The following is a 72,089-nucleotide window of genomic DNA, read 5'->3' on the forward strand; positions in this document are numbered from 1 at the left end:
CCTAGGAACCATTGGCCACAAACGTAAATGCCTCAAGTGTAAAAATATTGTAGTGTGATTTTAGTAAGTTATTCACCACAGAGTTGACATTTATCTGTAAAGAAAAGTGACTCTCTTCAATTACCTGCAAATGCTGTGTTTGATAACACTAATCCCAAACACTACATACATCCTTCAGATGCACTGAACATACAGGAATTAGAAAAGAGGAAATTTCAAGCCACAGACAGAAATTACCGCACATATTTCAGGAAAAGGATTGCTCAAGGATGCTGAAACAAAGAGCAAAGGGTAAGGATACTTCTCCACCTTTCAACTTTTCTTTCTTCAACTAGAAAAGACGTGATTGGATCTCTCTCTTACCCTGTCTTGGAAGAAAACCTTTGAGCAACGTCCATAGCACCACAGTGTATGTCCACACTAGCACTGTGGCTGGGATCAGGTGCGTGCTTCTGCAGAAACTATCCACTAATGGCACTTCAGCAGGCATCATAGAGAAATCTCAGGAAATAGGAGCTGGATCAAACCAATAACGAAAATGCATTTCAGGAGTGCACCTATGCACTCCAGATGTAAACATACAGTAAACCCCCCAGCACACTGGACTAGAATTAGTGTGAAACAAATCCTTCTGAAATACATAGCATCAAGCCTTCTCCAACCACCGCTCTTATTCGTCTGCACTACTTTGCTAAACACTGCCACAAAACACTATCTAGAGTGGGTGTTTACAAAAATGTTCTGAAGAGGAAACAGGGAAGTAGAAAAAGTGCAAAGCTATCAAAGCAGCTTGGTATCAAACTTTTACCCATAGTAGCAAGCACATGTTGCTTCAAGGTCAGTTTCTACCTGCCAAACTCTTTCCAGGTGACAAGTAAACATCTCAAAGAATGCAATGAGGCAGTCAGACTATGGCCAGCTAGACTCTTAACCTGAATGCCAAGATGGTTAACTTCTCAGAAAAGATATTCTCTAAGGAAATTGAAATAAGCAGCAGATACCTGCAAACATCTACATTACAGTTGTTTCCTCTCAGGGGACTCTAATGATCATGGTTGTTAGTGGAATCTGGATTATCTCATTGGACAGATACAGCTTTTATTTTGAGAATTCCTTCACTGAAGTTACTAAAGAAAAAGCTAAGTCAATAATCAGAAAGTGAACATATTAATTGTAAGTTTAACTTTCCCGATGAAGAAAAACCAGGCATATTTTCTTACTTGAAGGAAACAAGTCAGGCAAGTAAGATTCTGACTGACAAGAGAAAAGGAAGAGGAAAACCCCAATCTATTAATTGAATTAAAAGGAGAGAAAACAGTAAATTTGATATAAACACTGATAAATATGTAATGCATTAAACCCCAATCCCAAATAAAGGGATCTTCTTCAGCTTTTCTTCCTGCTTTACCTATGTGATTTTTTGAAAAAATCCCTTAGTATTGAAAAGACTGCTCAGAACAGTTTGGTTAATGAGCCACAACTCCCTGTTCCTGTCATACCCTCCACATTTTTTTTTAAAAAAATGAGTTATATTCAAGACACGTAAATATTTCTACTTCCTTTTCACTGCAAAGAAGGTGTGTTGAATGCCAATACATAAGTAACCTGAGTATTGGAAGTGTAGACATCTTGAAACTATGATTCATCTTTTGAATGTATACTCCTATAATTGCTAGCAAAAAAGAGGAACAAGTGAAAACTACATACAATAGTGTTAAAAGTTTTCAGTATCTCCATGAGCACTATCTTAGCTTCTCATAAGGAATCTATTGTGGGGCCTTTGAAGGAGTCAACCTATGTTAAAAAGTGTCACAGCAAACACTTTATGCCAAGTCCACAAGCAGTGGTAATTCTGTGCCTTAATTTTTTGTCTTAGTTCCCATGTAGACTAAGGCAGCCATTAAACACTAACAAGAGTTGTGTAAAACTGTCTAAATATGCACAGTTATAACTGTGTCCTTTCTTAATCTGCTCCAGCTAATTTGAAGCCAAGGACTATTTCTTAAGATGCTATCTTTTTCTAGTAGACATTACCTTGGACTGGTCTATACTGAGTTCTGTTTCATATCATCCTGTCTCCATTCACTCTGCTCTTCTAGTATTGACTAACATTAGAAAGTCTGTCATGATGAAGTTCTTGCATAGCAGGTCTTTTTCCTTGGATCCCTAACAAATAAATATAGGTCTCAGTACAGATCCACTGATGCTCAGTCCTCAACTTCTTGGTTTGCAATTTAGGTAATTCTTTCTGAATCATCTCTTATTATAATTCACTAAATTTAAAACTGAATAGTTGTGGTCTCGTTTTTTTTTTTTTAAACCAACCCAAACAAATAAACAACTGCACCACACAGAACCCTTCCCCAGTTTTACTAACTCCGTAATGTATGACTGCAATGCTTTATGAACATAGGTATATAATGGTTACTAGCTGCTGGAGTACAGGATTAACTCATTTTACATTACAGTATAACAATTTCAAACAAAATACTACTAAGTGTAATGATAAATTTAAATCTGCTGGCACAGGACCAGTAAGGCTTTCATTATGTTTTAACATGTACTACTAATCTCTCTTTGGAAGAGGATGTATCTTTTTAGCAATTCCCCTTTGCCACACATTCCCCAACAAATGCCACGATCCATGGGTTCCAATCTGTGGGTCTCATGAGGCCTAAGATCAGCACAGGCTAACACCATTCTCCCATCATTGAGCTTTCTTGACGCTCATTAGTGTCAGTTCATAAAGATTTATTTAATCACTTTCTGTCTCTGACCTCAGCATAATTTTCCAAACATGTAATTTTACAGAAAGTTCTCTGATTTCTCAATCTAAGATTTCTTTCACCCAGGATTACATCCTTTCCTGTGCACCTTTTCTAAAGGAGTCCTAAACTTGTTGCCGAGATGAAAATCCTGGTGCTCCCTGCTAAACTGAGCAACAGGAGCAGTTTCTCACTGAAGTACTTTGGATCTGACTAGCAGGACGGCATGCGTGGCAGAAGTGAAATTGAAGTTCACTCGCTGGATTCTTTGCAGTGACTAATCAAAGGGGCCACCTACCACAGTAGTCTCAGTGGGTTTTAGAGTATGGATATCCATATCCATAGACACATTGACTGTGGTTGCTGCTGCCCTCTCTCTGACTATCCTGACAAACTCCATGCTGGTCCCACTGGAAATAACTGGCTTCATGTAGACTTTTTTAATGCAAACACCTTCAGTGTTCTACTTGGATTTTCTAGGAAAACAAGGTTTTGTTTCAAACAAAAAGATACAAATAACAAAATATCTTTCCCAAGAAACAGAAGGCCTCATAACTATTCAGCAGTTTCTATGTAAATCCTACCAGTCTTCTTATTTCTTGATAGATAGGGGCAGCTAGTTCTTTGGCTTTCTCTGCTCCATCCTCTAAAACCTTTATTAGATGGGATTTGTCTTCCTGGAGTTTCTTGATTTCATTCCTGATAGGTGCAAACTTTTGAATAACTGACTCTGCTACCACCGCTTTGTAGTGAGCAGTGTCAAGACCAGCAGATTGGTGTAGTACTTCTTTGATGCTAAGCCCCGTTACTGCAGCATGAATGGACACCAGATTGGAGACACCAGGGCGACTGTCTGGGTCGTAGGTCACCTCAGAGGTAAAGTCAGTCACAGCTTTGCGGAATTTCAGCACTATTTCATCAGGGCTGTCTGCTATGTTAACAGTAGCTAACTTCTGTGGGTCTGACTTGGACATCTTCACTGCTGGATCTCTGAGAGATTTTATTTTCTTTGTTGTACCTTAAAAACAAAAGAAAAAAGTAATAATTACGAACACATGTGGACAATGGTTTCTTATGACAATTGTTAAGAACAATCTGTAGCAGTATGATGAAGTTGTCTGTTTATCTTTGCTTAAAAATGAGTTGTGAGCACAATTGTGTACGTGCCTATTTAGTCCTTACACCTTTCCTGTCCTTCTAAGTCACTCTTCTCCTCTCAAACTCAATTAAAATCTGCTCCATTTACCCTCCTCTCTCTAAGCAGAAACTTCTGCTGGGACACTTCCTAATATTTTTTTGTGGCTACATGCTCATTTCCCTTGAAAACTCTCTCCTCCCTTGTATTTCTGGTACTGGGGACAAGCCTATAAGAACATGGACTGCACGTTACTGAAAGGTTCTGTAACAGTGGAGAAAGGTTAAGTCCACTAATAAAAAAGAATCACGGAACAGCGAATCTCCTTACTTTAGGAAACTCTTCCAATCAAAATCTCTTGGTCATTCTCCTAAATATCAATAGAGGCAGTTATTAAAAGTTCCCTAACTGAACACTAACCAGCTCCATAAGAGGGAAAGCACTGTTCATATCAGAGATGTGGGTATTGTACAAACTGCTAAGATACACGTGTTCACATGAAATAGAATAGTAGCATTAGGACAATATTGTAAAGTACTTTCTTTAATAGCATCAACTCACACTGTTACAGTCTTTCACCAAGAAACTTCACTCACAGAGTACACAAAGTACCACTGATCTAGGAAGTACTAACACCAATTGTTTTTAGACACCTAAATCAGTCAACTAAATTACCTGTGTACTCATACATGGCCCATGTATTCAGTGACAGGATAAGTATTCTTTCAGTGTACAATTCAGACTGTCCCAGGAAGTGCTCTGTTCTGAATCACTTTTGGAAGAGTCTTTCTGATTTCTGTGAATTTGAAGTAGTCCATGTAATCTAACTGCCTACAGCTAGCAAGTCTGACTAGGACCCCAACTCCTCCATTCATCTAGGCTATTTCATTGGTTTGCATACACTTGTGCACTTACAAAGGTAAGCTTTTCATGAGGAGAGTGAAAAAAATGTTTGGCTTTGTTTCGTTTTTCCAAAATTAAGCTTTTTATTTCCTGGGAAATATTCTTACCTGCCTCATAGTCTACACTCAGCTCCTCATTACAGTATTCGGTATTTATCTGTTCATTAGAAACTGCAGAGCTTGCAATAACTGGTATTCTCTAAGCTCCACTTTGGGTCTAACATAATTTTTGTCACTGAGGCTTGAAAATTGAGAAAGGTTTACTACTGTCTGTCTTTTCTAAGGTGAGAGCCTCTTGCCCTTTTAGGGGCGAAGGTCTTTGCTGTGCATTCCTTTATATTACTTAAAACAAAGATGCAATGCTTCTTCCTTGACCAATTCTTCACGTTTCTTAACAAACATGCCATTTGTGCCATCTGACTCCTCCTCATCCCCCGGCCTATGACCTTATAGCTCAAAAATGGTTGAGAAGATTTTCCTTGTAAGTGTCCCTGAGTTTAAGATCAAAACAGGAAAGTCTAAGCTCTCTAAGAGACCCTTGTGGAAATAAGCAAGTATGCATCAAACACAATTAAAAGAATTTTGAGCACCGTAACAATAAATCTGCAAGCACACTTAAGGTAAACATCTACATTGCAGACACTGAAGAATTCTGCTTGTTACAGGTCTCTTGTCTTGCTTCTTATACGTCTCCTAAACTAGCAACATGGAAATCCTGCTCTTAAATATTCCAATACTTGAAGAGCAAGGCTGACTGGCAGTGGCAGAGTGCACCTGGCCCCCTGGACTAGAATGCCAGATGTCGCATACATTCCTCTACCGGGGATTTGTAAAGTCTTATGTCTATCTTGGGAGTTCAGTTTCACAGCCTCTAGTCTCTTGTTGTCAAGTTTTTAATTTCCCGCTCCCTTAGCATCAGTTTGCTCCCTTTTCTTGGTGCCTGAAACTATTTCCATAATATTTAAATCCATCTTCCACTTTGAAGTGGAAGGGGTGGGGAGGGGATAAACAACCAAAAAACCAAGACCAGCTCACTTAAAATGGCTTTGGGCACAGGAAAGAATTCTCCATATTTCTTGTTGAAGTGTTGTGCTATATCTTGGGCTAGTTCCAGGTGCAGGACTTGATCTTCTCCAACAGGAACATGTGTCGACCTTTTAATAAAAGACAGATACAGGAAACTCAGCAAAGCTCTCCAGTTCTGCTGAAATGTTACTCCAGACTGTCACAACTTCAGCCATGAGTGAGGGTCAGATTAAGCCAAGCACTCAGTCTCAGCTAGATATGGCTGCTAGAGAAACAAGATTCCAAACTAACTATATCCCAGGATGAGACTGTTTTTTGTGTTGAACTTAAGCACACCTCCAAGTGTAAAAATAGCCCTTTGGAAAAACATATATGGTAAAGGTACCAATAAGAGCAAACCATTAAACTTATCTCAAAGAAAAGGTTTTGTAGTATCGCCTGCTGTCTCTTTAGAGATCAAAGAGCACGTGTTACAGTGTGTGAACAAAGGAAAGAAAGATCTGCAAGACATACAGTGCAAGCACCTTGCCTCATCAAATGTTGAGAAGTTAGTATTGTGAATCAAGCAAAGGAAAGAAGGGAGTGCTTCTGCCTCATAGGTCATCATTATATAAATATGATGTAGGTCAGTGCTTCTATTGCCACAAGTGTTATCATTCATAGATATTAGGATCAAAGGATCATTTGATCTTCTGTATTTTGAACTCAATAGCTTGAATGCAGTTCTGGAGGAAAAACACAATCCTCATTAGAGGATATGAAGAGGTGAAGATTCCACTACTTCCCCTGGTGATTCTTTCCCACAGTTAATCATACTTGCTAAAAATGTATGATTCTTTTAGATGAGACAGGCTTGAAGTTGTGCCAGCCTTTGATTAGTATCCCCCTTCCTCATTTTTTTCTAAGTCGTATGAGGTATTCAGCTCTGAATCCTGGATACATTCCAGTGTAAGAAAGGTCATAGAATCATAGAATGGTAGGGATTGGAGACAATTTCAGTTCAGTACAGTACTCCTTCCTTCCAATTCTGAATTACTGGTCTGAAAATCCAGGAATCAATTTGTCCACCTTTATTCCCCACCAAATAGCCAGTTGTCCACCTTTATTCCCCACCAAATAGCCAGTGAGGCAACCTAAAACCAGTTACAGTAGCCAATATGAAATCACAGTGGCCTACAACTAACAGAAAGAAAAGAAGTTACCATAATCAATATACTTTTAAGCAGGTCAAAAGAAATGTTTCCATATGCCAAAATGGTTCCATATTCACAAAGTTTGCCACTGAACAGAAAACATATTGTCTTTCTAAATGCCTCTGCATGGGTTTTTTCCTTTTAAAATTTTTTAAATAACATTTATGTCCTGGTCTTATTTTTTTTTACTCCTCTCTGTCACGTATTTACCTTCTGTCAATTTTCCTGTCTCTTTGATCCTTGGTTCGTCTGAATTAGTACTGTTTCTCCCCTTTCTCCAGCTCTTAGTTTTCTTCAAGACTGCCATTCCCTTCCCGTGTTTCCATTTCTCCCTGGTTCTTGTTATGTTTTTACATTAAAATGTTTCTTATTAAAAATATGATGTCAGATTTTTTTTTCAAAGAGATACTGTTTATCTTTCACTTTCTTGTTTAGTGCTCTGTCTGGACAGCCTGCTGTTAATATACAAGGTAGTAAGCAAACTACAGGCTTCACTAAGGAATGATGAATCTCATGATCTTACCAGAGATGGCAAAGACAAAACAAAGTGATTTCTGATAAAGTTGTCCAAATTTCACCCTTAAACACTACTTGGCAAACAGAAGTCTGCCTAGAAGATTTTTTTAATGTTCAAATTCACTCACACTTTTCCCGTTATTTTCAGTTAAAATTCAAGTGAATTGGAAATAACATCTACTAGTCTTCTAATATTACTGTTTTCCCCTGCTAACTGATCACTTAGAATTAAGTTTCCCCAGATTTTTCTGTGCTAACAACTGGCTCACCTTGATTATTCTGTCTTCCTCAAGTGCCTGCCCTCATAGTTCTGTATTACTTTTCTCTTCTAAAAAATGTTCACAACTTCACTTCAGAACAATTTCACAAAGCACATACACTCAGAACATAAAAAAATAATTAATACATCGTGCATTGTGTCTGACGTGTGCTTACCGAGACAGTTGAAACATTACAAAATATAACCTATCACAACAAAGCACTACAAGCTTCATCAGCCAGGCTACAAATTTAGCTATGCTGAGCTCATTAGAGTGTATTTCCATTGCTGCATGTATAACACTACAGAGAGAAAATTGAACTAGACCAGGTCCTGCAAGGTGCAGTAAGTTATTTGCTATTTCATCAGTGTCAACAGGCCTGCAGAGAATTCCATGCTAATATGGGTCTGCTGTATACATGCAGCTCACGTATCTCTGTAGTGCTCTGCATAAAATAAAGTGTACCTACTTAAAAAAAGAGTGTATATATCTGTGTGGACATAATATGTAATGTGTATAATTAATCATCAATGTGTTACAATTCTCTGAGAATTGTTCTGAAGTAATCATCTTTTTCTCTTTACAGCCCTGCTGTCATCTATTACCAGTCTTCTGATCTAAATCACACCCAACTTTTCCACTTAAATAGTTAATATGTTAACCTGATGAACATTCATTCTAATCCAACTGAACAGACATTGCCCATGGGCTCACAGTCTGACTCTTACTTGTACAGCAAAATATCTGCTGCTTGAAGCACTGGGTAAGTCAACAAGCCAACAGTTCCTTCATTATTCTGGCTGCCACGCTTCATCTGTTTGCAAAAGAAAAACAGAGAGGAATCACACTTTTTGCTAACAATGTCAAGGTCTGTGATTTTAAGTAATTAGGATTCTGAGTTATTTGAGTAACTTATTGAGTAACACTAGAGAAAAGCATTCCATGTAAAATCTGCTCCTTGTGAATACAGGCATCCCTTTTTGTGTCTGGTATTTATGAATATCCCTATGCTATTCTGTAGTGAGAAGAAAACACAGGCTTATTTTTATCAGTAAGATTACAAACAGAAAGAAGATTGCAAATATAAAAGAAACAGGCTGGGTTATTACACTGATTATTCATAATCTCTACTTTTTAAATAGCATGTTCATCAGTAAATTTTATAAACACTTTATAGTAGAGCTATAAAAAAAACCACTAATACCTGTGTTTCACATAAAAAATCAAAATACAGTGATCACACACGGTCACCAGGACAGTCAACGACAGCTAGGAGGAGAATCCAGAACTAGAGGCAGAATCCAGTGTTCTTGCCATTAGTCACATGCTGCTCCCCACAATCCACCGACTATCCTGAAGTCCTTTACTACTTTAGGACACAGATTGTTTAAACCAAGATAGTCAGACTACAGATACTCATTCTCTTCTAGCAATGGCATACGTACTTGCTTTTATCAAGGAACATTTTCATTATCGAGAAACATTCAAATTAACACTTTAATTATTTTGTTAAGTCTATTCAAATATAGATTTTTCTTACCTTCTCTCACAGCTCCTGTCTTCTATCTACATATCTACGTACCTAAGGTTCAAGGGACCCAATTTGCAAAGCCTAGCACCTGTAACACCTATCTGTAGGTTTGGAAAGTCAATCCAGTCCAAGTTGGATTTAAGAGCTTAACTTAAGAACCTCAGGTTTGAAAAGGTTGGCTTTAATCTATGCCATGCATTAACGCTGGTTGCTGTATTTAAGTTTTACTGTTTTTATTTAATTAAGAAGAAAAACAGGAAAAAAGAAAACATCTGGAGGTATTTAAGACCACTCTGAACTCTGCAAGCCAAACCGCTCTTAAGAATTTTTTTTTCTTTTTTGATACTTCCCTCTCCTGCCTTTGGTTTTTCTACTTACTAAATGACAAACTAAAATACAAGGAAACTGAATGCAAGAACTGTGTTGATGCAGTACCAAAATTAAGAAGGTGAACATATAAAAGTTGTGAAGGTAAACATTTAAGGTGCATTAATTTTATAATTTTGCACATTATAACTTCTATTCTCCTCTTCCAACATATGCTTCTTTTACACCCTCTTCCATCAAATCCACAGAATAGCCACTCCTCATGGTGGAAAAAGAAAAGTTGCTTATGGGATATCTTAATTAGCAAGGCTTAAGGTTTCCACTGTAATATCTTGTAGTTGTTTTGCAATATTAAATAAGCATTGAAATAGCTCTACGCATTCCAGCAAAATCTGTTTAACAATACTAAATGAACCTTCCATTTAGTACAGTTTCTGCAAGTCTGTCAAAAATACTATCCTACAGCTTCCAGCAGGAAAACATTCAATGACAGAAACAGAGCTGGAAAGACACATTTTCCTCCTTCTACCATAGGACTAGAGAATTCCTTTAAGCTAAAGCAAGGTCAAGCAAGATACAGTTGGTACTTCACACGTATTTCAAGGGCAGTGGTTCTACTGGATTCCCATATATTTCCTTTCAATTTATGAAACCATTTGTACCTTCCACTGTGGCAAGCGTAGCAGACGTGGCACATTAGTTAAGCACCCAAGAATCCAGGCAAGTTCTGCATGCTCTGGGACCTGAAAGTACAAAGTCAGCATGTATTATAATCTTCTGTGTTTCTATGCATATTTTCTCAAAATCAGTACATATAAATAGCATAAGAGCTAGAAAACCATTTATTTTTATCTATTATTCTTTCAATAAGATCAAGTGACAAGTTAATGGAAAGTTTTGGACACAGCACAAATAGAATGTAGTGTGCTGTGCTATGCTCAAGCAGCACACCCAGGTTCTTGATCCTATTTGCTCATATTCTGAAGAAGAAAGAAAATACTGCAGCAGTAACAGAACTGAACTTCCATGTAAACTCCCCAACTACTGCGCCATAGCCTCCCCACACCTTGAGATAATACATTAACAGTTACAAACCTCTTTGCCTTTCTCAGTTCCAATGCCAATGCTGCATTTCTTCTGAATCAGGGCTCCGAATGCACTAATTTCCCATAATTTTTCTGACCAGCCTCACCTCTTGCCCATGGCCCCTGGAGCACCATTTAAGCTCAGAACTGTCCAGTTATTGCCTAAACTTCCATTACACTGCAACATGGCTGGCAGTACAATAACTGCACATTCTTCACAAAAGCCTGATCTAACAGCCAGCAAACAAGAACAGGACTGCTTCACAAGGCTGCAGATCCAGCCAGCCACAAGCCAGGCAGGAACAGTTTCCTCCCTGACCAGGACAATGATCTGCAGTATTTAATCAGGGCAAGGATGTTGACAGCGACAGCCTGGTGATCATCAGACACAGCAAAGTAAATCAGTCACATCTGAGCTCAATCCAGGAAGCTCAGTGAGTAAACCAGGACAACAGGGACAGGGTTGAGCACAGGTACACCGATGTAGCTCAGGTGTGGATTCTGAGGGCCCAACCCTAAGTGGACCTCCAGGATCCCTGGGCAGAGGGTGCACAGCTGGAAGGTGTAGGTGAGATTTGTCAGGGCCCTGGGTACACCAACAGGTCTTAATGACCCTGACCTGTCTGCAAAATAGGGATAATGTCTAAAGTTGTGTGTCAAATTTTACAGTACAGCCTAAACTGTGGATCAACTTTGTCCCTTGGTTCTGTAATCTGATCAAAACTAAAACTGATCTGCAAGTGAAAGAGTAGGATCAGGGCCCTGCATACCCTTCAGGAGAAAGAGAAGGATCAGGCCCCCACGTACACTTTGCTACATGGGAGGTTTGAAAAAGTGAGAGAAAGTCTCCATTTAAGCTCATACCATAAAGTCTTCACTTAACATTCTGTGGGGATTGTGGTTATAGTGCAATTTTAATACTTTCAGAAAGACATTAGACAGGGTGGTTGCCTCCCTCCTGCTAAGAGGAAGACTTTTTACAGGCAGAGACAAGAAATATGCTGTACAACAACTTCTGATGGATGAACCTTGACATATATCCTTCAGGTTTTGCATTTCCAATATGCATTTTAGGATTAGTAAAACAGGCAAGCATTTCTAATGCATACATTGTTCTTTTCTTTCTTTCCAGTCATTTTGGCCTGTTGCTAGTTAGCTACATTTTTAATTAAAAAAAAAAAAAAGTAAAAGAGGTGATCTGTGTTCTGCTCCTTTGCTTACATGTTTGATTCACTCTTTTCAATATTGGCACACCTGGATGTTTTAAGAGCATGCTAACTGTCTCAAAGATGTTCAAAGCTTCATGCTTGCAACACAGTATAACAACCCAGATGGAAAGTAGTCATAAGCGTTTGTTAACAAGTAAGAATTACTAGCATTGTTAATGGCAATTCCTTTGTTGTCACATTTTAAGTGTAGTCATTTCCTAGCTAAGAGTCATTAGACTATTTTGGTTGTCAATGTTATATAGAGGTATCTGACTTGAAGACAACAGCTATGCAATTAGTGATATGGAATATTCCAGGTTGATTTTTCTCCTCTTTCTACCTTTCCCACAGTTCTTTTTTTTTTTAATTGCCCCATGTTCATATGACCACAATCTTCTGTGCACAAGACAAAGTACAGCAAGATGCACCAAATGTACCTTCTGCAAGAAACAAAGAGTGAACTGAACCTTATAGAAAATAATATAGAAAAAAAGCTCAACAATCCAATTTAATTTAGAAAGAATCACCATCTGTTTCAAAGTGGTTTCTCATTCCTTTCTAGTCACGGATAGAGAGGAGATGGTGCTCTGTTGCAATTGTGTTGACACAGACTCCCTTCAAAAGCTATGCAGTCATTGATCCAGCCCTGTCAGACGTTGCTTCCATAGCCAAGACTGCACGTGTGTTTCATTGCATCAACAGCTTTGACATTGCATCAGTTACCAAAACATCAAGTGATCTAAACAGCATTTGTTGAGTTGAATCCCCTGTTCTGTGTCCTAGCAAGTTATACTCACTTTCTGATCCTCAAACAAACAGAGTCCTTTCCTAAGTAAGGCTACAGTGATGAATACTGTGAAGAATGTGCCTGATAGAAGAGGGAGAAAATATAAAAAAGTGCAGAGGTTAGAGATTTTGGTTGGAAAAATTTCAGTACTGGACCCTAATGAGTTAACATTTATCATTCAAATTGCAGTAACTGACTATATGTTGGTCTGTGAATCAGGAGGTACTAGGTTTAAACCACAAATCATTTGTCAGACTAAATCATGGTTTAAGCTACTGTGTTTTACTTGGCAAGAGAGGCGGGTAATTGCTGCATTTGCTTGGTCACCGTGCATCAGCTCAAATGTGGTTACTCATTAAGCTACAGTACTCCATCACTTTGATTGGATAACTTTGAGTACAAAGAAGCTGGAAGAAGTGAAGGTGTATATGATACCAGTAAAATACAGGCCCAGTCTACTCTTTCTTTCTGGGACTGAGCAATACTAATGGGCCACAGGAAAAGCCATTCTCTCAGATGAACTCAGTCAACCTCCTGAGACATTTACAATTCTGAGCAAATGTCTTCATTAAACAACTAAAACATAAGAATGTAAGAAATAATATTGTACTGATCACAACAGAGGCAACTGTAGCCTAGCACTCTGGTTCCAGGAGCAGCAAAAAGAGATGGCATTTAGAGTAAACACAACAGCCTATTGCTTCCTCATACTTCTCCAGCATCCATAGTTGTACTAGGGAATTACTCCTGGCCCAGTCTTGTTAGTATCCATGTTTCCTAGGAATGTGTTTTAACTCCTTTCTGAACCAGCTGATACTGCTCACTTCATAACCTCATGCAGCAACAAGCTCCAGAGGTTCAAATCTGATGTGTAAAGAAGTACTTTAATTCATCCACTAAACTTTTGTTTACTAGTTTTTAATGACAGTTGTTTGTTGTTTTGCACAATGTGGTGAACAATACCACATTCAGTTTATCCACTGCTTTTCTGATTTTGCAAATTTTGATTGCATCTACACCTCAGCCATCTCTTCTTTGAATTGAAGCACCCCAGACTTCCAAAGTTTTCCTTTTAATGCAGCTACTCCATCCCTTGCAGCATTAATTCACTTCCCTACTTCCTTCTTGAGATGTAGACACTTAAGCTCTAGCCAATATTGACGATATGGGCACCCTAAAGTTTTCTATTGTGACAAAACATCACCTCTGTCTTGTTCTCAGTAGCCTCCCTGGTGATATGTTAATGTTGACACATTGTTGGCTTTTAAAAAGAATTACTTGTGCTGAGCCATTGATTTCAGAGAACTGCCAAGAATGACTCCCAAAATTTTTTTCCTAACCGCTCAATACTGTAAAAGAAAGCTTAGATTACTTTTACTTAGATACTTTACTTTGCATTTAAATTTTTTCTGTCACTAATTTGCCTGCCCACTCTGTTTCATGCATCCTTTTGAAGTTCCTTTCCTTGGCATAGAATTTGACTACCCAGAAGAACTTATCATTGCCCACAAACTTCTGTTCACTGCTTTCTTCAGGTTATGAATAAAGATGCTGACCAGAATTGCTCCTAGCGTGAATCCTCAAGGGACATGACTACTGACTGTGCCAGTAAAAAAAAAAAAGATCATTATACACTGTTTGTCTTTCAACTCCAGCCAGCTGCAAGACTAGTAATGAACACTTCCTCCAATACTTTTTTTAAAAAAGACTTATGTAGAACCTTGTCAAAGGCTTTTCAGAAAATAAACATCCTTAACGTTCCTGGGATGTCCTTATCTATATGCTTAGTGACATCCTCATAGAGTCCAGTAGTTTAGTGAAACGGGACTCCCTTTAAAGAAACAACAGTGACTCTCCAAAGAGGCTGTTTATTCATTCACTCAGTGTCCTATTCTTTGTTCAAGACTCTATCATCCTCTACTAAGATGAATGTCAAAATCATCAGTTAGTAATTTCTGGGGTACCATTTAAAACTCTGCCTGTGTATTGCCAACATGACTTCAATTGACCACTGCTCTGACACAGTGATTATGTACAGTGGTAGACTGTAAACCTTGTCCACCAGTCCTGCCATTTCACATTGGAGTTTTTTTCAGACTCCCATCTGAATGCCACCTGTTTTTTAAATTGTCTATCTTTATCTAATAGTTTCTGTAACTTTGCAATAAACTGACTTAGCTCTTGTGGTAGTTTAGCCCTGGCTGGGTACCAGGTGCCAACCAAGTGGTAATATCACTCCCCCTCCTAAGCTGGACAGGAGAGAGAGAAATATAACAAGAGGTTTGTGAGTTGAGACAAGGACAGGGAGATCACTCAGCAATTAGCCTCAAGGGCAAAACAGATTAAACTTGGGGAGAAAAAGGTTTGATTTACTAATGAACCATCAGAACAGGAAGATGAGAAATAAAACGGAATCTTGAAACACTTCCCTCCATGCCATGCCTCCTTCTTCCCAGGACTCCCCTTCCTTCCCCTCCAGCAGCGCAGGGTTTGGGGGATGAGGGTTGCGGTCAGTTCATTAACAGATGGACTTTGCCGCTGCTTCTTCTCAGCAGGAGGCCTCCTCACACTTCCCACTGCTATACTGTGGAGTCCCTCCCACAGGAGACAGCCCTTCATGAACTTCTCCAGCGTGGGTCCTTCCCACGGACTACAGTTTGTTACAAACTGCTCCAGCATGGGTTCTCCCATGGGTGCAGCTCTTCACACCCTGCCCCAACCTGGATCATCCATCAAGAGAACAGTCCTTCAGGTACAGACTGCTCCAGCCTGAGTCTCTCAAGGATCACAAGTCCTGACAGCAAACCTGCTGTGGTGTGGGCTCCTCTCTCCTCACAGACTCCCAGGTCCTGCCAGGAACTTGTTCCAGAGTGAGCTTCCCACAGAGTCACAGCCTCCTTCAGGCATGCACCCACTCCAGCGTTGGGTCCTCCACGGCCTACAAGTGGATCTCTGTTCCCTGGAGGCCTCCATGAACTGCAGGGGCACAGCTGCCTCAGCATGGTCTTCACCAAAGGTCACAGGGGAGTCTTTCTTTCAGGGCCTAAGCATCCTCCTCCCCCTCCTTCTCCACTGATGTTGGTGTCTGCGGAGATGTTTCCACATTCTCACTCCCTGTAGCTGCTGCAGTTTAGCAACTGTGCAGCAGCTTCAACTTCTTCCCCTTCCCCTTCCCCTTCTCAAATACATTATTTACAGAGGCACTACCTCAGTCGCTAATTAGGCAGGCCTTGGTCAGAGGCAGGTCCATCTTAGAATTGACTGGCATTAGCCCTATCATCTACAGGGGAAGCTTCTGGCAGATCTTTGTTTAAAGAAGACACCCCCGTAGGTCCCTACTACCAGAAGCTGGCCCAGGCAAAACCACTACAGCTATTCTGATCCGCTGCTACAAATTGCATAAAGTAGCAACCCTTGCAATACCTTCAGCAGCAAAGTCCAGCACCAAGAACTGAACCTTGCTCTTAAGGCATTATCAACCCTGAGTGTCTCCTTTACTTGGCACTCCCTGATTCCCTAAATGACCTCCTGTTTTTGATGCAAGAGCACTTAGCAATCAGCTTAAGAATTCTCTGCAGTGCACTCCTCAAATTCTTGTTTAGTTCCCTTATTCTTTATTTTTTTAAAAAAGGAGGACTTGCCAATTTCATATGCTTTCTTGTTTTTCTAATTTGGGCAGGTTTCCCTTCTGAAAGTCAAATCTTTTCCTATGATTGCCTCTTACTTTATGGAACCATGGAAAGAGATTTGCCAGACTAATGTTTTCTTCATGAATTGTGTACATTTAACTTTGTTTTGGTTTGTTTTTTAAAAATATGACCTCCATGATAGTTGTAGCTTCCTTGTTCTTCTATTTCTTTATTTCTGAGAATTGGACTTCATTTTCACCTAGCTCCTTTTCTTGAAATAGCATATTCATGCATTTTATTTGGTCTGCTCTCTCCAGCCACATTGCTACACACCATTATAATAAGGTTGCCCCTACTGAGAGCCTTTCACTAAAACATCCTAAATTAAGTCCCATGCAACACCCAAAAGCAAATGTAGTTGGCATCATTCCTAACAGATCGTAAAATTAGGAAGCATAATTTACTCCCTCTAAAAATTTTATCTTTTACCTATCATCCTCATAAAGGGTCGTTGAAAAGTTGTGGGTAGTTGAAAAGTAATATCATTGCTTCCTGTCCTAAATCTGCAGCTCCTCCCATCTCACTGAACATCTCCTGATCACTATCATCATCTTGATTGGTGTCAGTAATACAATCTCGGTAACACATTTTTGGTTAGATTCTACTATTCTCACCTGTGAGGATTTTATTTCTCCACAGTGCGAAGAGGCCTCCCCATTATAGACAGAGGCAATTCCTCCAGTAAATTCAAACAATGAAATAAAACAGAGAAAGAAAATCTTTGTATCAATCTGTCAAATGATTTTCAGTTGCTTCCTATTGTGTTAGGTAGCATTTATTGTGCCATTGCCAGGAAGACCTTTGTCAAAGAACCATCTCTTTCAACACAATTTTCATGAAAAAGAGCAAGACTGTTATAAAGGTCTTTTGTTTGTTTCTTTTTTTTTTTTTTTAACAATTTTTAAAAGTTCACCCAAAAACTAACCTAGGAAATAAAAGTATACAGAGTTCCAATCAATTAAGAGTATTCTGTGTACACTTGTACTTAAAACTTAAAGAACTTAAGTCGTTTTGTCCTTTTAAGGTCTGACAAGAGAAGAACCCTCTGGAACCATGATGTACGTCAGGAATACCCCATATTCCCCAAAGAGAATAGAAAAGAATAAGCTTAGTGATTGTCCAGTGAAGACATCAATTTCTCAGCAGTGCCCTCTCCACCAGTTACCCCAGTTAAAAATACTACAAAATGTAGAAAACAAGAATTACATCTCCAATGAACAAAACTCACAACCAGCGACAGTTCCTGTCAAATCTGCCTCCAAGAATGTCACAGTCAACCAGTGACTCTGAAAAACAGCTATCTAATCTATTAAATCCTTCATGTTAAATTTGGCTACTTCTGTATCCTGAAGGAATGTAAGAGCCTGTTTTCAATATAAACAGTATTTTTTCAGGAAATATTTCTTGCAGCTTGTCTGAAAATATTTGCAAAACTAACAATCTTTTAAGTCCTCTATCGTCCCCCTTACAAAGCTAACTATTTTGCATTTATCAGTTTTCACAAAGAAGCTTAACCAGACCCATACAGTAACCCCCTCCTTTTTAGACAGCCCAAATCATATCCTTTGCTTTTCTCAGTAAATACATTAAGTTTCTCTCTTTTTTCCTGATCCGTGCTCTTGCCTACTGTAACACAGTTTTCTTTCCTAATTTGTTACAAGTCTGTAAAAGACATCAACATTTCTCAAAGGGTTGAGATGGTCATCTCTCTGCTATTACCAGGGACACATTTCCTCTTTCAGTTTCCACTGCTTAAAGCTTCCTTCACAATATGTCTTACTAATCACTAATCAAAGAGTTATTTCCAGAACAAACTACTTACATTTCTTCCTTGTGGGCCAACAAGCCTGAGTCTGCATAGTCAGATTCTTTTTATTTTATTTTAAAGCACACTTATTGAACAGAGATGACCACTTCCACAATGAGCAGTTATCTAGAAGGCACAATCATCTCTGTTTCTTCACCTGAGTATGCTGCTCCCCCCTCTCTACAGACAAGTAGCTTCTCACTTATTGACTTGTTCAGCCATTTGACTTTACTAAACTCAGAGCACAATTTACACTTGAATAATTTCTGAGGCATTCTATGCTGAAGTACAATTTCAGGGCTTCTCCCTGATGGTCTATTACTTTGTCTTTGATCCTAGCTATTCCCTAGTTACTGCTGCTAATCTGTGGTCACAACCACAGTTGATGATAGATACATGGAAAACCAATAGCTACTTTTAGTCCAAGTAATTGTAGATGACTTTTCATGCTGAGACATACAGCTGAAGAGGACAGGCAAGCAATGAGATTCAAGAACAATAACAGACTAAAAGGGATGGATACGGTAAGCAGATCTGAAAGCAGACAAATCAGCAACACTGGAAGTCGGTTTTCTGAAGCTTATTATCCAAAGTTGTTTGCCTGCAGCTGAAGTGGCTTCCTGCAAAAAGAGATGCAGTATTTCACTTTCAAGACAGGTTTCCTCAAGTTGCTAGCTATAGCCTTTCTCTGTAATGGACTGAAAATCTCCTCCATATCTGTTAAGTGGAAACAGCTTCTCCTCAGCATTGTAATCTCATTAAGGACCACACTTTAAATGCGCAATACATTTCAAAGATTTGCTTTTGACAGTGTAAAGGACAAACAAACAGGTCTGGGGAAGTAATTTGGATAGCTATGTACTAAAAGAAATCTGAATAGAGGAGGGAAAGTGTCCTAAATTTCAAAAGAAATGAAACTTTAAAAAAACCCAACAAACAAAACTCTTCTTAAAGTACCAGTCAGTGTTTACAAAACAACCAAGAGGCCTTTGAGAAGAAAGTGCTGCTCACATTAATTTCTTCTTGAATTAAGAGACTGTAAGATTTTATTAATGCCTAAGGCTACAAGCAATTGAAGATACTTGGTAATGTATTTCTGTATGATACAGCTAAAGAGAATACCAAGTCATAAGCAAGACAAAATAAACTGCTCTTGAATCAAATGCACACAGCAACTGAACACCCAGCAACATACTTTTATGACGGAAAATTTGAAATGATATCCCAAATTTATGTTCAAAGGAATAATTCAAAGTGTGGGTGGAATAAGTTAATGGTTACAACTACAACATTTGTTTTAGATAACATGTTAAGCAATTTATTCAATTGAGAGGTGGTTACCTAGCTATCATTGGTAAATCTATCAGTATTTACAGCTTTCACTATTATGTTGAACATTTTAATAACTTATACTTGTCCAAAATGTACAGAAATGAGATGTCTCCCCTTTGCGAAGAGCCTGACTAAGAATACCCCTACTGGAATCAGGTTATTCTGGTCACAAACCCAAACAAAGCACAATAGTTTGGCTGAGGCACCCTTTCCCCTCCCGTACTTATTATGAAATTAACTTATTTGCAGAAACATCAGCATAGTCTAACTCACATTATGGTTTGAGCGTTGGTGTATTCAGAAGATTGGTGGAGAGATGAATGTACAACCTCGTAACAGTATGAGATAAACCAGGTAAATTGAGGAAGGAAAAAAATTAAATCCTACTGAATCATGACTTTTCTTCCCATTGAGCTCTAGCTAAGCCTAGCCCAGTCCTACGGGGGAAGAAAAGAGAGGGATGAAAGAAGCAGAACAATTTTCTGAATTAAATAGTCATATACTTCCTCTTATGACAGGAAGCTTTCAATGGACCATGCTAAACAAATATACTTTAATTAATTTATAAGCTATGATGCAATGGAAGCTTTTAAGCCCCTCTGAAAACTGGACAAGAAGTAGCATGAATCCATTCATACTCTGCCCACAAAACAAAGCAGCTGGATATTTCTAGAAAATAGTGGCAGTGAAACAGCTAGTGCACACGTTTAAATTGTTGCGTTTTGGCTTTTGGAGTTAAAGCTAAGACAAATTGGCAAATTCCCACCTCCCAGAGTTATTGCTTCAATTTGCTTGCACACTGCAAGAATACTGTAGCTGATTATACTCAGAAAATAAATCATCCCATCCAGAAGGCTGAAAACTGCAATTTTCCACCCAGAAACTGTACATTGTATAGTCCAGAAACTCACAGGACTCCTCAGAGAAGTGTTAGTGCAGCATATCAACCACTGCCTGCTAAATCAACTCTGATGGAATTTTAGTTTCTCTTGGGACATTTAGCATGTCTCTACTATGATAGGTAGGTAGACAGGAAGAACAGCCTGAGACCACATAAAAGCAACAGCAGTTTCTAAAATCATTTTGACTGTGAAGCAGATGAGATACAAGATGGTTATGAGTAAGAACTGAAATGTGTATTGTACCCACCAGGAATCAGAGAAAATGGTTTATACCATACAAGCTTACCATATGTGCAGATTGCCTACTGTCTTCCTTATTTCCGCCCCTGTAGTCCTTTTTGTTTTTAATAAAACATTCTAAGTTTCATGAAAGACAACTGTTACAGCTTTTGTCAGTTATCGTACAATTTAAAGAATATATTTGCTTTTTCCTATAGTATTCTCAGGATATGTTATATAAGCTTTTATTTCTTTACTTCTCTTTTATGCTTGGTAGGCAAAGGCAGCCACTCTTGACATTATTTTCTCTAAGAACAAAGAACATTCCATACACAAATGACACGATATACCCTCTAAGCAATACAACAAACATCAGTTTATGCAAAATTCCACTCACTTTTACCTTACTCTACATGCAAGGCAAAGACATTACTGAAATCGGTTCTGGGTCTCCAGGACAACTTCACCTGTGTCCTTATTGTAGCGGCACCTTTTGGATCTAGTGTAAACTTGAGAGGTATCTGTTCTTACCACACTTTTCCAATTAGTCAGTCTGTGATTGATATTGTTCAGCGTTTTGTCTCTTGCACTGGAAAGGATGATAAAATGTGGGAAAACTCTGCAGGCAGGTATTTCAGATAGTTCTGGATTAGAGATATCATCTGCATAAATCCTGCTGTTAGTAAAATCCTACTGACAGTGAAACCCTTACCATAGGCACATGCCTATTGAGAAACAAAGTAATCAATATTTTTTTTCACATGTGGCAAACATATTCCAGAGAGGCAACACAAGAAGCAACAGAAAGAAAGAACATAAAGAGTAAGCCAAATAAACAAACAAAAATCTCTTCAGCAATTCTAGACCATTCTTAACCAAGTTAACCCTGAGGAAGTAAGAGGATGCAGGAGCATTTACAATAGTGACTGTATGGATAATTCTTTTAATGGGAGCTAATCATTCCTAGCATACTTCTGTAGCGCAAGAATTTAATTCTGCTACAGAATTGAGGTGCTACCAGTCATTAACTGTGGCTCGCTTTGGTGATTAAAACCAAAAGTTCTTATTTCATCATTTCATTGCATGATAGTTGTTTAAAAAAAAAAAACAACAAAAAAGAACAGAAGTGTTAATCAGAAGTAACTGCAGTAGCACTTCTGTGATCTATAGATTTGGTAATTTTCAAGACAGAACTGAAAATATAGCAATAATTGCAGTATGTTAATCTACTGAGAACTCTCATTTTTAAGTTTGATCTCTTATTGAAAAGAGAAAGCTACTTTGCCCCTAACCGAATAGCTAAACCAGTTCTCTAATTTGCAGATGGATTTTCACTGCTTTCCTGATGACCTCTGACGTACAGCCCATTTCAGTATACAATCAGTTTTCATCACTTTGCTTAGACCTCAGCCAATTGTTTGTAAACAAAATTGTGGCTCTTTAGACCACCCTTGAAGACTGCTACAGTGGCTGAAAAGGAAAGGCCAGCTTCCTTTTTGAAAACCGTGCAATTACTGATCCAGAATCAAGCAATAAACTTTCATGATTAGCAAGAGCTGTAAGCCATCTTACACCTTTGATTTAAGGAACAATCATCTCCATATTATGACATTCCATAATGTACCATTTCATTATCATACTAAAACAATAATCACATTAGCAAGGTTCCTGTCTCCTTTCCTCACATCAAGAGCTACGAGCAGCTATCCCTTTTAATTGCTTCCAGACAAACGTCTGGTCCCAACAATGCAATTATAACAGACCATAGCGCATCTCTGGGTATACCTGCCTACTACACAGAGCTTGAATAGACTTGGGTTTAGAATCATAGAATGGTAGGGGATGGAAGGGACCTTTAGAGATCATCTAGTCCAACTCATCTGCAGAAGCAGGGTCACCTAGATAAGGTCACATAGGAACATGTCCAGGCGGGTCTTGAAGATCTCCAAGGAAGAAGACTCCACAACCCCTCTGGGCAGCCTGTGCCACGGCTCTGTCACCCTCATAGTGAAATAGTTTTTTCTTATGTTTAAGTAGAACCTTTTGTGTTCCAGCTTCATCCTGTTACCCCTTGTCCTGTTTAGAAAGTGAACAAATCACTGCAGCCTGCAGCCTAAACCATTATTCAATTCACAGACAAACCTGACAGTCTTTCTTCTGTGACTAGGAGCTTTCAAAAATCTGCTAGAATCAGGCACTTCTGAAAAGTTGTACTGATAAATTTGTGGTAACTATCAGTAAGACTATGGCTCAAGACATCAGACAGTGCCCACAGAAAAGAAACATTTCATGGTTTAGATTGAACAAGAAGAAAAAAACATTAGATCTGAACAGATAAGGACATCCAGAAAAACTAAGATAAAAAGTAGTCTACTTAACAGAGGCCAGACAAACCACTGTATCGTAAACTAGTATCATCCTTGGTGGAAACTTTTGGTTGATAAAGCTGAACATTTTTCAGCTCTAGCTATCTCAAATTTTCATTCAGTGATGACTGTATTAGTTCTATAGAAGCATCACTTACAGTCTTTTATTTCTTGAGTCTGATACTACTTCTTTGGAGAAACAAAGACTCAAACTTTGCATTATTATATTGCAAAAGTATGATGGGTTTGTATGGTGCTGCTTTTTGCTTGGTAACAGGGGGAGGGGCTGCAGTACTGCTCCTCTAAGCAGTTCTTGAAACTTTCTCTGCCTCTGAGCTGGACTCACTTCCGTCCAGCCCGGACAATTTGGCACCTCTGTGATCACCATTCAAGAAGCGAAATCTGTAGTGCATCTGTAGGAGGAAAGGAAATGAAAGGAGGAGGAGTGCCAGACCAGAGATTGCCCTGCAGTCTGTGTCGAGACTGCAGCTGTCCCCCTGTGACCCACAGAGGGCAATGGTGGGACTGATAATAACCAGCAGCTCTAGGAAGACCCTGTGCCAGAGGAGGATGGGCAGGAGACTGTGTGAGGAGGTGGCCATGGTGTAGGTCGTGCTGGAGAGCCTGTGGGCTGCTGAGACCCACGTGGGAGGCGGAGAGGAGCTGCAGCCCTTCGGATGAATGCACGATGAAATGGCCCATGAAGAGCTGCCTGGCACGTGAGGGACCCTGCACTGGAGCAGGGAGGCAAGGAGTCAGTTTGCCCTGAGGCGAGACAAGCTTGAGGTAAGTGTGGTAAGAGTCAGGAGCCATCAGAACATGAATGACTGCACCCTCATTCCCTACCCTGTGCAGCTCAGGGTGGGAGGAGGTAAAGACACCGGGATCAGGCGATTCAGACCAGGAGGAGGAGAAGGGTAAGGGTAATGTTGAACCTCATGAGGTTCAACAAGGACAAATGCAGGGTCCTGCACCTGGGGAGGAACAACCCCAGGCACCAGTACAGGTTGGGGGTGACCTGCTGCAGAGTAGCTCTGCAGAGAGACACCTCAGAGTCCTGGTTGATAATAAACTAACCATGAGCCAGCAATGTGCCCTCGTGGCCAAGAAGGCCAATGGCATTCTGGGATGCATCAAGAAATTCTTTCTTGTATTTCTTTGGAACCTCTGATGTTCTAGCTTATACCCATTGCCCCTTGCCCTAGACCTGGAACAACAGTAGTTTGGCTTTTAGACTCATAGAAAAAGCAACAGTGGAACAGATCAAATATCTGTCTCTGCCTGCACCAAAAGAAAAAGAGTGTAAGTGCAGAAAAACATAGATACTCTCACAATTGTCATGGCAGCACTTTCTGCAGAGGTGGTACCTCAGGTACATAACAGTTCTCGACAGATCTTTCAGAGTAACTTGTCGTGTTCTTTTTGAAATCACACACATTCCAGCACGCACTGTGTATCCTGTACCAAAGAACTCTGTAGCCTAATTATGGACTTTACAAAATGCAGCACTCTTTTGGTTGTGCTGAAACTATCAGGTGTTCATTTATTTTGATACCTGTTATTTCATGTTCTTCAGTGGATAAAACAGTTGTTGAATCTGTTTTTTGTGCATCACTAGCTCGTAACTCACCTTGAGAGTATTCCAGTTAATATTAGCGTCAATGTGAATGCAGAGTAGACACAATTTAAAACCCAAGTTGAACAGATCTGAACAAAAGATAAATTAATTTACTATCTCCATTATATTTCTGAGTTAATCTATTTAGGTTTGGGGTTTTTTTTAAATACTGAGGAAAAGCGAAGCAGGAAATGCATCTGTCTTCATCATTTCAATATCCACCAGGGATATGGAACTATGACTGTCATTTTCAGTTTGACAACCACAAGAAACTCTGCCTGTAAAGAACCATGTTCAAAAGAGGAATGTAATACCATGATCTCATCTTGCACTGATAAAATTCAGACTCTGTGCCTATCACCTTCACAGTTTTGTTGCAAGTTGGACATATATTTAAAGATGTCTTCCCAAGAGTAGAAGGTATGACACATCTGCCACTGTGGAAAATCACAGAAGTTTGAGAGTTTAGAGTCAGTTACAGAAAGTTAATCAGGCAAGAAACTAAGTTGCATTCCAGGAAAATGCAGCATGTGACACTAAGCTGACCTATGCCAAGTAGGAAGGTAAGCCCCATATCCTTTGCAGTGGTCAGGAGAAGCAGCAAATATTTAGCATACAAATGATCAGACCAGGTGGAAAAAAGTGCATATGTAAAGGAGATTATAGCAAAGAAGGGAAAATAATCTCAGAGAAGATGGAACTCTCTTGTAATTATGATGGAACTGAAACATAACTTACCATGCCAATCACCTGTTGGAGATATTGTGCAGCTGGCAGATTAAGTGGCAAGTGCTGATACAAAACGACAGAAAATTGTTTCACTTGCCTTCATGGTTGTACAGATTATGTTTATTCATTTATGAGTTAACCTCACTAAAGTAAGACTTACTGAGCTAAATTAATGTTCTCCTACTGGGCCTTTTCAATATTACTGATAGCCTGTACAAGCTCCTCGCTTGAGAAATTTAAAATGTTCTTATCCCTAAATGAATTTCTCAATCATAATTTCAGCCACATTAAAACAGCAGCAAGGGATAAGTTTGAAATTCAACATTGCTAACATTTTCTAGGACTATCAGTACAAATAGGATAAAGGAGTTCAGTAACATTATGCTCATTCATTAACATGCCTGGTAAGCCACTTAATCACAGAATCTTAAGGGTTCGAAAGGACCTCAAAAGATCATCTAGTCCAACCCCCCTGCCAGAGCAGGGCCACCTAAAGTAGGTCACATAGGAACCTCTCCAGGTGGCTTTTGAATGAGAAACAAATCTAAAGCAACAGGAGCACTAACCAGCGACTGTCGGAATAGGAAGCACTTCTTTGGGTCAATACCGCAGGCAAGGATGGCAGCAGTGGTGTCCAGTATGTTCTGGCGCAGGACAGCTGGCTCCTTGGGCAGAGTGAGAGAGTGCATGTCCATAATGCTATACAAGACTGAGCTGCACTCTTCCTGAAGATTCACCCAGTTCTGAATGGCTCCAAGGTAGTTACCCAGATGAGGTGTCCCAGTTGGCTGAATACCAGAGAAAATCCGATCCACGACCATATTCTGTTACAAAGCATTGGTAAAATTAACACATGGCTCTTTTTGACAGATTCTTTTATATTTTTTTAAATAAAGCCTTACTTAAGCCTGTCTCTCCTCCTGTCAGTGTATGAATGTATAAATTGCTTCAGGACTAACTACAAATAACTGCAGTAAGGCAGTCAGAATACTCTATCTTACTGCAAAGTGCTGACAATTAGCGTAATCTTAAGATGTAAACACGATCAGTGAAAACTAGATCTCTGAAACCAAGCATTATATTATTTCATCCTTTTTTGCGTCAAAGGTGTTACGTTTCTCTTTAGTACATGATCCACTCTGATACAGAAACTTAGAATAGTGAACAGGGTGGAGAAATGAAAACATTTTTACGGTAAACATATGCAATATCCCAGTAGATTGCCATCTTAACTCATATGAACATTGAAGTCTTATTTTTCTAGCTGCAAAGAACAATTTGAAACCCAAAGGTCAAAGAATAGTGAAAGAGATTATCAAAGTTCTGAAACTACCCATCTTTAGAGCTTCTAAAAGGAGTCTATGAAGAAATATTGCTATAGCTCAGGATCACACTTGGAACATTGTGGATGCATCAGTACCAGTACAATGTCGACATCTGAAGAGAGTTCAAGAAGCGGTAAAAAATGATTAAGAAGCTGAGGTTGTGAGCAAAGACTAAAAAGCTTAAAACATGTATAGCTTGGCTAAGTGACAGTTACCATCTTGGAAAGTTTGTTTTCCTGCATCCCAGCCCTCCATCTGACCATTTTCTCAGAGCCCCAAGCTGTCAGCATATGATCAATTACCTCCCTGGCCTCTCCAAAGAATTCCACCATATTCAGAAGAAACTCAGCAATGTTTTATGTGAAAATGTTTGTTACGTGCCAAGCTGTAAGAGCATGCAAGACTGCTTGACTTATAAATGAGGGTCCCTCCAACCTCAGCAGGGAGTCCAAGTCCCAAAACTGCACAACACAAACCCTCAGACTCTGTTTTGTGGCAGCAACATCAACTTCATCATGCCTCTGGCTGTGTGATTTTTTTTCCTGTTAAATTTTATAAGCAACATCTACAACAAAGTAGATAGAATTTACTTATAGATGGAGTCTATTTTAATTTCTCTGTATCTCTTACAAATGTATGGGGGATTAAAAAAAAATATACAACTATGAAACCACACAAAATAGCAGCACAAGTCAAGGCCAAGTACCATTATTTTAAGCTATTAATAAAGGACTTAAAATTGACTTAATTTTGACTCAGCCTCAAGAAAAAAACAGTAAGAAAGTGTTTCCAAGTGGAATAGGACCGTTATTTTCCTTTGAACGCAATATATTGTTCATAAAAGCCTAGCCCAATACTTCCAAAAAGTACTGAACAATTATCTCTGCTTTCAAAGTAAGCCTGTTTTTCAGATCAAGACAATTTTCTTACCCGATGTATAAGTGTTTGCACTGATGAGTAAGAGCAGATTTGGGCTTGCAGCCATGCTGATTTTTCCTGCTCACATAAATGCCTACACATTCAAGTCCAGGCAGTAACCTCCTCACCCTATCCTAAATATCTTCTTGACTTCTAGTATATTCTTGAGTCAGTTTCTAAGTGCTCTTGGAGAACCACCAGCACAGGAGCTGCAAGGTAGTCACTGCAATGAAAAGCATATCTTTTCCTCCAGCAGCAGTTGTAACTTCCAGTTCTTGTGCTCCTGACCTTGACCACCCATGTCTCTTTGCTCCATTACACAAAAATGGAATTAAGCTACTCAATTCTTTGTTTGCCAACTGATGTCTCGTATTCTAAGGAACCTACACCATAGCATTTATCACCACTTGCAAAACCTACGTACCTCAGCTCAGAACCCTCCTCAACTAATCTACTACCTCGCCCAAGGACTGCAGACAGCTTCTTCTAAACACTGAGGAGGGCCAGGTGCTCACCTAGAGAAGGAGGTACATAAATGAACATACATAAATGAAATGAAGTCTTGTAGAAACTCAAGGAGCTTGAGATTTACTAGGTTTCAGAGCTGTACTTCTATTACTAAGGGCTTAGAGCAGCTGTTAGGCACCGCAACTGGTACTGTACAGGCATAACATTTGTCTTTTGGTCTGGGGTTCCTACTCTTCACTAAGAACTCAAGAAGAAAACAAGGCTATAAACAGATGATCACCAAGATGGTGTTCTGCCCCTACAAGGATCCCAGAACAGCTGGTTGATTGTCAGAGCACATTTCCTCTTCTCATTTTCCTATCTCCCCTTACTAAATTCAAATCATGATGCTCCTTCCCACAAATATTTCTCCCCATTGTGCTGCCTGGTTTCCAGTGGCCATTTATATGCCTGTTTATCTGCACTATTCTACTCAGGTTATAGTTTCTTAACAGCACTACTTTCCATTTATATTTCCATTCTCTTCTTCCTCCATTGTGCTCTCCACTCACTGCTTCTCAGATGAGCTCTTGCATGGTATATCAAGACAGTAAGGAGGCACAGAGAATGCCATATGGCAAGGAAGCTATTGCTGCCTTGACTCCAGTGACTTTTAAATGTTTCTTATCTGCACTTTTAGAATAGCTAAGAAACTTCACAATGTTCTAGAAAGCCACTATGGATATGCATTAAAAAAAGCATGTTAGGATGATCACGTTAAGGCGTGGTGCAGAAACTTGCACATTTTTTTGGCTGCAGTCTAGAAATGTCTCTTGATGTTATTGCTTCTCTTCCATGAGACCCTGAAGCTACTTCAGCATAGAAACAGATCTAACCCCTGGGTAACTGTCTGTTATAACAAAAAGCAGGAATCTCTGAGAATTCATTACAAATCAGCTCATGCACCATTCCTTTGACTGAAAAAGAACTGTCACCCTGAGCTTGTGGAGAACATTTCTGTCTACAGACCCAAGTCATGCATACTCCATTCCCTAGCAGCACCAGAGACCCTGCTTCATATGCTTCCTAGGACATGTTCATTATCTGCCCTTTTTCTTTCCCACATCACTGCCCAGTTTGTAGATGATACCACTGTGAAGATATTGGATGTATTGGCAAAAATTATGTGCCCTAATTTAAGTATATTATATATATATATATACACACACATAGAGAGAGAGTATTATACAGTACAAATGCAATAGTGACATTTAAATAGGCAGTATGAGAACATTTTTCACCAATAAAATAAAAGATATCAGTGCTTCAACATAAACTGTACATTCAAATTCTGTACCAACTCCAAATATTTTAAGTGTAACAATAAGCTAATTAAAGATAGGTTTGTTGTAATACTACATAAGTTAGGATCTGGTTAGTAAGAAAACATTCAAGTACAATATAAAATGGATATAGATTCATATAAAGAAATAACAAAGTTTTCTGTCTGTCCAGTAGAATAGTACCTGTGAAAGCAAGTATGGCATCTTTAATGGTGCTTGAATATTCAAATGGCAAACAATCACTTACAAAAGCTTTGTTTAGTGTATGGGCAACAAACATCAAGTTAAACAGGAGAAACAAACAGCAGCAGGATTATCGTGAGTATAAGTTCAGCAATTACTTAACTTTAATATGGAATTTGCAGAAATAAGTAAAATCAATAATGAAAACTGAGCTAGGCTGGACCTGGGTAAAGCATTGGTGAATACAATACAAAGAACAAACTCACACTGGCTCCAGCTGAGGGACCAGTTGACTAGAAAGAAGTCTTTCATCTTTAACTCCTTTGATTCCATTTAACAACATAAAGCACAAGATGTTACAGCAAATAGGGTGGTATGAAATATTCCATTGTGTTAGCACAAGTCTATATTAAAAAAAGCCCACACAAAGCACCCTTAAATGAATCTTGGATTTCTTGCACTAAAAATATACAGAGAACATTGCTCCTTTGGAGAGAGTTTATGTTCCCTGTTTGTTCACTCCGTGAGAAGCAGCAGGCAGCATAGCAGCATGGCAGGGGAGTTCTGCATGGTACCATGAAATCATGGGGCTGGAATGCACTCCAATGGAGCTGTTAGGTCAGGGGATGGGAGCTGTGTGCTCGAAAGTACTGGAGCTGGAAAAGGATAAAAACAAAAGGAGTGAAGACTTCCCAATAGAGCAGAGTGAAAGCCACAAGACATGCAGCTCCAGTCCACAGGCACTCACTCATTCAGACATCTGTAGTAAGCACAGTGTGAGCCTGCTGTTCGTATGTTTAACTCTGTGTGGTGTGTGCACCTACACCAGTAGTGCTGCATGTTAATCTTCACTCCTGTTAGGAGTGTACTATCTGACAGATGTTTTAGCATCTATTATTTAGGGTTTTTTTTCAATAAGACCTCTGCATGGCAATTCCAAACACCATACGGCATTTCTCAGCTGCATTTCTAAATGAGGCTTGGTCCAAAATCCATTAAAAGCCAGGTGTTCCCTTACCTAACCTTCTTTTTCATGATGGGATAAACAACTGCTGTCCCTTATAGTGAAAAACTGTCAACATCCAAATGGTCTAAAATAATCAGGAATGTGCATTACATTCTTGTCCCAGAGCAGCACAGCTAAGGTCATCCTGCAGTATGGCTATATCCTTTTCCAATGCAAAAGAGCATACTGCAGAAGATAATAGTTTTGAAAATCCAGTGTGGCTCTCTTGGACCAAAGCAGAGCTTTTCTCAGTACGTGACACTTGTAGTAAGGAGAGCTACAATTGTCAAGGCCTCAGTTCAGCAGTCAAAACCATTTTCATTCCCTGCTTATGAGACAAATGTGCCAGAACTGGAGAACACATCACAGCTGCCAGAGTTAAAGAAAAGGTCCATGCAGATAACAATACCCTGTGTCACTAGACATTTCATAGCATCCTGACTGTACCTTTCACGTTTAGCTTTATGAATTCTGTGAGGGTTCAATACAAGTATTTACCTGTTGAATGAATATATTTGCCTGACATAGTCAACAGAAAACTGGTTCTCAAATATGTAATAAAATAAGTCATAACATAGTTTTTCCACAAAGGAGTTATGCAAATAAAATGAAATGAAAGCATTCACAGGACTTAAGTTTTCAGAGCCTCTCTTTTTTTTATAACTCTACAAAAATACTGCCATCATACACTTGAAATGACAGCAGACAAGCTGCAATTATAAGGAAACCTTATATCTACATTTTCATCTCTTCGTGGGTTTCAAAACCAGAAAAACCTAGCACTCATTCAAGGAGAAAGGGAAAAGCTGTCCAGTGACAGACAATTCTCAGGATTGCTTTCTCCTTTTTATTTGGTAGAGGAAAACATTTATACAATTCCATAAAAATATACACAAAAATTTGTCTCGTTACAGTCCAGTTTAGACCTATTATTTAACAGAACAGATCACAAGATGATGACATTAATCCTTGCCCTACAAGTGCAGGGGCAGTACATTTCAGCTTCTCAATCTACATACCCAGTTATGGGGGAAATGAACACTCACATTTTCAAAACCCACACTAGATAGACATAAAAAAATCAAATCCCAGACAGTCTTTTGCTAGTTGGATCCTTTGAGTAACTGAAGGTAAAGACAAAGCTTTGGACTTTGTTCATAAATCTATCCCAGCAAGCTAACTGATGAGAGACAGACTTACGCCTATATCTATAATGCATCTAATAACTATTTTCATCTTGAAATTAAAAAACAGACTTGCTCATCTTTGGGTTGAAATACAATCAAGAGATTTCAGAACCAAAACCTGTATCATCACAGAAAACTGTGACAGTATTACAATAGCAGCTGCAACAAAAATCACTCTGCAACCCACAATGGTGGTTACTATTCACATGCTACAGCATTTAGCCACTCAGCTTTATTTTAACAGCTATTTAGTCAGGGCAGAACAGGTGAAGAGCCAAGTGAGATCCACGGCATCAGAGCTAATTCTAAACACAGGTGGTGGGCACAATGGAGAGAGCAGGAAGTCGACAGGAGAATCACTGCTGACATCTATGACAGGAAAGACTGATAGCTTCCCTCTCTAGTTTTCCCCACTGCGTAGCCACGCAGGGGGTGAGGGAAAGGGACGGAGAAGCTGCTGTGCTGGCGACATAACACACCACACAGCCTCCAGAGCACCAGCGCTGATTAATGACACTGGAATGACTCAGGAAACAGCAAGGGATCATTCACAGACTTTGCTCTTGTTATAATTTTATCTGTGGTGGTTCATTTTGCCCTAGTTGTCTCAAACTAAAGCAAGTTCAAATTTGCCATAGCAAAAGGAAAATGTGAAAGTCAAAGGGAAGATGAGCATTAAGCAAACACAGACACAAGTAAGAGACAAAAACTGGAAAATTTGGAATTTCAAACATGAAGATCCTCCCAAAAGGGATCAAAAAGTGAAGAAATAAACCCCCAAAACTAAAAAACTTGCCTCAATCTTAGAGACAAAAGAAATTCTTTGGATGACAAAAGTTCTCTTGCATCTGTCTACGGTTTTTTAATTTTTCTCATTGATATTTTGTAACTTCAAAGTTCGTGTTGCTTAAGCGACATGCTCGTCTGTTAATACTGGCTTAGCAAAACCTGTCTTCAGACAGCCACTAAGTAGCAGAATGAAAAGAAACCAGACATGTCAGATTTTTACTAGCTAAAGCATAAATTTTAAAGCCTAATTGGGACAATTTAAGTGTTAATGTTATTAGAGATAGAAAAAAAATGCAGGAAAGAGGAAACTTAGAACCAGTCTAAGTACTGCAGACTTTGCTTCATTTATTGCTTTTTAAGCAATTACTTCTCTGCAAACTTGCTGTAGAAACCTTTAAAACACATTCATCTTGATCTGGTAATTCAATACATCAAATTCATCTGGTACAAATGCTATTTCATCGGGTTTAATTCTTAAAATTAGGGATTAAAGATCTAATATTAAATTAGAAAGAAACATATTTTGACCAGAGCAAGTTTTCAGATAAATAGCTTCTGAGAAAGGGTGAACTCATTGCCCAGAAACTAAACTAAATTAAGATTTAAACAGCCCTGCCTGGTACTCCTTTCTTGAATGTCAAATGCATTTATAGTTGAACTTAAGTTTAAGAATTTAATATTCATATTTGAAATGAGAAACACATTTAAAAGGAGGAACATTTACAGCACACATTAACCCCACCCTATAAATTTTACTCTGCCCTCTAGGGCTAGCAAAAGAATACAGTATAACTGCATCTGGGTTAGGCTGCCCTCTCATGCTGCCTTGTTAAAGATGACTAAGCAAATGGATCCTTTAATGTGGTACGCTGCGTCCCGCAAATGTATTCTCTCATTTGCCTTTATGAGCTCCACGTGCCACTCAATATGCTAGCGACAGCTGTACTGACAGACGCAAGGATTAGCTACAGCAGATTGCTGCAGTTCACACCGCCATGCAATAGAAGGCACCTCTGGTTTTGAGGCAACCACGGATCCTTCCCTCCCGCGCTCAGTGAAATCGGTTATACAAACTCCGGCTAGGGGACTTCTAAGCAGCCTGCAGAACAGAAGAGCTGGTTCAAGTACTCTGCAGAGGTCCTAGGACAGGAAGTGGTGACAGCATCTGACAAAGTGGGAAGGGTTTGTGCACAAGTGAAGGAATAAAGAACTGGGTTTGCATGCAACCAATGGTGGTTACCAATCTTACTCTAAAGCATGTCTTCCTTAGGAAGGATACAGCCTGACAGTCTTATATTTTGTCTCCCGTGCACCTTATACTCTTCACATCAACTAGAAGGACAGCACTACATGATTTCCACTCAAAGCTGAGATATACCCCAAAGAGGACCAGTTACAGAGCAGGTCAAATGCATGTTGACATCTGCACTACTTCCGCACCTCCTCGTTTTCAAAGACATACAGAACTGCAATTCATGGTCTCGGATCACAGTCTATTAGCCTTAACCTTGCATTAACTGCTTTCAAACCATTTACTTCTTTAAGTTAAATGGCAATAATTCTTCTCCAGTCAAATTGCCTGCAGGCCTCAGCAGCCCATTTCACACAGACTCAGTGAAAGGGACTTTATAACACTATTGTCTTACAACTACCACAAAAGTAAGGTGCTAAGAGATAAACCAAATTAGTGCCTCATTGACAGGAGGTTGCAGTGGGAGCTAAACTGTAGTGCTAAACTATAGGCAGGGACATTTCAGTCAGCTGGACAAAGCATGAAAGTCAGGACAGTTCAGTATACGCTACTTGCAGTTCCATTACATTGTGCACATAATGCTCAAAGCTGAAAATTTGATTACGCATTACTTGGAGAAGGTGGCACGTGGGGAAAAGGAGAGGGAGCAGAGTCACAGGCCTACTACCCTGTGAATGTGGTGGTTTTGCCCAGCCAGCAATGAAGCACCACAACAGTCTCTTGCTCAGTGCCCCCCATCCACCCCCACCTTTGTTAGGATGGCAGAGGTCCCAGCGAGATGGGAGGAAAAAACACAACCAAGGATGTTGTGGATCAAGACAAGGGCAGGGAGGACTCGCTGCTAATTATGGTTCCGGGCAAAACAGACTCTAGTACTTAGAGAGGAAAGTAAGGAAAGTTTATTCTACTAACCTACATGAAATAGAACAGAACAAAAACCAAAAATAGAGCAGGATGATGAGAAAAATACAACCAGCACTTTAAGATCTCCCTCCCCCATCCCTCCTTTCCTCCTGGGCTCAGCTCACTGCTCCAAACATCTCTAGCTCCTCCTCCCTCGATGGCTCAGGGGTGTAGGGAATGGGGGATGTGGTCAATCTCTCACAGATGGGCTCTGCCGCTTCTCTCTTCTCAGAGGAGGACAACTCCTTGCATTCTTCCCCTGCTCCAATACAGGGTCCCTCCTACAGGACACGGTCTTTAATGAACTTCTCTAGCATGGGTTCTTCCCAAACAGCTATGGCTTCTGCAAATACGGGGTCCCTCCCATGGGATACAGCATCCTCTGGGCACAGTCACTACCCCTGGCACGGGGTCTTTTATGAAGTGCAAACGAATCTCTGCTTCACCAGTCCTCTCCACAGGATGCAGGGGAGTCTCTGTTCCTCCCTTCCCTTGCTGACCTTGGGATCCACATGGTCGCTTCTCTTTCTTTTCCAACTCCTCGCAGAGTCAGAAAAGAAGGAAAGAACAGAATAAGAAGGAACACGAAGCAGCCTTCCAACTTCTTCTTAAAAAGGGATTGTGGAGGCACCTAATTGGCTCAGCTCCAGAAATAGGTCTGGCTCAGAGCTGGGGAGAGTTTCGAGCAACTTCTTACTGGAGCCATATTTACAGCCCCTTTCCCATTACCAGAAACGGCTCCACACAAAAACATGACAGTGAAGAACACCTCTGAGACACAAATCCATAGAAAAAATAGTTCACTGGCTGAAACGGCAGTAACCAAAAAATTAAAACTGGAAGGCGCAGATGTCTTCTGGAAACAGTTCTTTGAACCACCCACCAGGTCTGTCTTCCTCCCGATTCAACTGCAGCCCTGTGGGCTGGCAGAATACACCAGCATAGCAGTGAGCCAGGGAGTGAGCAGGGAGCCTCATGGTTCACTCTGGGACCTGGAGTTCCTCTGTATCAGTCAGGTTAACTTCAGGTTCTTGGAAAAATACAGGAACAAATCAAGAACTTAGAAGAAATTACAGCTATAAAGAGCAGACTCCTCGAGAACTAGTGATGTCAGATCACACTAATAACCTTCTCCAGCACAAGGGATGCTAGAATCGATAAGTACTCAAGGTTATATCCTGATTTTCATTAAGCTCCAATATTATCTCAGCTTCCCACAAACTAGAGAAATAGCATCTAGAACATAATATATGCTGCAGGTGAAAATGGACAGGAAAAAACCCGAAATGGCATATACTGATGGCTTACAGTGGTTTTGGAAAGAGACACCAAATATAGTTTTACAAGGTTTTCTCTTGGGTCCAGTATTATTTATCAGTTTAATATCTTCATTAGTAATCTAGTTGATGAAAGGAGTACTCATGAAATCTGCAGATAACACAAAGGTGAAAGGATGATGAAGACTTAAAATGATATTTACAAAGTGAAGAAATGGTCTGAAAAAATGAGGATACTATTTACCAGGCAGAAGTACATGGATCTATACAGAAAGGACTACCCAACTGCACAAACACAGGAAGGGGAATGGCTGTCCAGGTAACAACTGTACAACAGGATCTGGGGTTTGTAACATTTTAAAAGGTGAGCATGAATCAATATCATGCTGTTGCAAACCCACCAATTTATAAAATACAGCAAAACCTGCACAGAAATACATGAATAGGATTAAAATCTAGAAGACATAAAGGAATTTACTCATCCTACTCAGGATGAGGATGGTCTCAAGATGGAGCACTGGGACATGTTTTAGGTCCTGTGTTTTAAAACAGTGGTAGAAGAAGTACAATCAATGAGAGACTTCAGAAATAAGACTACAGAGGAAAGCCTCAAAGAACGGAGGTTTAGTCCAGTGGAAGGAAGACTGTGGTGGGACAAAGGTCTTCAAGATGTCTTAAATATGTAGTCTTCTGCATATGAATTTTGGGACCATGGTTAGTAAGGTATGAAACAATGAGCTTAACTTGCAGTAAGAAAGGTTCAGAGCAGATATAAAGAAAACTTTCCAACAGTAAGAAAAACACTTCAGAAGTGCACTTCTTCATAAAGGGCTTCTTGATCAAAGAAATCCAGAACCACAAGATGTGCTGATAAACACATAATTTTTGACAGGGGAAGCATCAGGTTACTTTTAGTTGTGTCTCTTCCGGTCTCTTCATGGCATTTCAAGATTCATGTCTTTCTGCTTGCATTTAAGAAACGTTAAGAATTGAGGCCTTTTCACAGATAGCAGCTGTACACTGACATGGTTTCAAAAACCTATTCCATGTTGTCAAGAGACATGAAGTACAGGTTAAATAATACTTGTAAACTGGTGTATACGTACATTCAGAAGCATACACCATTTCAGTAGAATAAAACTGATAGCAAGTGAAGAACTGGCACTCATTTTGCTACATACAGGTATTTCTGCCAAAATGCAAAGAAAAGTATACTGCATTTCTAAATTATAGACTATTTCATATATGAAACATTCTGCTTTTAAGTTAATAGATGAAACCATTTTAAGTACCACATACATCACAATCTTAAAGCAAAACAGAAAGCTAAAGAATGCCCCCATAACTTAATGCTTCCATCCCAGAGAACTTAAAGAGGTTTTTATGGTTTTGATCACAGTAGTATCCAAATCTCTTAAAACATCTGATCACTCTTGATCCTTCTCTGACCTCTAGCTGAAAGACAGTTTATTATATTTTTTATGTATTTTGTTCAAGTGAGGAGTCTGCCTGCTCCCAAGATTGCCCTATGGGATATAAACAAAGGCTATCAAAGGCTAGAGGGATGTTTTTTAAAAAATATTTTTTGTTTTGTATTACTCCATTTCTTCGGAATATTGTCCTAGAAATTCAAAGAGTAGTTCATTTCCTCTCCATTATTTTATTTGGCAATTTCCTTTAGCAAGGAAAAGCTGGCTTCATTTCACTTGGGGCCAAAATTAACACAGCTGTTCAAAAACTTTCACCTTGTGGTCACTGCCTGAAATTCATCTCAGGTGAAAAGGAAAGTTTTAAAACCACCTGATGGCTGTTGAGAGGCCTTGGGATCTAGAAGTTTCAGTAAATTCCCTAATGGTGTAAACATGCACAAAGAAAATGCTACAGCTGGTCCTCCTTGTCTATGCTGAAGAGAATTCTATCAATTTTAGGTATTTTAGAGATAATAATTACACTTGTATCAGGGACTTCTAGAGAATTTAAAAAAACCCATTTTCTGATGACAGGCAAAACTCAGAGACTACATTTAAACTGCTTTTATCAGTGCAGGTTGGTCCTGAAATCACCAGACCAGGCTAATTCCCAAGAAAAGACAGACAATATATGAGGAATGGGTGAGGGGGAGAGAGACATTCATTTGTGCTAAGGTCTTGTTCTCTAAGAGAAAGTAGCCAAGGCATGTTTCTGTGTCCAGGAACAGAGAAGCTCATCTGGATGCCCTAGTTCAGCTATATATAAGCACTGACCCTCAAAAGTAATAGTCAATTGTCATGAGTTTGTGTGGAGCCATTTCTGGTAATGAGGAAGAAGCTGTAATGGTGGCTCCTGAACGAACTTGCTTGAAACTTTCCTTCGCTCTATGTCAGACCCATTTCTGGGGCTGAGACAATTGGGTGCCTCCATGATCACTTTCTAAGAAGAAGACAGAAGAGAAGGGTTGTTCTTTCTGGGAAGTGGTGGAAGGAGATGAAACATCCCAAGGTCAGTGAGGGAAGACAGAAGGTACACTGGAGCAGACATCTCCCTGCATCCCATGCTGTGATGGCATCTGTCCCCCTGCAACCCATGGCGGGTAAAAGTGAAGCTGAGACTTTTCTACTAGCAGTCCTAGCTCACCAGGGAGGTCCCAGTGGACTGGAAGATGGCAAATGTGACAACCATTTACAAGAAGGGCCGGAAGGAAGACCCTGGGAACTATAGATCTGTCAGCCTAACCTTCATGGTGGGGAAAGTTATGGAACAGATCATCCTGAGTGTCATCCTGAGGCACATACTGAATAACCAAGGGTTCAGGCCCAGTCAGCGTGGCTTCATAAAAGGCAGGTCCTGCTTGAGCAGTCTAATCTCCTTCTATGACAAGATAACCCACTTAGTGGATGAGGGAAAGGCTGTGGATGTGGCCTTCCTGGACTTCAGTAAGGCCTTTGACACAGTCCCCCACGGCATCCTCCTGAAGAAACTGGCTGCCTGTGGCTTGGATGGACCTAGTCTGAGATGGGTGGAAAACTGGCTGGATGGCCAGGCCCAGAGAGTTGTAGTGAATGGAGTTAAATCCAGCTGGCAGCCAGTCACCAGTGGTGTTCCCCAGGGCTCAGTCCTGGGGCATGTTTTGTTTCACATCTTTATCAATGACCTTGGTGAGGGGATGAAGTGTATCCTCGGTAAATTTGCTGATGACACCAAGCTGGGCAGGAAGCACCAATCTGCTTGAGAGCAAGAAGGCCCTTCAGAGGGACCTGGACAGATTTCAGTAATGGGCCAAGGCCAACTGCATGAGGTTCAACAAAGCCAAGTGCTGGATCTTGCACTTGGGCCACAACAACCCCATGCAATGATACAAGCTTGGGGTAGAGTGGCTAGAAAGCTGTCCTGCAGAAAAGTACTTGGGGTTGTTGTCAGGCGGCTGAATATGAGCCAGCAGTGTGCCCAGGTGGCCAAGAAGGTCAATGGCATCCTGGCTTGTATCAGAAATAGTGTGGCCAGCAGGGCCAAGAAAGTGATTGTCTCCCTGTAATCAGCACTGGTGAGGCCTCACCTCAACTACTGTATTCATTTCTGGACTCCTCACCACAAGGACATGGAGGTGCTGAAGCATGTCCAGAAACGGGCAACAAAGCTGGGGAAGGGTCTGGAGAACAAGTCTGATGAGGGGCAGCTGAGGGACCTGGGGATGTTTAGCCTGGAGAAGATACTGAGAGGAGACATGATCACTCTCTACAACTAACTGAAGTTGTAGTGAGGTGGGGAGGTTGGTATCTACAGTAATGAATGATAGGACACAAGGAAATAGGCTCAAGTTGTGCCAAGGGAGGTTTAGATTAGACATTACTAAGAACTTTTTCAACAAGAGGGTTATTAAGTGATGAAATGAGCTGCCCAGGGAGGTGGTGGAGTAACCATCCCTAGAGATATTCAAAAGACATATGGATGAGGTACTGAGAGACACGGTTTAGTTTAGTGATGGGCCTGGCAGTGTGAGGTTAGTGGTTGCACTTGGTGATCTTAAAGGTCTTTTCCAACTGTAATGATTCTGTGACTGGCAGCTTGTGGAAAATCCCAAGTCAGGGGTGGTGACTGTGCCTTTGGAGCACAGTGACTTTGTGGCAAGGTGACATTGGAGTAGAATGTGCCTGGAGTTGTGCTGCCATGGAGGAGACCTGTGCTGGAGGAGTCTGTGAGGAGCTGAAGCTCTTGAGATATTGCTGAGGCCTCTGCCATCCTACGGGAGGTGGAAGTGTGAGTGTGAGGTGAGCGAGTGGCTGCATGTTGCTTCTAAGCCTAGAAGGCTTAAATCATGACATCCAGGGAAGCTACATTCTCTTCCTAAGGAACTTAATCTGAGTTGAAGATACGAGTGCAGTGTCTGTATTTCCATTGAACAAGGAGACTGAATTTAAAACAGATTTTCTGTATACAGAGCAAATTCTTTGCTTACATGAGAGGAAGTTCTTGTAGGGCTAGTATCTAATGTGCACCATTATCTTTAGCCACTAGCACAACAAAACATTGCTTAGAAAAGTCTGCCCTTCCATCACTAACATCTGAGGAATATAAAACCAAAAAAAATATAGGTAAGGATTTGTAGCAGTACAATTAAGAGTTATCATATATGAGACCTAAAGCACACAGATGTTTACCAAACATTACCTGTGAGACTTGGACAGCCACAGCACACACCACTCAAGTCATAGAGAACTGTAGTCAGTCATGCTTATTACACACCTTGAGTCTAGAAACACCAAATCACAGAATCTCAAAGGTTGGAAAAGACCTTGAAAGATCATCTAGTCCAACTCCTCTGCCAGAGCAGGACCTCCTAGAGCAGGTCACACAGGAACTCACACAGGGGTCCTCACACATGTCTCCAGAGAAGGAGATTCAACAACCCATCAAATGAAAAGTTCCTAGTTTTTGTGTGACACTCACTGCTTTGTTTTAAAGATGTGCTCTCCCTTGCAAACTTACCTATCATTTTCAGCCTGGCTTACAGGAAACCAGGCATATTACCAGCTCTCAATTTGGATGTACCCCTTGGAGTACATTGGTGTTAGAGAAGCCGACTGTACTGCAGGTATCTCAGAAATGTGTAATACTCCCTTTTTCTTTAAGTACTGGCAAGTATTCTACTAGAGATTTACAATCAATGTTGCATGGCCAACTGTAAAAATCTCTTTGAAGAAAGTGATAGTACCTTTGGCTGTTCTGACCTAGCTTAATACTTAAAGAACGTGCAAAGTGCTGACTTTTAATTCTGCAAAGATCTCCAATGTGGCTATCTTTCAGGAAAAAAACAAAACAAACAAAATAAACACCCCAAAACAACAACAAAACCCCAGTGGAAGTTTATAGAGAGCAGAATGTGTACTCATTTTTTATGGCAGCAATTACATAGGTTGATTTGTTGCCAGCAGAGATGCAAAATGAGATTTGCTCAGGAATTCAGACGGCTGGACCTCTCATTCCCTTTACATAAGCAACAAAGAGGCTTTGAAATGATTGAAACTATTTTGTTCTTCCATGCAAACGGAAAGCACCCTATGGATGCCTATTAAGTAAAGTCGTTCCACATCTTTGCAAGTATGTGATTTCAAGAAAAATATTTGCAAATGGATAACCCAATTCAAGTAGAAGTCAAAGACCACCTTTGAAAGAAACTTTGATGTGGCTAGAAAAAGGTTATATTTAGGAAGGATAACATAACATGGTACTGTCATCAAAAGTTTGTACCTCCCCATATTTCTTTGCTGTTGTTAATGTAAAAAGCAATGCTGGTAAGCAGAAAAGTGAATGCCCATGAGACTGAAGATTAAGGCAGAATCCCTGAAAAGAACAGTTCCTGTTGTTGGTTAAGCTCAAAACAGGCCATTTAGTGATCTCATTGCCAAAAGAAGACATATTAGAGTATCCACAAGTGGGGAAGCAAGTGACAGTGGCTTTGTGAACCTTTGAACCATCAGGAAGCCTCGACTCTCTTGTTAACATTGGAAATGTTGTTTTATCTTTTCCAAGGTGCAGATAACATGGCAGATGTCAAACTCAGAACTATGCATCTGACAAAAGCCAAAAAGATTACAGTGACCCTAGGAAGTGGTGAAGATGCTAGCAATTTAATTGTTTGTCAGTACTGGTCAACTACCTTGCAAATGAGATTAATAGTTCAGCACCAGATTGTGGGAAGGACACTGTGAAGACCAAAGTGTATGAGTGTGTGTGACCAGAAACGACACTTATGTGATTTAAAACCACATGTACTCCCATCTGTGGGACTATGTATACAATTTAATCTCACTTTAGCTTCTGAATACTTCTGGTAACTAGAAGAGTTACACAGGAGCTCTAAGCCTCAGAAGTGGAAACTTAGCACTGTTGAACCCCGGGATCTTTCTGCATAGGAACACAACTACTGACACTCACCTAAGCAGGTGAACTAGATGGGTTTACCCTACTTTGAAATATCAACAAGAAGCACTTAATTCACCTTCTAATGCATACTGTAAGGTTCCAAATTCCTTATCTATAAACAGAGTGATCTAAAAAAACCCCTCAGTTCTTAGTCTGTACAGTCATGCAAGTACCATCTAAATACAAATGAAGCATACAAGAGTTTTATCTGCCTAGTTATGAAGATAACATTAGCCTCCTGGTAGCAGTTAATAATATGACATATGTGCAACACCATCAACATTGTGGAAGGCTCTATTAGTGCTCCCTCCACACAACACTAATTCTTCATTCAGATATTGTGCAGATATCACAGAATCCATTGGGTATCTTCATCTTTCCATTACATCTTCTAGCTCCAAGAAGTGGAAGCAAAGAACATAATTCAAAGAAATTGAAGTTAAAAGTAAAAGCAGACATTTCTGGTAGCAATCATCACATTTCAGCACATGTTTGAGAGAAATGAAAAAGTCATTGTAGATGTGTATGTGTGTGTACATATTTAAAATATGTACGTATCTCCTTTCCCTTGCAGAGAGAACTTCAGCGTACTCTCAAGGCTGACATTTCGGGTGGCAAAAATGTATTTAATCCTGTCCAGTGGATACCTAGATTTGCTTGATAAAACACAAAATTATAAAATCTGCTACATGATTTGTCTGAGCTGGGGACTGGAAGAATGCTATTGTTACAGTCAAGGGCTCAAATAACCAAAAGGAAAACAATTTCAATTCACTACTTACGAATTCATCAGAGTTCAAAAAATGTATGATCTAAGGTGACTTAACTGACTTAATGTTTAGGGGTTTTCTTCATTCCAACTTCTGATCCTGTTGTAATTTGAGTCAACTCCACAAAACGTTTGTTCATCTAACACTAGAATCAAGGCATAAACCACAACTTGTGTCATGGAAAAAGTAATTGCTGAATAGCACTTGCTGTATTAGTAAATGGAAATTCTATTTGCCAATAAAACAGCATTAAAATGACCCCCAGTTTAGAGACAGAGGTGATCCACTAAAGACTGTGCAATTCACAATGTTTGTCCAACATATGCACCACAGAAATTTACACAAAGCTTCAACATCCAGGACTGCCAGAGTAGCATCTTTCATTAAACTCACTGTACAAAAACAAGTTAATAAAACCAGAAATCTCTCAAGAGAAAAAATAGACCCAGCCAAGAAACTGAAAGCGAGGGCCAGAGGGGAAAAGAATCGAAGGACTCTATCCAAGCTCTGCCAAGATGCCAGAATAAAGGTCCGTTTGCTGCTAAAATAATCTATGCTTGCCAGACTTTATTGTTAGAACTCCATCACAAAAATGAATAGGACCCGTTCATGCCTCAAAGATTCTTCACTTCTGTCTACAATGGAGGATCTCTCCTGTGCAGCTCCAACAGTAGCCAAAATCTACTAGAGACAAGGCATTAAGTAAGGCAGAGGAGGAGAATCACAGAATCACACAGAACCTCACGGGCTGGAAGGGACCTCGAAAGACTATCTACTCCAACTCCCCTGCCAGAGCAGGACCACCTACAGCAGGTCACACAGGAACTTGTCCAGGTGGGTTTTGAATGTCTCCAGAGACTGGAAGCTCTAACAGATCTTTGTGGAAAACTGAGTTCTTTCAAAATCGGTGAAGACTCGAGAAATGCATATTCTCACTGCATACTAAGTTTCTTTCGGCTCTGAAAATGATAACACAAGTTAATGGTTTAATTCTGGCATAAAGAACACTTCCAATGCTTTATCTGAAAGATAAGCCAGTTTCCCTAGGATTGAACATAAGTTATTTGATGATTAAAATAAAAGCAAATGATTGATTCCAACCTGGGTAGGAGACACAAGAGGTTTAATCCACAGGCTGGAACATGTTGCTAAATCCAACTGATTTCAGGTGAAGCTGGGTAACTAAATAACTTGTATTTACAACAGTCAAAAAAGTTTAAATTCAGGAACATGTGAAAAAAGTACCAATTTCTACACATGAATCCACATAAAGGTTACTTGTATTTGGAAAACATTTCTCAAGTCACTTAGATTGCTCCTCAAGGTCTTGTAAATTACAACATAATTAACAACCTCATACTGCACACCAGGAAACAGCATGGGTCTGCTATCTAATAGGTGTTTACATTTCCATCTTTCTTCTCGCCAAAAGCACTTTGCTACCTCCAACCTTCATGCTCTCTAGAAGAAAGAAATGATATACTAGGGACTATCACAATCATAAATCCAAGGCAGACACTTAAAAAAACTGTCTGCTCATCTATCCATGGGTCGACCTGCTACAGTAACCTGTGTACATGTGCAGTTTGTTACACGCATCTGGGGACTCATTTCATTAATGGTTAATGAAGTAACCCCTATGTCACAACAATAAATTCAAGATGGGAACACGGATGCTTTTAAGTTGTTTGCATTTCATTCATAACACATCTGAATGACACTAAAAAGTTATATACTTTTAACTACAATCTTCAAAAACTTCCAAGGATTAAGGCCCAGAAATTTAATTTACATCCTTTCTCCAAAATTCATACGTTATCTATAGCTAAACATTTTCAAGATGCAACTGCCATCTGGGAAAAGGCATTTTAATAGTCTCCTCCAAAATAATCTTTCAGTCTTTATCCAACTATCTTCACAGCTATTTTTATTAAAAAATATGAAACATGACCAGTCATTAATATGACTACCACTCCAATAACAATGGAGTGATCAGGTGGCCTGAATACAGAAAGAACAATACGTTCTCTAAAAAATGAATAAAATTTCATCAGAGCCAACCAGTCTGCAGATCTATTCTTAAAAGTACTGAGAATACTGGCCAGAATCATTGAGGTTCACAGAGGCCTAGCAACAAGTATCCTAAGACCAAAAAAGGACAAACATCATTCTTGTCTCAAAAACTACAGGAAAAAAAGGGGCAGTCTGGGAGGTAGTCTGCTTAGCATCAATTCTTGGTGAATAAAAAACGTCTTTTGCAATTCCCTAGAAGATAACTAGAGGAAAACAATAGTAAACATGGATTTGTTAAGAGCAGAGCATGCCAGATAAGTCTAACTTTAGCCTTGAGACCCATTAGGCTGTCACAGCAGACAGAGAGAGACGCAGTAAATGCATCTTGATTTTAGCACCACCTTTGGTCTCAAACTGTAAAGCAAGCTAGAGAAACTACCTAGGGATCTATCTTGTGGCATTTTTTCAGATATTAACTCAGGTGAATAAACAGGAACATTCCTAAATGAACTCCTCAGATTTCCAACATGTTGGCTAAGATTCCTTGGATCTGAAGGTCTCAGACTTGCAGTGGTCCTGACGAAACATTCATCAGCAATGTTTTCTGTGCAGCACTCACTGAGAGTTAGAAGATGCATCCTTGGGACTGTAGGCTCAAACCAATCTTCTCTAAGACCCAAACAGTGCCTGCTAGAGTCACTGCCCTGCCTCTAGCATTTCATTACAGCAGATCCAACTTTAAGTGCTAGATGTTACCAAATTCTAGTACCAAAGAGGAAAGTGCTTTGTACTTTAGAAAGCACTGTGTTACTAGAATAGAAAAATGGTGCCAAAGACTCCTAACTTTTTCTTGAAGACAAATAGCATGTGAAAGTAGGCCTCCAGCTGGATGCCTGGAAATTAGTGATGCAAGCCACTATAATCAAAAGCAAGACCTTGTCATTCTGCTTCACTAGGGCCTGACCTGCTGGAGAGCAGCTCTGTAGAGAGAGATCTGGGAGTCCTGATTGACAACAAATTAAACATGAGCCATCAATGTGCCCTTGTGGCCAAGAAGGCCAATGGCATCCTGGGATGCATCAAGAAGAGTGTGGCCAGCAGGTCAAGGGAGGTTCTTTTCCCCCTCTACTCTGCCCTGGTGAGGCCTCATCTGGAGTCCTGTGTCCAGTTCTGGGCTCCCCAGCTCAAGAGGGACAGAGAACTTCTGGACAGAGTCCAGCACAGGGCCATCAAGATGATTAGGGGACTGGAACATCTTTCATATGAAGAAAGGCTGGGGAAACTGGGGCTATTTAGCCTGGAGAGGAGGAGACTGAGGGGGGATCTTAGTAATATTTACAAATATCTAAAGAGTGGGTGTCAGGAGATTGGGACATCCCTTTTTTCGATGGTATCTAGCAACAGGACAAGGGGTAATGGGATGAAGCTGAAACACAAGTTCCATTTCAATATAAGGAAAAACTACTTCACTGTTCAGGTGAGGGAGCCCTGGCACAGGCTGCCCAGGGAGGGTGTGGAGTCTCCTTCCTTGGAGGTCTTAAAGACCAGCCTGGACATGTTCCTATGTGACCTGATCTAGGTGACCCTGCTTCTGCAGGGGAGTTGCACTAGATGATCTGTAAAGGTCCCTTCCAACCCTACCATTCTATAATTCTATGATTCACTAGGTTAACAGTGAAGCTAGTAAACTAAAAAAAGAGACTCCCTGTCTCAGAGCCTGAGTTCATACCAGTGCAGAAATGTTCCACAGTTATTCACCTGCATTGGTAGTACTGCTGACAGGTGATTAGGGAAGAAAATCTTACCTTATCTTTATTCACTTACTTATGGGGTTTTTTTCCATCAGCAGTTGTTATGGTTAGGATTGATGGTCTGAACTAGAGAAAAGAAAGTCTACACAGGCTGGGATTCAACTACTAATCACTTCTGATCTTAAATGATTTTGTCTTGCAACAGTGAGACAGAGAAATTATCAGCTGAAGATCCTGATCTTACAGCTAGCCCATGAAATTTACTGACTGACACAACATGAGGCTTGATTTAGTAAGACTTAAGATATAACTGAATACTTACATTAACAGCAACAAGTTCTAGAGCTTTGATGACAGGACTAAACCTAATTCGTATTTTGTCAGGTCATACACTACAGCTGACTGATTGATCTCAGATTAAATTGTCCTACTGACAGGTTATGCCACAGTTGAATTTCTATGTTCTCAGAATTTTATCAGTAATTCCCTGGAGTAGCTGTTAGTTGCCATTTTTAAAAGCGTCTTATCAAAGAAACAGACTTGATGAAATGACTTTCTGTAACCCTGGCTTAGAGACCACTGAAGAACAGTAAATCAAGGAATTTGAAAATAAGCTCTTAAAAGCCAAGATACCCAAAATGTAATTAATCTCTCCAGTAAAATGCTACTTTCTTCTTAACTACACATATTATGCCTACAGATTGTAGTTGTGCAGTAGAAATATGTAAAACAAAAATTGCAAAGGCACTTTTCCACAGCATGATAAATCCAGCATAATGATGAACTATTTAGTACAGCAAAAACAAAGTTGAAACCACATAAATTATATCTTCTAGTAAATATGACTGCATTATCAAATGCTTAAACACAAAAACTATAAGGGTGCCAGGAGATACATAGTGCTCAAGCTTGAAGACAAACACGTTCCCAGCTTGAAATTTGAATATTCCTCATTAGCCCAAGGCAAATACATGCTCTATTCCAAGCTGCCTGCTATAATAGGTAACTCCTCTGAAGTCCAGTCTGGCAACAGCAACAGCATAAATTAGGAAGCTAGGCTTTTTTCTTAAAATCTTTTGAAGAAGCACTTAACCGTCACTTCAATTCCAGTGCAATTCTTTCCAAATAGACATAAGAGGGCACTTAAAGTGAGAGAGGAAAGTGACAAGAGCTCATAGCACATTGGACTTGCAAATTTGAATTCATAGAAACCACTTGAATTACTGCTGTTATTTGGGGGCAGGTGGCATGAAGTTACATAACCAACACTAACTTTGGGTTTCTTCTACATTAAAACATTTAAAGAATGATAGGAAGGAAATACATTCTCAGACCTATCACATATAAAGGGACATCAGGTAACAGTAATTAGGTGGCAAAGCACCTGATGAGTAATCTTGATCTGGAGGGTGACTCAAAGGTTGCCACACGTCTTTGCCAAGGCGTTCATGTCAGAGTAACTATTATGCTATAACAGAGCTGAGCTCACTTATAGCAAATTTCTCTATTACACAAGATGAACCAGAATCCTTTGCTAGAGGAAAGAAGGTAGGGGAGGGTACCTGCTAAGATCCTGAACAGATCCCAAAGAGCCACCATGAGTAGCTGGAAAGATAAGCATACAAAAACCTTTTTCATATTTTTCAAGGAACTTTGCAGTACTTGTTCTAAAAATAAAGAGCGGTTTCTGCAAGATCTGCATGCTTGCTTTGGCAAACTTATTACAGGGACAGTGTAACTGTTCAAATTTTAAGTGTTAAAAATCTAGGAAGATTTAAATACACGTAAATTAAATGAAATCACAGTACCTAAAGGAATGGTAACATTCAACAAGCTTATTGAGTATGCCATATCAAGACTGTTTAGGTGTTCCATATAGTTAACATTCAAAGTAGTCTAATACACGAGTGAATTCTGTAACAAAAAATATTAGCAGAAACCTTACGTCTGCCTCACAGTAACATCTAGTAGGAAGCATACAGTTGCTAAGTAAAACACTGGTTTTGAAAGTTTCATATGGCATGACAGATTCACCCCTCTTTCCTTCTCACTTTGCTTCCCCAACAGAAAGCACAGAATCAAGGTAATTTGCATGCTATTAGCTGTCTTGATAAGTAACTGAAAAATGCCTTAATTTCTTAAATTTAGCCTTAAAAATCCTAGCTCTGAAATAACTCTAACATTTCTGGAACTTGTAGCTTACAGAGACTCACCACTACATACACCAAATTTTTGTGTATTGGTGTTATATTTTAGTTTGGAATTCTCAGAATCACAACTTCAAGGCAGAGTTGGAATTCAGTTGCAGCAAGGTCACATATAACACAGACAACACCAAGGAACAGAAAGTCATCTTTCATATTCTACGCATCCTGCTCTTCCTCACAAGCAACATGAAACGTATCTACCCTGACTCCTGTTCTGGATAGTGTTCCCTTACAGAAAAGCACAGAATATTTTTTAGGATTGGGAGGACTTATGAACACGAGAACGATTTTTATGAGAAAGCCAATTGCCCAGATCAAGGAAACAGACATTCACTAAAATAACACAATATGTGTATTACTGTCATCAGATTGTTGTAATAATTCTTCCACTCATTTTAAAAAAACAAGACTACAAGCTACATAAAAATTTAGACTGGTAAGGCAAATAATTTATAGATAGAAAACTTTATGAAAAGAAGTTGCCTACAAAAACATACCCTACTTGACTTGGGTGACTGCTTATAGTGTTTTCACAAATTGTTCCTTTATGTGAATTGTGTAATGGGGCAAGTTCCTGTTCTTTATGCTTGCAATGAAAATCCGTAATGTGCTAAGCAAATTTAACCTCTACTACACCCCACCGAAGGTGTGTCAAGTACCAGGTGGAAGGCTGGCATGTTATCTTCTAACTCATGTTCCGTCACTTATGCTGGGTTTTTTTCTTGCTGAAGACAACAATTTGCATCCTGTAGGTACATTTAAAAATCAGAAGGTAATGCTCTAAGGAAAAGTAAGGACCAACGCTGAATAACGTTCAGTGGTACCTCAGTGCTTGAATGACCACCCGGATACCTACCAGGAGCAGCCACTGCAAACCCCTCCCCCCATCACACTCGCTGCCTCGGCCCCTCCTCCCTCAGGGACCCCTAAATTCCAAGCAGTGAGCCCCGCAGAGCAAAAGCCCCTGTGGCTGGGCCGCCAAGCCAGAAAGCTAGAGAGTGGTAAAGACCGAGCCTAGATAGTGCCGCTGTGAGAGGCGGCAGAAGCCCACCGTGGTCAGTCCCGCCCCACGCCCACCGCCGCGGCGCCCCGGCCGCCCCACCGCGCATGCGCGGAGCCGGCCCGCTTCATGGGGGCGGGTTGGAGGCTGGGCCGGCCCAACCGGTGAGAGCAGGAGGGGGATCTCGCGTCCACGCGGGACGGGGGAAGCGTGCCAAGCTGGTTACCTGGCCGAAGGTCCCGCGGTGCAGGGCCCGGATCAGGCCGCTCGGTGTCGCCATGGCAAAGGAGGGGAGAGGTGGGGGTAGCTGGGGGTGAGTGGGGGGGAAAGAGAAACGGGACAGGAGCCCGGAAGGACCCGCGCATGTGCCCAGCAGCGGCCCCCCCCCGGTGTTTTCTGAATGCGCATGCACAGCCCCGGAGCGGCAGCTGGACGGCGCAGCCGCCCGGAAGGGGGTGGTCACGTGGCAGCGGAGGGGCCGGCGGTCGGTGTGGGGCGGATGCGAGAGAGGGTTTGGCAGCTCTGCGGTATATATGGTGCCCGCTATTCTCGTTCATATACCCTTGAAACAACCTTTCTCGGCAGTATTTTCCCCAGCACTGTATAATCTCTGAGGTCTCCTGACCTTTGCTCACCTTAGGTTACCTGGCCTTATCCACAGACTGAGATACATGCTGCCTGGGCCTTGCTTGAGTATGACTGCCAGTCACACTCATCTTCATTCGTGAAACTATCAAAAGAACCACCACAGAGACCACTGAAAAGCTGCTACTATGCTCTGGTTCCATTTTTCTTTGTCCCAAACACTATGGCCAAATAAGCTTTCTTGTGCTTTGCCACTGATGCAGTGTGTCCAGTCCCCAAGCCCGGTTTTTGTGCCCATGTAACTCTTTGATGCACCACAGAACCAAGGCAAGTAATACTGAAGTTACACATGAGGTTTAACGTGCTCCTGGAGATGTTCTGGGTCAATGTGACAGCTCTTTTAGGAAGAGTGTTTGGTTTCTCCCCAGGTAGTTTATTCCCAGTTCAATTCACAGGCTGGGAAGCCACAAAATGCCTGTGATCAGTGTTCAGGCGATGTGAACTCATCTGCAGGGTTGGAAACATCTGCAGGGTGGTGGTAGTGGGAATCTGGTACTGTAGGATTTGAGGGACCAGACCAGCAATCATGAAAGAAGGTGCATCTGTAGATCTATGATCAGGAGCACTGTGTGTTGTGTGGGTGATTATTTACAGTGGCCTACTCTGTACTGGGCTTGGCAGTGTTAGATTAGTGGTGAGATCTTAAAGGTGTTTTCCAATCAAATCAATTTTATGAGTGATTCTGTGACTCTAAGATTAGTCCAAACCCCTGCACTGAGGATATTGCCCTCTTAACTGTAAAATTCTGAATTAATAGCTAAAGCCACTGTAAGTTTATATTACTTTATTTTCACTTTGGTGCATTCGTTAATAATAATTCTTAGATTTTAAAACTGTGTATGTACAGTGCCTAGTACATTGGGGCCTAATGTTCATTTAGTTTGCCAGACTCTACTATAATACAGATTGCAAAAATCTACTTTGCACAATCAGTAAGAACTTTTAACTTGAACCCAGAAATTACACATCTGATTTTTTCATCATTTGCATCCTCGCTATAGAAATTGTTTGTAATTTGAGATGAAAAATTCTTTGTGCAATGTTCAGCTTTGACGTTTTTATTCAGTGTTACGTTTTCGCAAATGTTTCATCCATTTTTGAGAATATAGCTAGGGAAAAATCACGTGAAGCTGGCTTAATTGTAGGACATCAGGGAGGAAGCTGAAAACTGGAAAAGTCGAGGTGATATATTTAAAGATTTTCCATCCCTTAGGCCAAAAAATATTAGTCAAGAACTTGTAGCTGCTCCACTAATGTGAGGCTGAAGATGTGCTTTGAGTGAAGCATCAGGCAACAACCCTGATGGTGGGAGGGATGCACAGATGCCTTAGTCTGTGTCTCACAATTAGAACTGTTCGCTGTTGGGGAACAATTGAGGATTTAACAGGTGCAGGTAGAGCTGTCTTTAATGCAGTGAAGGAGATGCTGAAGAGGGAAATGGAATATATATGTAGCTTCAAAATGATGTAAAGGAAAATGAGATAATGCGGTAAGGAGATGTTAAGTCAATTTTTCAGTTGTAAAGAATTTTAGCACAAATTGGTTTTGAGTATGTAATTACCAGGGAGAAAGCTTTTAGCATCTACTAAATATAAATATTATAATGTTATTATAAATCAGTAGATCAGACATTGGTGTGAGACAAAATTACAAAGACAAAGCTTGTGGAATTTGGTGACAGAAGACTAAAGAATGAATTTAATACTGCTTAAAAGTATTAATGTGCTTAAAAGTATTAATTTTCAGAGTTATTAGAATCTGAGTTAATAAATGGAACAATGAAAGGTGATTCTTTTTAGACTTTTGTCATATCTTTGACTTAGTACCACAGAGCATTCTAATTAAACATATATACAAGAGAAGCACACATTAAATGACTAAGGCTGATTAGCTGACAGCTGTCCAAAAGTACTTGTTACATTTGGAGACTTCTAGAAGAGTTCTACAGTGACCTACTCAATAGTAGTCTGGAAAAAAATACCGAATTTATGTTGAAATGTGCTTTTAACACAAATATTGACAGAATTGTAAATAATGTTAAAAACGTTGTCATCACTCAGACCATTCTGATAATAGGAGTGTATTAAAACAAACCATGTTTAAATATTAAACTGAAACCAAAATAAAAACTTGAATTGAAGTTGAGGTTTTTTCTTTTAACCAAAACTGAGCCTGAGTTATTACTTTGAAGTCCTTGTTGAACCCAAACTCCAGCTGAAGAAAAAAAAATCCAACACAATATTTACAATAGCTCTTTAACACAAGAAAAGCCCACTACTATAACAGAGCTGTAGTGGGGCAGAGGAATAAACATGAGAAAAGGAGAGTGATGTGAATGTGCAAGGTGAGTGAAAAAGAGAAAAGTTGGCTTGAGAATCCCAGAGAAGATGATATGGCTTGCATCCCGAGACATGGCCAAGTTAGGGGAGGAGAAAGATTAACTGCTTGACTTTATTGTCTTTTGCTGCTGACAAAACTCTCCTGACCTTTCTTATATATGATACTTAGACACTTTTCCCCTGTCTATAGTACCCCAAAGCACATTGTGAATCCGTTCAAGACTGTAGATGTGCTGAATCTACTCCGAGTCCAAATTAGGAAAATACCAGTGAGGGATGAATGTGAACCAGAACTCGGTGAAAATATTGCTAGTGGAATTTTCTGGTTTTGATACCACCAATCTGACTTAGAAACAGGAATTCTGGACCGTATCCTTCAGATCAGTGCGTCTCTGCTGGGACACGGTGATTCTGCAAAAAACCTATACAATTTGTGTTGGACAAGCAACTTTATTTGCTAGTGCAGTCCTGTTGCTGAAATGGTCAATTAAGTAACTTTTTTCATACTGGGGTTATCAGTCAATAAATACTAAGTCCACTTCGTTAAAAGGAAGAATGGTTGAAGAAGCTCAATAAATTTTGAAAAACTAGATTTATTCCTTGCCACTGCCAAAAATCATGTGTACTATAATATTTTGAGTTCACCACCTGAAAAGTTAGCAGAAATTCTGTGCACTCCAAGCAGAAAGCTATTTTTTTGCTACTCACCTTCTAATAAAACATATGCTAGAAGCATGAAACAACTTAAAATACTAGAGCCTATGTTTATTAATTTAACATGTAAGATTTATGTTTTATGCTCAATCTACTTGTGCTTTAGCTCCTGCCTTTAAAGTGGAGTAAAAGTAACAGCTATCTAAGCCAGCATTGTTGAAGTCATTTCACTATTACTCTTGAATCATTCACATTCTCTGATAAAAGTAACAAAGAATACTGTAGGAGAAAATTAGTAATTTTCTACTAAATCAAGGGATTATGACAAAAAATCATATGGTAAGAAAATTTTGAGACACTGTTTTAAAAATGAACCATAATCAATGAAGCAAGACTCTTTCAGAAAAAAAAAAAATAGTATGGTATCTTATAGTTAGAGACGATAAGATCACATTCATACAGAAGAGAGGGAAATAAATTAAAATCACAGAGTTGATGCTGTCATTTCTCAAATTTTGAATGTTTTGATCTTGTTTTTTTAATGTAGCTTGGAGGAGAGGTAATTATAATGAAAACTGAGTTTATTGTTTGCTACAGTATTGTTCAGGTACTGTCTAAAATAGGATCCCTTTGTGCTAGGCATTGCTCAAGTGTGCACCAGGCGACAGCCTCTGCATTACATAGCTTGTAGTGTAAATAGAGAAAATGTAGACAGATCAAAGAGTGTATAACACTTGGCGTGTTAAATGAATTTGCAGAAATTGCCATGTAAATATTGTGACTCACATTATGATTTTAAATGAAGGATGTCATTAGCAAGGTACTACCTGAGTGAAAGAACAAGGAAAAGGGGATTCAGGCAAACTAGAGAAGGCAGAGAAGGGAGACTAGGTAGGGTGGGATCTGAAGAGCAGAGTAAGAGAGAACAGGCAACCAAAAAGAACAGGAAGGAGTCCAGTCAAATCCTTCATGTTGTCATACTTAAAGAACTTCACTTGAGATATGTAGGTTGGCATAGTTTAAAAGCACATCTTTGAAATTCTTGGGAGCCTAAGAGGTTAGCAACAAGACTGACTGAAGAATCAATTAATCTTACCTGTTTTGTTTTACATTTTACACATGCTATGGAAGAATCTTTGACCAAAATTTTTATACATCTATCGGTTCAGTGAAGCTTTGGCAGGGTATTCATGTGAAAGCACTGAAGATCTGGCAAGGACCATGAAGAAGTGTTGTATTATCTTTTGTATGCTCAAACTGTTGATAGTATCATAGCATTGCAGGGAGCTATATCCTATGAAGTTCATGGAAAAATATTGTACTGGTAGCCACTGAGAAAAACACCTAGAATCTTCTGAAATCTGTAAACCTTTTCTCTTTATAATATGTTGGGAAAAAGAAATCTTTCCTACATGTTCTTTTGTATTATCATCAGTTATGGTGACTGTGTTCTTTACATTCATTTTGAGTCTGTGTTTCCTGTCATGAGCAGATTAAAAACAGAAGAGAGCGGAGTGAAAGTTTTCTATTGCAAACATCTGTGTCTGAAAAAGGATTATATTTCCATGTCCTGGAACATCAAGGGGAAAAGCTTTCCCTCCCCAGACGCACACCTTTGGTTTGCAGCAATAAGGAGTTTATAGACAAAGTTGCTTTACTACAGTAAATAGAAAACCCAATTCTGCTATCATTTCCGGTGGTAATCCAGCCTGGATGTCTGAGGAGACCTTCGATCATTATTCCCAGCAGAGAGCTGTCTTAGTCTATATCTCTAAAATGCTTAACATATTTTTGGGTGTAACGTAAGCAAAGCTTTTAATAACTCCCATCTTTTGTATCCAAAATTCAGTTTTATGTGCAAATATTGGTGTTCTGATAAATGTTTTTAGAGACTGTCAGTAGAAATGGAGAATGGACATACTTACCCTCTGTAAGTTAAATGAAATCCACAGACAGAAAAAAATGGCTATGTCAACGGACTTCACAAAGAGAAAAATTAGTGCTGACGCATCATCCATATCTGTCTGCTTTTAAAGAACACAAGACTGGAGAAAAGATGTTATAAGAAGCACTGGGGCCCAGATACACAGTACTTTCCCATACTTTCTGGTATTCTTACAGGAATTTAGCCCTGGAAGGCAGGAAATTTATTGGAATATATGCTGCCCTGAGACCTTCCTATCTCCTACATAAACACCCTTCTTTTAAAACTTCAGTCTACTAATGTGCATCAGAGCAAATACTACTCAAAATATATTCCACTAGATTTGTGTATGCTCTCCCCCATTGTACCCAAAGGCCTGTGAAGTTGCATGCAAAACTGGAACAAATCTGGGAAACGGTTTGATAAAATCATATGGATAGGTTCTTCAGTCATAATTGTCTTGGGCATTGAGGAGGCTTTTGCTGGCATACAAAAGTGATTATTCCTTTCTGAAGTGCAAACACGTCTTCAAGTAATAGTTTATGGACTAGAGTTTTACTTAGCCAACATTACTAGTGAGTATGGTCTTCTCTCTCCTAATCATTTCCCCAATCTGCCAAACCTTCCTGTATACCCAACTGATGGCAGTATTTCCATACCTGTGGACATATTAAAGACACCTGAAACTGTGAATACTACTACTAGAATTAATAGAAAAAAACCCCACAAACCATAAATTTTTTAAACAAGCTTGGAAAAGCTAAGAAATTATGTTAGGAAAGATCTCAGAAGCAAACATTTGGTAAATTTAGGAATAGGTAGGAATTCTGAGCCTCTGCTTTTCAACTGTTTTGGTTTTTTTCAGTTTAGTAAGACGACCTCACAGCTACCTTTTTACAATAGCAATTGGCATGACATCTGTCTCACTTTCCCTAGAGGATATATTAGAGTGTGAATGTTTGCCTATGACTTACATGTCTGTCAAGGTTCTCAGAAGAGACCCTACAAAGAATAATGAAGTGAATCCCTCAACCTGCTCATTGGAATAAGGATCTTAAAGATGTGAGAGAGTAGGGTACAGAGAGGTCTGCTTCACATTTAAATCAGATGTCATTAGACATCAGTCACTTTTGAAAAGTCATTGATGTAAACCCTATGATTTATTTTTATAAGTTGTTCCAGTTCATAAAAAATATGCCCAGTTTCCAATCAGAATTAGTCTATTTTTGCTTTCCAGTTTTAGATTGTGTAACTGTATTGCCTGTTAAGCTAAAACATGTTTTACTTTCAGAAATCTTCTACCCTTATAATCAAAGAATGCTTTTATTTTTTTTCCTTAAAGAAATGGCATGGATTGATTTTTTTCAAAATGGCCATAAAATAGGATTTACGCATTTTAAATTACAATTGTGGCTCCTTAATCTTTTCAGGTATTTGGACTCTTCTACTCAGGGCAAGCAGCAAAATGTGACACAGTACTATTGCTATTCTCAATATAATTTGTCTGCTTCTACTCAGTCATCTGCTAAAATATGTGTTGCTAAGAAAGTTTGCAGATGATGCACAGATTTATAGAACAATAAATAAGCACACTGAGATCTCACATTCTTTCTGTCTGATCTCTGTCTACTGTAAATTTCAGTGTCAGTGATTTCCACAGTCCTCTAACCTGTGAGAGTGGCATAGTTTTTTGTGTTTCCAGGTGTATGACCTTCTTAATTTCTGTGGGTTTAAACGCATTGCTTGAATGAGTTGCCCTTCCTAAAAAACAAGCCAGCTGTATATAACTGGCTCATTCTTAATACTGTTTATCATTCCACCAAGCTGTGCATCATCTGCAAACTTTACTGGCAGTGTTTCCATGTTTTCTTCTATGTGGTTAATAAAACCACTAATTGCTAAAATGAAATCAGAGGCTTAACACCTGTTGAGCTGGTAATGATTTAACATCCATTTAATGTACAGTTCAAGATACACTTCACTGATTATGTTAATTTAAACAAAAAGACTGTCACAGAGTACAAAAATAAATGCTTTGTAAAGATGTAGGTATGGAATGGTCAAGTGTCTTTCTAGACAGCAGAAAGACTTAAGTACATAAAATGCAGGGTTGTTATAATTATCTCTAGAAAATCACTCATGTATGTTAATATAATATTAAATAACACTCCCAGATAAAGATTTTGAATGTTAATTTTTAAAATTTTACTATTTATATGTACATGTGTGGCTATACTCTGAATATTGGGTTCCCATCAGGGGAATGCAAAACACCTATGAGGTACTTTAACTGGGTTTGCAGCTGCTTTGTTTCACCAGAGCAATAGAAAGTTGCTGAAATAGACTTAGCACCCTTTTCCTTCTGCACTCTAAATTCCTGCCAATTTGTTACCTCCCACCATTAATTATTCTTCATACACAACTGCCTTGTTTGCATTCCCTTAGCTTGGCTTTATCCTGAGTGCATGAAATTCCCCTGGCTCCCAGAATCCCATTCACCTTAATTGCCAAACTGACACCTCATTCAGGCAGAATGACCAGCTGCCTAGAGCATCACACTGGTTTGGGGTGGCAGCAAAACTTCCCTGCTCTGCTACCTGCCTTTCTAACACTACAGACTCAGAGAGCCAGGACAGCTGCTGCTGCTGAAGGGGCAAGGATATTGCAAAAGCACTATCTCTTCCTGGGCAGGAGGGCAGAATTAAGCAGCATCAGTCCATGTCTCCATCTCTTCTGGCCTCTTAGTGGTGGTGGCAGCAACTGATGAGCTCTTCACAGCTTTCCCTGAGCTCTTTGCCTCAGATCCTCACTTTTCCTAACATCCCATGGCAGAAGTGATCCTGTCCCTTCTCGTTTGGTCAGACCACGTTGCTTACACGCTTGGAGCCAGCTGTGTATACATATTCTTGTTCCTCTCTGTCACTCCTCCTGGGTGATCCAGGCTTTCTCTTCAGTGCAGAAAATGAGCATGCTCATTTCCCACCTCCCTCTCAGCTTGTCTGTAAAGAAGATCTGGCACAATAGGTGCTTTCCTCCCAGATGCTTCATATGAATGGCCATACTTGCTGTTATTTTTTGTAACTAAAAGTTGTTTTGTTGTTGTTGTTCGTCCTCCCCCAAAGAATTGTTCCCTTTTGGACTGGCCACCATCATCCATTGTTCTCCATGAAACAGAAACTGCCATTGCCCTCAGGGGAGATGGTGGCTGCCTATACTGTGAGGCATCATAAAACACAGACCCCTGTGAACAATGGGGAAAGGCCTTCTCAACGTGGCCACCAGCTGAGGCCTGCCACTGCTCTCAGCCCGTCCAGAGCAGTGGGGAGCAGCAGCCATACTGAGGGGAGGCAGTGGTCTATCAAGTGGCCTCTGGGCCCTGCCTGAGGGGAAAACAAGATACATGCAATGGGAAAAATACCCAAACAAAACCAGCTTTCACAAGTGAAATAAAGACTTTGTGCAATGAGTTCCACTTATGTAGGAGCTAGCAGAGGTTTTAGCCGGTTTTGTAGCGGAGGTTAAAGTCCTTCTTGATGTTTTCTCCCATTAATGCATTGACTCCCCCTTAAGTACTAAGAGAATGAATTTATTGTTTGACAATTTTAATAGGAAACGTTTTTTGTCACAGAATAATAAGCATTTAATCTATGAAGATGAGATATTTTTGCACTCTCCCTTTCATCGGGCAGTCTTCTGTCTCATATTCTCTTGGCTTAATGGAGTCTGTACTCTTTTTACCAAGACAGGAGACAAATAGAAGTCTAATAATGCATGGTCCATTTTTTTAATGCCCAATTTTTAATCTCTAAGCAAATTAATATATTCAAATAGATATCTGAAATCAGCAGAAAATTTGTTTTGTAATGAAACTATACATATTTTACTGCTAAGGAAAGTACACCATATTTTCCATAGAGGATAAAGAATAATCAATAAAGCATGACTGAGTTTCAAAATTCTGTCCTGATGCTAGAGTCTTCAGCTGCCTCTAAAACTTGTTTTCAGTGATAGAAAATACTTTAAAAGATGATGAAATTTGAGGGCATACTAAATCAATGATTTTGTACCAGCCATAAAGTAGGAATGTTGTAATTATTTCCAAAAACAAGCATTGTGATTCAAGGAAATAAATGGGTAGGTCTTACATAACAAGAATTCAAACTATTCAGGTAATTCAAATCACAGAATATTCACCTGAGTCAAACTGTAATCTGTTAAAATCTCATGTACATAAACCTCCAGATCTCCATACTTTTACATTCACAAAGGATAAACAATAATTTACTGCCATTACTCTTCATAGCAAAAAAATTCTTTTTGTGGAGAAGCCTTACTCCTGCCACAGAGCAACACTAAAAACCTTTATGTCTACATCCATTTTATTTACTTAGTACTTAAATTGATAAAATTGATCTTTAAAGATTCAGGAGATGACTTCTCCTTAGGACTGTATTTACTTTGGAAGTAGCAGTTAATCTAGGATGAAGCTGCACTCACATCTGAGACACTGAGTTACTGGTATTGTGCACCTAATATTGTCATTTTGGGAGCTGAGAGGCAGCTTTTTTGTTTCAGATCATCTGTTCATTCCACTCAGGGTGCTAGGTGTGCTCACTGCCTTCCACACTGGCTAAAAGAAGGAACACCCTGTGTTTAGTAATAAACAATGGAGGCTACTGCCCAAAGTAAACATCGAATGCTGGGACAGAGATCGATTAAAGTGAATGAAACAGTAGAAAGCGGGAGGAAACAGGCAGGGAGCAAACCCAGAAATCATGGTACAAGAAATGAAGTGAATAGACAATGGCCTTGAAAGAAAGCCAAGGGAAGGAGCTTTTTGAGCAGAGCCCTGACTGCAAGCAGATCTGGGATCATGAGCAAAGCAATGGATTCTTGTTCAATCTTACTGTAGTTCAAGAAGCGAGACTTTGTAGTAAACCGGGATTACTTCAAAGAAATATTGGCTCTTGTAATCAATTTCTCATTCTAATGGAAACAGGCTGCGATGTCATGCATATGGACTAACTGCTAAGGCCACTATGGAGTTAGAAAATGCAATCAGAGAGAGCAAACAATGAGAAAAAACAGGGAATGAGGACAAAAGCAGATTTTAGAGAAAAGATAGGGCAAAATGGAAGAAAGATAAAAACTTGCAGGAAATTAATCTAAGGCACAGAGAGATAAAAGAATGTAGTCAGGACATATTCTTCAGCATGATAGGCAGTCAGCTGGGAGATGCTAGTGTCTCTGGGGAAGAATAATACCTAAAGTGTATCCATGTTTGATTTGTGATAAAAAAGAAGACTCTGTCCTTCCTGTCCTATTTCCATTTCAGAAAGGCAGCCCTCTCAACAGGCAACCAGGCACCACGACGGAGGGTTAAAACACACGAAGCTGCTGCCCATTTGGAACACACTCTGACTCCTTTCACATCTGCAGAGCATTTAGCTGCTTGCATCTGGTTGTGTTTGCGCAAATATAATTCCATATTCACTAATAATTCCCGAGGCTAAAGGCCCCTCTCCTGTAACCTTGTTAATATTCTCACAAGGACTGGTGTGAACGCCTCACAGCATTTGGATTAGAATTCAGTCTGGTGGGGTTTTTTTCCCCCCTGTCTCTTACTCTTTCTCTCTCCCGTACTTTTCTGGCCTCCAGTTTCCTGGCCACCCACATGACGAGACACTCTCCCTCCTGCTCTCTCCCCATTCTCAGTTTCAAGGAATTTCCTTTTGTCAAAGGCAAAGTGTGATTGACATATTTTCCCCCTCTTAAGTGCAGTCTTCTTAATACTTGATTTAACTATGTCCTTATGGGGCTTGTATAATCATTACCTAGGTGAGAAAGAGACCCCCTGCTCCCTCTCTACCATTCAGTCTTGGGCTTCAAGTGCCAGACTGCTGGCTTCTTAGCACTTTTTACATGTTTTTTATTCACTTTTTAAAGACATTTTAATAATTTATGGTGATGTGGTTCCAGATTGACAGCACTGGAAACTGAAGTCATTTGTTTGTCCACAAAACAGGTACCACCAAAGCAGCAGAACTGTCATCTCACCTATCAACATGCCTTGGGATCGCCTTTCAAAGCACCTGACCCAGGACAGAAATATCACCTTCTACTTTGGCCTTTCTGGGGAGAAGGCAATTCAATTTTCTAATCAGTCCTCAGCCTTGATGCTAAGACTGATAAAAATCTGAGATGAGGCTTACCCTGACCATAGCGTCACAGGAGTCAGAAACATAAGCATTTTGCTTGTTCACTCTGGTCACTCCTTTCTTTAGCATTAGAAACAATGGTTTTCTGTTTTCTCCAGCCTGTTTTCCACATGACCTGCAATGCATAAGCCCTGACCAACTACCCAACCCAAGCAGAGACTGAGGCATACCATGGTGGTGGTGGCAAGGAGTTGAAGGAGAGGGGCCATGGGGCTTAGGAAGGTGGATGGGCTGTTGGTAGGAGGAGAGGAAAGTGAGACCCCGAGCTGATAACTTGGAGTCTTTAATGATTGCCTGGTTAATTTGTATTGGGCACCCGGCTGTGTTTTTCGGTTTTATCCATGTCACTTCTGTTGGAATGGGAAGGTAAAACTCTGCATTATGATGGCTGTGGGTTAGCTGTGGGAATTCAGTTGAAGAGGTTACTCAGTCTGAGACAAACGTTTCCCATAAGACATAGGAAGGATTATTAACAAGTTTTTTACTAAATATTTGCAAGGTCTTAGCACGTCTTTTCATCAATGTAAGAACAAAACAGAGTTTTGCTTTCCATTCAACAGAAATAGCCCCAGCAACTGATTGCTATAGCTGACATATAAAGAAATGTTTATGATTAGTATGTTGAAAATGTGTGCTACATCATTATAATGCCTTGTTCTCAATTGTGTATGAATCTTGCTACATTTGAAATAACTAGGGTGAAATGTCAAAGGTTAACCTCTGTACCTTGCCTCCTTCTTGTCTGTATAAATAATTGAAAAGAATTGAGTTTTCAGGAAAAAAATAGGGAGACTTTGTACTCATGTATATGCTAAAAAAACCTCCAAACTGAAAGAGATACTGGTAAGAACTAATAATCCCCACCTAATTTGGGTGAAAGACTTGTCTTTTGATCAGCAGTTGGGGCAGAGGGTCCCTCTGATGTCAGGAATGTATATTTGCCTGTTTCTGTAAAAATTTCCCCACATTATTCAAGTTATGAGCCTCAGAAAGTCCTGCTTTGCACAAAGACATTAGAAATGCGTGTTCTCTGAAAGGTTTCTACCTGTTCTCAAATCTAGGGGTGGATGGAAACCTTCTTTCCCAACAGAGCAGTGGGGTATGTGGTGTGGCTGCATTGTCTCGGGGCACAGGAGACTTAGAGTGTTGCTGCCTCTGCTGTGGTTTCAGTGTTTGTCTGACAGAGCATGGGAGAGGAGAAGGAACACTTTTTACAAGACTCCAGAAGGTAGGGAGCTGAGACTGAAGTACCAGGAACAATGTATTAGGACAAAGATTTGTTGAGCTCTATATCCTGATGTTCTGAGAAAGGGAGAAAGACTTACAGGTAGAACTGGAAACATGGTAGGGTAGAGGCATGGACCCCAAGTGATTGTCTGTGGAAGCAGAACAGGAATTTCCATACATCGGAAATCAAAAATATAAATATGATGGGAAAAAAAGTAAATTAGGCAAATAATGATTCAGGCTTCAGAGCAGAGTTTGGATGTGAAGCAAATAAGACAGGAACCACACATTGAACAAAAAGTATAAAAGAAGACCTCAAAAATACAGGATCTCCATGTGAGATCCAGTGGAAAATTGCTATGTGCTAACGTAATTAAAGTCAGTAAGGTAGCTCAAAATAAGGTCAGGCTTATTGCTGATGATCTTTAACATCCAAATGTTTGAATTTGCAGCATGAATAATTTATTAACATACTACTATTTATACAGTACATAGACTGGTATAGCATATAGGCCAGGACCTACACTGCTGTAAAGTGAGTGAAGTTCTATATCTCATTAATGACTTAAATTAATTAACAACTATTTATTGTTGCTCTGGCTCCAAGCAACAAGGATTCCAATGAACACATCCTTTGCAAAGCCAGATTCTGTGTATTCTATAAGGAGATGGGACCAAACAGTAATGATGTTAAAAAAAAAATCCTTTCATTCTTGTCTTCCTTTCTTCACACAAACATGTGCAGCTGTGGCCCATATCTGCAGAAAACAGTCATCACCACAACATGGCAACGAATATTTTCGACTTTTCTTTTAAGAAACCTTTTATCTTTTCTTGGCCTCACGATGTCTCCAGGCAAACTATCTCCATTGTCAGGGCCTTTTTTAGTGAAATATCATTTCAGGAAGCGTAGTCTAGGACTTTTTTTTTCCCCGATATGTGCCTGGAAAGGAGTTAACTTGTAGATGACTTCAGCAGCTTATCCGATCACAGTCCCCAGCCTTGCTGCTGCCATGTGTCAAGACTACCTCCTTTGCCATGAAAAGCCTGTTCCCTGTCTTTGTGTGCATCTGGCTTGCAAACTGATATTAGGTGTGTAACTATAGGTATTGGTAAAATACTGTATTTGTGCATTATGGGAAAGTGTCAAATTCTATTTCGGCAGGGTAAATGAGTAAATGAGGCTGTGACTATAATACTTCGGGTACGTCATGGGAGAACTGTTTTCATCTCTGAGGCAGCTCTACATTGCTGCAATGCTGCAAAGAGCCCCTTGTTTGGGTTCTCACAGTCATTTCCATAACTGTAATTGTCAGAAGCTTTTTAAAATACAAGCCATGATTTCAAGAGTGTGATTTACAGTAAGTGCATTCTGCATGGACTGCAGAGCTGTGGGAAGAAGGAGGTCTGACTGCGCAGCAGAGCAGACCGTTATACCCCTCATGATTGCTGTTCAGCCCTTTCCTCTGAGAACTTTCTATAGTGCACCTTATGCTACACACTCTTGTGCATGTCACTTGTGAGATCAGTTATCCACTCTTGTGTCCTGTCGGACCACTCTTTTGTCAGATGTTTGGCCTTCGTACTAGCTCAGCCTCAGGACCATGGTGTGATGGTTTCTCAGGGTTGCAGAATTGCCTAATAAACAACAGTGCTTGGGTGAAAACACAGAAAGCAAATTCTGCAAATTGTGAAGGAGCTTTGGCTTTCAGAATGATCCCAAGTAGCTCAGGAGACAAGTAACTTGAAACCTGCTAGAATATTTGTATACTCTGGGGTTTTTTTTCTGAAGAAAATTCTCTCTGTTCTCTATTGTCAAAAATTGGCACTAATAACCATGTTCGAATTTTTTTCCTTTTAAAGTCAAAGAAGCAAACAAATAATCCTGCATCTTCCTTTCCAGATATCTTTACATATCTTTAAGTCTTTTTCTCTTTTAACTGAGTATTTGGAAGGGGTAAGGGGAAGAAGGAGAAAAATCAGCTTGAATAAGTTGTCGATGGAGCATCCCAGTGTATCAGGTGCTTTGCTGGCATTGCGTAAAACAGTCCCTGCCTTAGTGCGCTTATAGTCTCAACGAACAGGGTACAGAAAATCTGGAACTGGAAACTGGGAATGGGATGAGACTAGTAGCAAGAACTGTAATGGTCCTGGTGAATAGGGCTGAAGGGATCTATCACCAGCAGGGTCCAATCTGCAGAAAGTGGAGCATGATCCAGCAAGTGTTTGAATCACTCCATTATCATCAAGTACTTGTGAAGTCCACAGGCAAAGTATGCCTCCCCCCCCTTAATGGCCAGACCAAACATGAAATGGCAGCCTGTTACTACTGCTAGCAAATTGAGGAAGACAGACATTTCTGTCCATTCCCTCAACAAGCAAATAGCAAGCATGAATGATGCTGGGCCTTTTGTTATTAAATCAGTAGTTTAACCAGTGTACTGTGAACGTTGACTGATAGTAAGGACAAATGGCTCTACTAAGATGTGGAATAAGAGAGCAAGAGAATGCCATACCAAAACACTTTCCCCTAAGGTCAGGGAAAACTGGGATATGGCAACTGGTGCTTCTGTTCAGACACAAGGGATCAGGAACTCCATTCTGTATCAGATTTTGAGCTGCCTCCAGACACATGAAGTGCTGCCACAAGCTGTGGTATGAGACAGAAAGCCTCCTTTAGGTTTTTCAGAGGCAGCTCCTGTTCCTGTGTAGATGCTTTGGACAGTAAGTGACATTGTTCTAGGGACCAGACCGCAGCTTGCACCAGAAGGATTTATACACACAGTTAAATCCCTCCTGACCTGACCCCTCCTGACTCCTGGACATCTGTGAGGGAACACCCTGAGAGGGTATCTGTAAAGAAACGTTTGTTTTGCAGTGAAGGGGTAATCTCATAATAACGAGGGAGTTCCTCCAAGTTCCTGGGAGTACTGAGTGAACATTGCTCAGTGTTGCTGGCTGAAACACTGCAAACGCAAATACAATGGAGGCTCTGAAGAAGACAGAGCAGCTCAGCACCCACAGCCCATGTTTATTTTCTCCAGAGATGAAGGGGGGACCGCAGATCAGCAGGAATGGTGCATTCTGACTGGTATTTATTGACTCAGAAGTCCTTGCTGACAGACAGACAGACAGACAGGCAAGGAAGGGTTCCATTACAGTGACGTAGTTTCTTTCCCTCTTGGCCCCTGAGGCTTTCACTGCTGACAGTCTTTACACATTGCTGTGGCTTCTCCAGCTGGTGCTAGGGCGAGTGGCAGCTGCCTTTCACCTCATTGATAATGGAAGCCCGAGTGCCTCTAGGGAACACGGCTGTCAGGCTTTCAGCAACATGCTGCAGATCGTCTATCAGAAGTGTAGCAACAACCCAGAGCTTCATGTTCAGCCTTCCCTCTGAGACCTGGGTTAAGGCTGGAGGTCTGGGTCAGATGCTGAACTTTGGGTGGCTACTGGAGGTCAGTGTACAGGTCTGTGTGAAAGAGAAATGCATCCCTGTGTTGTGCTCAGCCACATTTCAACCTTCCATTCCCTGATGCAGTCACTGCTAATTAGGTCTTTGATTGCCCTACCCTAACATTGTGCTTCTTGAGGGTTTTAGGTCCTTTCTGTAAGTGACAGTGAGGCAGATGTACTGTCAGCTGTTTGCAGGGATGCTACAACACTCTGAGCAGCCTCCATTCAAACCAGGGGTAATGGCTTCAGTACTTTTGATTCCTAGTATGGCTCCTCCAGACGGTCCCTTTGGGTTTAAGACCATTCTGGAGACTTGTATCTATTGCAAGCAGTACGGTCACCTATGCTTTTAGCCACACAGGGCAGCATTTTTCAATGAGCTCTCACTGGTAATGCAAGACAGAATCATTACAGTTGGAAAACACCTTTAAGATCATTGAGTCCAACCACTAACCTCACACTGCCAAACCCATCACTAAACTAAACTATCCATCATCCTTTGTCATAATGCAAAATCAAAATGTCCATTCATGTTAAATAGCATCGTTTCTTTTGTCCCCACACTCTCCATTGTTTTCTTAAGATGAATTCTCTCACATTGAGTCCAGTAATCCAAAAGTGTCGCTTTCTAAAGGATGCTAAGTAGGCTGGGGTACTGGATATCTGGAGTGTTTGCAGCAAAGCACTGTGGGACGGATCAGATCATAGGTTCTTTAGTAATTTTAAGAACATCATACTTATAGCATGGATAAATGAACCACACTGATCTCTTGCTTAGTGAAATTTACATTAGTTATGCTAAGAAATTGCAATATGAGGTTGCCCTTTCAGGTCCAGTCTATGAATATGCTGTCTCTGCAAATACAGATGCATATGCATGAGAAACTAAGGACCAGCTAATTTAGACCACTTCTGATTGCCAATGCCAGATTATGTGCAACAGTGCATGTTTTGTTTCAACAGTCTTAAAGGATGAGGTATCTTCTACATTTGGATTCTGGCTGGATTTTTTATAATTTGATTCATGCAATGAGGCATGGTTGCAACACTTTCTGTTCTGTGATAGAATACTTATTACATCACCTAACATATATGGAATTCTTTCTCATTAAAAACTGATGCTTGGATCTCCTGTGTCTCTAATGTACAGGGGCAGATCTAGGCATATTTTAATTTTGAAAAGATTTCCTCTCCTTTTCATTAATGACAGCTGTACAGCTGTCTAAAGACTGTGGAGATTTCTGCTGGATGTTTACTGTTTTGGTAATCTGTTTGTCAAGAGCCATATGCTTTTGTTACCCCAGTAAAACTCCTTTAAGCATAACCTATTTTCCCTCATGTGGCCTTCCAGTAAATAGGAGTAAAGAGAGTGAGGTGTTCATTAGGTGTACAGTGGATGCCAACGATGGGATGGTACTGCAAGGAAAATGCTTCCCCAGCTATATCTGTTAGCTGCTGAGAATGTCTAATGTCAAAGAACTGCAAGAGTAGAGCTCTCTGTGTGATGGTGCACATAGAGCACCTTCAGGGATGCTTCTAGGTGCACATCTTCTTACAGTTCAAAGTATAAAAAGGCCAAAGAAGCCCCTGAGCATTTTATCATCTAGCCTTGCTGAGCTTTAGGTGTAATGGGGCAAAATATATCATAAGCATGCAAATATTGGGCACAATTGTCATCACTCTAATGGTTTTCCATGCCTGAATAGGGAGTAACTGGACCATCAAACTTACTAGGATGCTCCAAGCTAATTCTTGTTTGAGTGAGAGCATGTACATGGGAAAAAAACAAATCTTGATTTAAAAGCAAACCTGATGATTACCAGTCTCTTACATGACTGGCCCACTGTAACTTTCTTTTCTCTATTTTTAATGCACTACTTTTCTCCTCTTTCCCTATGAGGTGCAGTGTCCTTATGTCAGCAGCTTTCAACTTCTGATCCACAGATTTCTGGAAATTGGGGCATTGCTTCTGAAGGGTCTGTGAAAGAAAAGCAATTTATACATGCTATGCTGTAATCTTTGTATGTCACATTTATAACAAAGATCATAGTGTGTCTGCGTGACCATTGGGGTGGGCAGGAAAGTAAGATGAGAGTATTTCCTCATGGGAAGAAGCGAGGGATTTAAATCCTAAATTTGTGGCATTTTGTTATCTTTACATGCTTTTAGTTGTTCTCTGTTCCAAGAGAGGTATGCTGTGGGTTGATGGAACCTCTCAGGAGTAGGTCCTGTTAAGTGCAGAAAGAAAGAATGCACAATACAAGAGGTGTTTGCAATAGATTGGAATAAGTTCCCATCAACTGATGCATACTGTACCTGGCCCAAACTTCTGTGGGAGGACATCTCAGATGTGACATCCATGCACATCGAAGATACTGACATCAAAGAGTATAAGTTACCTCCTTAACAAGACTAGGCACAGATACAAACCTGTCCTAGATTTGGAGGCAAAAACGTTTTGATCCTGTATAAATTACTATAGATCAGTTATGTTTGATCTCTAATTCAGATTGTATTTAATCCCTCTGAAGGACACCCTCTTTTGTTTTCTTTCTTCTACCCTGTCTCTTGGTCAAAGTGCCTGTTTTGCCTCCATGTTAACCTTTGATACTAGTTTTGCTGAGCATCTCTAAGCCTGTTTTCTTCAGGGCTTGTGATTGCATGCTCATTGCAGCTGTATTCTAAAAACAGCTTCTTTTCCTTTTTATGCATTCACTCGAAAATGACAGCCAGGCACAATGGGTATAACAAAAGCTTACATGCATTGTTACCTGTAGCTCGAGCTGAATATTTTCTTGCAGACCTCAGTGAACTCACTTAGTCATCTCTGTCACTACAGCAGGAGAAACAGACTTTGTTGTTTTGCCTTCTACCACTGAATCCTCACCAATGAAGAATGCTGACCACATAGACAACCTATCCATGGTTTATGGTCTTCCTGTTATTGATCAATGGCTTAAGTCTAGGAAAAATGAATTTTGGCCATAAGATTAGGGGCAGATTAAAGCATTTTTTTTTAAATGGAAAACCTTTGGATTCTTTGACAGATCTTCTTTTGGTTTTGTTTCCTTCCCAAAATGTGGTCGTTTTCTGCAGTCAGACAGAATAATATAAGGTATTATGACATGTATACGATGTGATTCACCTAACTGATTCTCCACATAAATATCTACTCACAATTTTGTAGGTTTATAAATTTACATACCTTTACTGATGCTGGGTAGCTACAGATACTGGATGCTGTGTATGTACAGAATGAAACTGAGGTGTAGTTATACACTGGAAACTAATTAAAAATATTCCTGATAGGATCAAGTTTGTCTTTCAATGATGTCAGAGCATACTAGTTTATATTAACACACATTAGTTAAGCATATTAGTTGAATTTAGATCAGCACACTGAAATGGAACCAGACTCAATAGCTCACACACATATTTAGGTCCTACTCAAGGCAAGCAGAGCTCAGTGCACTAACATATTTCTTTTTCCTAGCTTTGCGCTTCACGTGATGGATTCTGCAGGACCATTAGCTTTCCCTCTTTAACACGTTTCAAGGTTGGCCAAACTATCGTTTGCAAGATATATATTTCATGGCAGATGGCTAGTCCAGCATGCAGTCCATTTATTGCCATCCTCTTCTGAAGGCTCTCAAGGCACATACACAAAGAATGGGTTTAGGCTTTGTGGGTTGTTCTCACAGTTAGTGCCACCAGGTAATCCCTGTAGTCTTCATTCCCAAAGATACATATAAGTGACAAGATACTATGTGTTAGGACACTTCAGGTGATGGAAATCCAGCTACTGATCACACAACTGGTATATATCTGGGAACTTAACTGAAAGGCTCAAGCTGCAGAGATCAATCCAAAACTGTCCCCACAGGAGGTTCTTGGGCCCATCTCATCAGAAAGGTGAGTGAGTCAGTGCTTTCCCTGAGCATAATGTATCTCAGCCATATCTCGCTTCTTCCCCAGCACATTGTCCATTCTCTTATGCCAGATTCTTCAAAGCAGCATGGTGGCCCAGGTGGGAAGTGCCATGGAAACTCCTCTGTGTCCTGAGGATTTCCAACTCCTTAATTCTGCCACTCTTCCAGTCCTGGTACAGAGGCCACAGTGACACATGACCTTTGTTTTTGTACACAGATCCCTCTCACACTTTAAGCTGTGCTGGTTCAGCAAAATCAGAAAGAAATCAGTAGGAGTTAAAAGATACTTTTCTGAATAAAGAGAAAAAAATCCCAATCCTCAAGAGATGAATCTGGCTTGAAGACTGAAATACAGATAACGAAGAGGTAATGTTGCAATCTGCTCATTTAATTGAACGTTACTGCATTTTGATGTATCTGAGGATAGGGGGAAATAGTTAAGGAAATTTTGTTGTCTAAAATAAGCAAGGATGCACTTACCTAATCCTGGACAGAAATGTAGGTTTTTATCACTGGCTCTTGAGCATATATGTTTAAATTGGAAAAGCCAAAGCTTTTGGGTTCAGGTTTTGCAGCATAGTTCAGTTGGATTATGAATTAATTATGAAATCTGAAGTAACAAATGGTTGTGGCTGATGCTTTTCTTTAAAGGCTTAACTGCTTCCCCTTTTGTCTGGTTTTCCTTCTGTGTATATCCTGTGTGTCCCTACTTTATTTCTATGTTGCTCACCTGCACCTAACATGCCTGTTGCTAACATGTACTGTTAATACTGTAGACTTAATTTTCAGAGGAGCAACACAAAATCAAAAGCAGCTGCCTTTGGCTTCAACTGGAATTCAGCACCTCTGAAAATCAGGCACTAATGTTTTTCACTTGGAAGAACAGATTCCCTTCTACAAAATAATGCCTTGCATTTACAATTTAAAGAACTTCCAAACTAGGTTTTAAAACCCTACATGCTACGTTTGCACAGGAATCTGGCAGCCATTTCTAGGGAGCATTAAGCAACAAGATCTTGTAGTGAGCAATGGAATTATTTTTTATTTAGAGATTACATAACTCTGACAAAATGGAAACCAGCCCCTGTGCTTCACTGTAGACCAGAACTTTCTCTTCCCAGATGGAGGATGACCTTTAATTGTGTCAGTTCCACCCCACATCCTTAGAAAACAAGGGCAGCTGCTTCACACATGAAGAGAAGCAGAGACTGAAGCAGCCATGTTGATCAAGGAGAGATCATGACTGAGGTAACCTACAATAGCTCCATGAATTAGACACCATCCATCAGTCAGGTCTGCGAGAGTCTCCAAGCAAAAACAGTTAATCTGATATGTCACAGATGGAAGTAGCTCCCATCTTCCTCCATCCCTTTAGTGGCCACTGTAGTAGCAATACTGACATATTCACAGAAGCTGCATGTCATGGGGGAATCAAGCAGGGTTTGATGCTAACAGTGCAAAGAGTGACACTGCACTGTAGCTGCTCACTTAACAGTGGTGGTATGGAAGAGACTGGGGAGCTGATGGTGCCCT

At 40.0% G+C, this 72,089-nt stretch overlaps 1 protein-coding gene across 3 annotated transcripts; it reads right to left on the bottom strand.

The window, feature by feature from the left end:
- Positions 1-947: 947 nt before the first annotated feature.
- Positions 948-50,544, bottom strand: WARS2 (tryptophanyl tRNA synthetase 2, mitochondrial). Of its 3 annotated transcripts, none has more exons than XM_061988754.1 (6): positions 50,394-50,544; positions 25,964-26,221; positions 10,318-10,398; positions 8,526-8,611; positions 5,838-5,956; positions 948-3,783 (listed from the first exon to the last, which is right to left on the bottom strand). In XM_061988754.1, the coding sequence occupies exons 1-6, from the start codon at positions 50,445-50,447 to the stop codon at positions 3,335-3,337; spliced, it is 1,047 nt and encodes a 348-aa protein (XP_061844738.1). In that variant the 5' UTR covers positions 50,448-50,544; the 3' UTR covers positions 948-3,334. The 3 variants fall into 3 exon arrangements, with proteins under 3 accessions (XP_061844738.1, XP_061844739.1, XP_061844740.1); XM_061988755.1 differs by lacking the exon at positions 50,394-50,544 and adding an exon at positions 49,827-49,891; XM_061988756.1 differs by lacking the exon at positions 25,964-26,221.
- Positions 50,545-72,089: the final 21,545 nt, after the last annotated feature.

This window comes from Colius striatus, chromosome 1 (genome assembly GCF_028858725.1).
Source record: "Colius striatus isolate bColStr4 chromosome 1, bColStr4.1.hap1, whole genome shotgun sequence".
NCBI lineage: Eukaryota > Metazoa > Chordata > Aves > Coliiformes > Coliidae > Colius > Colius striatus.

Bases quoted from the DNA above. Each gene is read 5' to 3' on its own strand.
- WARS2 (XM_061988754.1), bottom strand. From the start codon at position 50,447: ATGGCGACACCGAGCGGCCTGATCCGGGCCCTGCACCGCGGGACCTTC. The intron at 8,612-10,317 runs GTACAAATGGTT...TTTTGCAAACAG, and splicing joins TACGCTTGCCACAGTGGAAG to ATGAAGCGTGGCAGCCAGAA. The intron at 5,957-8,525 runs GTAAGAGTCAGA...TTTTATTAAAAG, and splicing joins GCAGATATTTTGCTGTACAA to GTCGACACATGTTCCTGTTG.